General features: G+C 38.2%; 2 protein-coding genes and 1 long non-coding RNA gene across 7 annotated transcripts in view; 1 reads left to right on the top strand and 2 right to left on the bottom strand.

The window, feature by feature from the left end:
• The first annotated feature begins 14,016 nt into the window (after nucleotides 1–14,016).
• Nucleotides 14,017–57,410, top strand: LOC108276682 (adhesion G-protein coupled receptor G2). 2 transcript variants are annotated; one of them, XM_017488489.3, is made up of 36 exons: nucleotides 14,017–14,302; nucleotides 16,230–16,327; nucleotides 23,477–23,626; nucleotides 23,955–24,047; nucleotides 24,186–24,275; nucleotides 24,407–24,505; nucleotides 24,643–24,735; nucleotides 27,559–27,606; nucleotides 27,705–27,778; nucleotides 30,861–31,027; nucleotides 32,673–32,712; nucleotides 32,855–32,892; nucleotides 32,990–33,120; nucleotides 33,389–33,506; nucleotides 36,300–36,364; nucleotides 36,555–36,602; nucleotides 36,703–36,770; nucleotides 36,877–36,908; nucleotides 40,919–40,961; nucleotides 41,048–41,073; nucleotides 41,312–41,430; nucleotides 43,316–43,436; nucleotides 43,635–43,801; nucleotides 47,996–48,221; nucleotides 49,752–49,908; nucleotides 50,890–51,039; nucleotides 51,261–51,389; nucleotides 51,502–51,547; nucleotides 51,996–52,099; nucleotides 53,071–53,195; nucleotides 53,560–53,831; nucleotides 53,946–54,045; nucleotides 54,135–54,418; nucleotides 56,247–56,348; nucleotides 56,520–56,672; nucleotides 56,879–57,410. In XM_017488489.3, exons 2-36 carry the CDS (start codon nucleotides 16,234–16,236, stop codon nucleotides 56,980–56,982), a joined length of 3,876 nt encoding a protein of 1,291 aa, XP_017343978.1. In that variant the 5' UTR covers nucleotides 14,017–14,302; nucleotides 16,230–16,233; the 3' UTR covers nucleotides 56,983–57,410. The 2 variants fall into 2 exon arrangements, with proteins under 2 accessions (XP_017343978.1, XP_017343979.1); XM_017488490.3 differs by lacking the exon at nucleotides 24,407–24,505.
• LOC128635193 (uncharacterized) lies at nucleotides 48,215–62,691 on the bottom strand. The gene is made up of 3 exons (XR_008398093.1): nucleotides 62,206–62,691; nucleotides 49,734–49,935; nucleotides 48,215–49,171 (listed from the first exon to the last, which is right to left on the bottom strand). It is a non-coding gene; the product is annotated as an uncharacterized LOC128635193 (long non-coding RNA).
• A 3,919-nt stretch (nucleotides 62,692–66,610) lies between these two features.
• The window catches only part of uspl1 (ubiquitin specific peptidase like 1), a 49,725-nt gene continuing 44,246 nt past the window's right edge, over nucleotides 66,611–72,089 (bottom strand). For all 4 annotated transcript variants that reach the window (XM_017489552.3, XM_053686818.1, XM_017489553.3 and 1 more), the window contains 2 exons: nucleotides 71,980–72,089; nucleotides 66,611–68,384 (listed from right to left, as the gene is read on the bottom strand). The exon at nucleotides 71,980–72,089 is cut by the window's right edge and continues 51 nt beyond it. In XM_017489552.3, coding sequence (XP_017345041.1) covers nucleotides 66,964–68,384; nucleotides 71,980–72,089 — 1,531 coding nt within the window. In that variant the 3' untranslated portion in view covers nucleotides 66,611–66,963. The remainder of the gene's footprint in view (nucleotides 68,385–71,979) is intronic.

The following is a 72,089-nucleotide window of genomic DNA, read 5'->3' as shown; positions in this document are numbered from 1 at the left end:
TAAATTAACCTTGAGAGGCTCTCTATTTTGGTAAGTAATATTCTCCCAAATATTGTAATGTCCCTCTGCAACCAAATATTCATATTTGTTCTACATTTTTCTAATATTTTGTCAATATTCAACCTTTCTATACTCTCTTTATCTTTTGAAATTGTAATTCCTAAGTATTTCACCTCCTTTTTAATTGGAATATTATATAATGAGATTAAAGGGAGCTTGTGAATAGCCATCAATTCACATTTTGATGTATTTACTTGTAGTCCTGATGCTTTGGCAAAACATTCTACAGACTGGAGTGCTAATGGGATCTGCATTTAGTTTTTTTGTTTTGTTTTTTGTTTTTTAAAGGGTATCATCAGCAAGTTGACTGACAGTGAATTTGTGTTCCATAAAGTAATATCAGCAATATTATCCCTCTTTAATAAGATGGCTAACAGTTCCGCTACCATAATAAACAACAGAGGTGAAATACCATAGACTAGCCTTATACCGCCATTTACTTGAAATCTTGGGCATGTCCCCTTGGGAAGAGCTACTGAGCTACAGAGGTGCTTAAAAGTTTGTGAACCCTTCTGAATTTTCTATATTTCTGCATAAATATTACCTGAAATCTTCAGATTTTCACATAAAAATATTATGTCTTAAAATATTACATCTGTGAGTGGCAAAAGTATGTGAACTGCTAGGATTAGCAGGTTAGTTTGAAGGTGGAATTAGAGTCAGATGTTTTCAATCAATGGGATGACAATCAGGTGTGAGTAAGCGCCCTGTTTTATTTAAAGAACAGGGAGCTATCAAAGTCTGATCTTCACAACACATGTTTGTAGAAGTGTATCATGGCATGAGCAACAGAGATTTCTGAGCACCTCAGGAAAAGAGTTGTTGATACTTATCAGGCTGGAAAATGTTACAAAACTATCTCTAAAGCATTTGAACTCCACCAATCCACTATGAGACAGATTGTGTACAAATGGAGGACCATTGTTACCCTACCCAGGCGTGGTCTACCAACAAAAATCACTCCAAGAGCAAGACATATAATTGTCCACGAGGTCATAAAGGAACCCAGGGCAACTTCTAGGCAACTAAAGGCCTCTCTCACCTTGGCTAATGTAATTCATGAGTCCACCATCAGGAGAACACCAAACAACAATGGTGTGCATGGCAGGGTTGCAAGGAGAAAGTCACCGCTCTCCAAAAAGAACATTGCTGCCCCTCTGCAGTTTCCCAAAGATCATGTGGACAAGCCAGAAGGCTATTGGAAAAATGATAGATGAGGATATGATATGAAAAATGATAGTGGATAGATGAGGCCAAAATAGAGTTTTGGTTTAAATGAGAAACGTTATGTTTGGAAAAAGGCATTCCAACATAAGGAACTTATCCCATCTGTGAAACATGGTGGTGGTAGTATCATGGTTTGGGCCTGTTTTGTTACATCTGGGCCAGGACGATTTGCCATCAATGATGGAACAATGAATTCTGAAATATACCAGCGAATTCTGTCATGATATCTGTCCATGAAGATATCAAATGTCATGATATCTGTCCATGAAGTGAATTTTAAGAGAAAGTGGGGCATGCAGCAAGACAATGACCTTAAGCACACAAGCCATTCTACTAAAGTATGATTAAAGACGAATAAAGTTAATGTTTTGGAATGGCCAAGTCAAAGTCCTGACCTTAATTCAATAGAAATGTTGTGTAAGGACCTGAAGCAAGCAGTTCATGTGAGGAATCTGTTGGCTCGAATTTAGCCTATTACCCAAAAACATTTAAAACTCAACTTAGAAGCCAATACTCACATCTACCTCTGAGCCCAGTTGGAGATAGAAAAAATACACCAGCCGTGAGTGAGAAGAAGCAAGGGTCCAGCTTTATTGTTCCATTCCACCACACGAGATCCACACCAATGAGAATTCTCAGAAGTGATCCCAATATCCTGAGCTTAGGCTCCAGTATTTATACTGTATTTACACACTAGATAACCCATAGGTTTCCAGAAAAGGCCTATTTCACTTACCCATAGAATTGAAACCAGGGGTTTTAATTTACACATAAAATCAGAACCCAGGCATTTCCAAAAACCCAGGAAACAAAAACCCAGAGTTTCTAGTTACCTAGGTTGTCAAAAACCAGGATTCTCATTTACCTAGGTAGTCAAAAACCAGGACTTTCATTTACCTAGGTAGCCAGAAACCAGGATTCTCAATTCCCTAGGTAAAAAAAATGACGTAGACAAGACGACTAAACAACCGGGAGGGACCTTGGTCTTATCGTTATCTCGGGGGGGGGGCAGCCACCCTTATAACTGGCTTTCTTCATGGTTCTCTAAAAATTAAGGCTTTCCTTGCGAGACGAGAATCTTCACCATCTGAATCATGAGTAAGTTATATTTTCCTGTTTTTTCCTGTATTTCTCGTTTATAATTTATTTTCATATTTGCACTATATTTCTTAGTTTATATATATTTATACTACTTGAAAAGCGATTTACTGTACTTCCAACTTCTTAATATCATTACAGTTCTACTGTCCTGCATATCCTACTATTCTGTTTTTTATAGAGTTTCTCTATTACTATAAGATTTTATTAAAGTTATTCATGTGTGTGTATGAGGAAGAGAGTGTGTGTGTATGTATGTTGTGTCTACTTGCCCGCCCTTGACTGTACGAGTGTGTGTGTGTGTGTGTTTTTAGCACTCCTCAGCTCGTACACTTCTTTCGACTATTTCGACTAATAACCCATAAAGATCTTTAAAGTGTTTTACCAATTTATCCACTTCTGACTAAAACCGCTTCTGTATGTCTAGGTGCCGGTGCCCGTCGTCAGTCCCTTCTCTCACCGTTACTGGACCTGGATCTGGATCTGGACCTCCCTTATGTTTATTTTATGACAATTTTTATCCACAACATTTCCCCCTCTGAGGCTATGAAGCCTCATACAATACCTTAATTAAGCATGGAGGAACTGATTCTGCCGCACCCCATGGCCGTCCCCCGCTAGCTGTCGGAGGATTACTCTAACGAAGCCATAATCCCGCCCGTCGTCCCCGTAATCCAATGGGTCCCCTACATTAACCACTTCTACGCAACACCGATCCGAATAGGAGCTGAGGAGGTTTTGTAGACCTGGTGGGAGACGTGCTAGTGTTGTGCGCCCCGGGGTCTCATAGTAGATTGGCAGCTGGAGAATGGGCCTTAGGACCCCCCTACATCCACTTTGCGCCGGACATGTGTAGATGTACCTAGCCATAACTCTTAACCCTTAACTTACTTCTCCTTTCAACTATGTATATATATCTCATTTCGAATCTAACTACCTTGATTATACGTTTGTTTGCCTACATCGATTATAAGTGATTAACTGAGTTCCCCTAATCATTCATTACTACTACTATTGCCGTACGTATGAGTACACTACAGTAACTAACTACTTGATCTACACGTCCCTATCTTTCTCAACTAGGCCTGTCAGCCCACAGTTTTGTATTTGTCGGGACCTGCAGATTCTTGCTTCCCCTCAAAAACCAAACCCCAGTCTTTCGCAGTCAGGGGTGGGCGAAAAAACCTCTTATGAGGAAAAATTCCCACCCGGCCAGCACTATGTGCTCGGCAGCACCATTATACTTTTCTGTGCCTGATTGCGTCATATCACAAACATTTTATAACATTTTATAACAGTACTTGACAGTCTGTTGTATGCAGTATCTCTCTGTATGCTGGTTGTCTTCAGCTCAAGCACTTTACGTACTGTAGAGAGCCACCCTTTGGGGAGAGGTTAGGCTAGCACGTACACCCTGGGTATGGATCTTCACATCTTCTCATCCTGTCTGCCACTGACTGACAGACCCCCCGTTGATGGCAGCTTCGTACCGGACCTTCACGTGTTCCCCACCATCTCGTCATTGGAGGATTGAGCATCCTCCAGGGGTTCGCATGTCCTTGTAGTCCGCTGTTGCCTTGTAGTCAGCATTCTCTCGCTGCTCCGGGACTCCCACCTCCGGGTGAACACCTCTGAACACCTCCCCCCGTTGAGGCGGTGACGCCTCACACATAACACTGCACTCAGCTCTGTTCCTGTGAATATATAGCTGCATACATAATAGTTAGTGGTCTTATATATGTTCTTGATTCATCTGCAATTACTCCAGCGGCAGTCCATTATAAGGAACAGACACAGACATGGGTCGACCCGTAAGCATTTCATGCGGTGTTAGATACATATGGCTGTTAGTCTGCAGGTGATAGGTCATTAGTGCAAGAGGTAGAGCATCTACCGAAATACGTTTAGTATCAGCACAACTTACATCAAACACAAATCAGGGTGTGCCAGACCTATCCCTGGTCAAGGAAAAAAAATAAATAATTTTGAGCACACTTCAGGTGATCCTCCACCGTTGCCTGCAAGTACAGAGATCATTCCTCTACCTTCCCCCTCGCACACTGGCTATGATCATGGGCAGCTGTATTACATACAGCAAGAAGTGCAGTCAGAATTCAATTAAACTATTTGTTCGATAAGTGGCGTTCCAATTTTTCCCTAGAACCTCATTGCATTCAAACAACTCCAAACAGACGACACAATCCATGGGCCTAAACGTCAGTATTTATATTTTTTTAACAATTCCATCCTTAACCAAGTTGCACTCTGTAGTGATAGCCTTCAATTCAGCCAATTGGGCAGAACAGGGTGTTCATAATGTTTCTGAAAGTTATACGAATTTCGGCTGGGCAATCGTGAGTGTTCTCAGTGACTGGCTCCACAGAATTAATTACACCACTACAGTTGGTGTGTTAGGCACACTAACAGGTTTAAGAATTTTAGTTTGGGTGGCACATCGATTAACCCCATATCCCCATATCATGTTCTTTCAAAATAGAAATGACCTGGTGTGATAAACGTAAGATCGATGTGTGAGAGAGCAATTTCCCCAATGATCCGCACTAAGAGAGCATCTCCAGCCTGGCAATCCTTGTGCCACCAAATCCATTGTTTTCCATACATAAACTTCAGCCCTGTAAGCGCCCCATTCTCCTGAGCCGGGACCCCCCCAGCAGCACCCCCCCTTTTCAGTCACATGTAAGACACAGTCTTTGTTGTAGTTTGTCAGCCATAGTACAGGTGCAAAGCATAGGTCCATTCAATGTCAGGCTTGTCCAAAGGACACCCGGATCTCAGGATGTTGTCCTTTAGTGAGCAATCAGTGATCCACTGCAGACCATACTTGAAAACGTCCGATTTTTTGTGTTTTTATGGGGCGGAGGATGACCCCAATCATGTCCTGACGGCCTTGGGAGCGTGCAAGGGAGTCTATGACCACAGAGGAGTACACCACAGGGGAGCCCACAGCCCCGCGAAGGAGACGCTTCCAGGTGTACTACCGATCTAGGAATTGTTAAGAGGAGCAACGGCCTAGAGCTCTCACATGCAGTCACTTGGAAAAAGCGCTGATCAATAATAATATCATGTGGAATGGAATTACAGTTATAGGTTACAATTGGGACATCTTATATATATATATACATATATATATATATATTCTATATACATCATACTATAAATAATGGTTACTGGGTGGGTTGGTTGTATCGCAAAACTTGCTTTTGTTATCACAGCTTGCTGTAATAATGCTAAGTGGGCATGTCCTTTCATCCTCCCTCTGAGGATCGAAGATATTGTTTACAGGACAATAGTACCGGAAACTGGAGACAGACAACTGGGAACACACAACTGCAAAACCCATCATTAAATGTTCAATTTATGCATCAGATCTAGTCCTTAAAACAGTGAATATTTATCGTGATTTACTATACCCTGATTTTAATAAAGCAGGAAGCTATTAAAAACAATTCAAAATGAGGAGTTCAGTTTTTAACGTGTTAAGACTTGTGATGTTTACAGATCACTCAAGTTCGATTTAAACACATCACAAGGCCCTGATTGTGTGGAATCTGTATTTCTAAACGACTTAGCATATTATTTCATCTCTTTCAATTTATCATTTTAATCTTTCATTAGACAATGGGGTTATACCAGAAATTTGGAAATCAGTTTTCTTATTTATTTATTTATTTATTACATTAAATCAGGGACATCCAACTATATTAGATCATTACAATCCAATAACACGGCCTCCTCGCCTAGGTCCCTTGTAGAAAGCTTTTTCAGTAAACCGTTCACATGTTATCAGTCTGCAAGAAGTCTAAGGTCACACAAACATATCAGCACAACTGTTGTTTTGAAAATCTTAAAACAATGTCACGGTACCCTCTGCACTTCCTTGTCTGTTGATTTAGAAGAGGCTCTCAACACCGTGAATCAGGAAATATTGCTGCGGAGATTAAATAATGTTGGTCTATCAAATCATTTAAATAAATTTACTAAAATAATCTCCACTGCTCTAATCAATCGATTAACACCTCTCTTAAAGGGGTTTTCCACTCTCATGCATAGTTATCCCTGTAAAATAGTTCTAGTCCGTGTATTTTTTTTAAAAGTACAAACCCAATTGACAAAGATACATTCTTATCCCTTCCTGTTTTTCATTTACCAGAAAGATATTGAGAAAGGAAACCAAAATTCCTTTAGTCTAAAAATTTGTGGTGCACACTACCCGAACATATTAATATTCCATCTGTGCTAACGAGTGATAATCCCAATAAGATAGAACTAAAATAGAGTAAATGAGGTTGAGATCTAGATATGCATTTACAGTACTCTAACCACTTTTATCCCACTAATTTACATTCAAAACAACCTAGTGAATTTGGTTCTATGTGTACAGCACTAGTCTGTAGTCTAAATGGTATACATGCATGTACATGCATTTTGTTTCTTATTAATTTATAACTGTATCAAAATACTGTACTCAAAATATCACTCAGATCCTTCATACATGACATTTAAATGTTGCTCACTTTGGAGGAATGTGAATATGTATTTAACTTAGTCTAATAAAATTTATCATCTGTGAGCTTTGTTTCAATTTACCACCAAGTTGTTACCTTGGCTGAACGCCCAATTGTAAGAAGCATAAGATTCGTCCTATAATTGTATCCATTTCATTTAAACTGTATTTGACCATTTTAAGGTAGTGTTAAATCTACTCATATCACAAACCACATTTCCCATCCTTCACTGCGGTCCACAAACATGGCTGGCTGCCATGGACTGCAATTCCCAGATCACACACACCTGCATCCAGTTCACAGCTCTCAGTTTTTATCGGTTCTCAGCTGCTGTATAACGTATTATCAATTCAATTCACTTCACAGGTTGTGCAGTATATCCTCCCTTTCTCGAGTTTGTGACCACTGCTTTGTATTATTTAAATATTGTAACTCGTATACTTTGTATGACATATCCATAGCACACCGTATAGCACATATGTATATATATATATATACACACCCACACATATATATTTGCATAACTACTCTATATCACAAACCAAATTTTCACCAATCTACGGTTCAGGAAAAAAACACTTCAAACTACACTATTGTAAAGGGACCGTAATTAAACTACCTCCCAAACTCATATCAGCACAACATGTCGGCAAAAGTAAGTAATCAAATCATCACCTTATTCTAATGTTACTGATTCAGATATCACATCTGTAACAGGCGTACAACACATTATAAAGAATTTAAAATGTGCAGACTACTACTGCCATCTGATCTTACTAATTACTTATCATTGGACATATACACAGCATTTAAAGAGAAAACATGCAGAAATTATTCAGCATTATACAACATGAATACCACACGCCAGAAGAATTCGCACTTACACTGCTTAAGATATTGTATAGCCACATACCCATATAGGAATCACCGATACAAATTAATTATGGTTACTCCAGCTCTTGTTAGCGAGTCAGTTCATGAAGGTAGACTGCTCTCTAATACCAAATGTTTAGGCTCAACATTATCTCAACAGGGAGGATGTGACCTAACCTGATACGGACCACATTGTGATCAGCCAGAGACTGTTACCTCGGGTCGGTTTTACTTTTCAGGGTTTTTTTTTATTAATATCACTCAAAACGAACAGGTTCACATGTCAGCTGATCAATTTTATCATTAGTCAGGCAAAGATGTCTGTGCAGAAGAAACTAAGTGGCACAATGCACACCTCATAAACTATTATTAAAGTTCTCTCCGGACTGATAACATCAAGACATGCTGATTGATTTTAATTTTTACAGGAATATATCCACGTATATATATACATTGAATCACTTTGACTTTAATATAGGGCGTTAGATAACTAAAAGGGGAAGAAAAACAAATCTCTCGCGCGCTCGGTCGTTTAGATAACCGTCACCATGGAACTCAAAACACTTTCATTCAGTTTCCAAACAGGGAAACACAAACAGGGAATTCAAATTAAAATGAAAAGAATGATTTGGAGCTCCGACGCGCATGATTCTGACCAGCCACAATCTATATATAAACTTCCAACTAGTTTTTCCACATTATTTAAAAGGAATTTAAGTGTTATGTACTTAATTACCATAATTGTAAACACAATTTTTTTATATAATTTACTAACTTCAAGTTGTATAACAATAGTTACTAAAATGCTACAAATATAAATGAAATGAAATATAAATATAAATGGAATATAAATGAAAGGTCCAAATGGACTTTCTCCTCCACATTTGGAGCGTCGGACTCATTCATTTCTTAACAGTGACTTCTGGGGCCTGAAAATGCACACTTTTTTTTCCACCTTCAGTCTTCCTTTTTCCCTGGATCACACAATCTGGGAATATGTTTTTATATATTACAGGTCTAGTAATTCTTCTTTACACAATGGGCAGTCGAACAGATGTCTAAAATATGTGCCATTGGCGTGCATGCTCCCCAAAATTTTTAACACACTTATACAGCAGTTATTGATACCAAATTAATTATACACACAGTCACACCCGACTCACCGAAAGTCTGTAGCAGATTCAAAACATTTAAAAAAATAAATTAAATCTCACACTGTTCTGTGTTACTCAGCTCAATCTGAAGTGCGCACACACACACATTTTTCTTCTTTTCCTTTTTTTCTTTCCACACAGACGGCAGGCCTGCTTGCGAAGATTGAGGGTTCGGGTCCCTTCGTGGTCGCCAAATGTTGGCTCGAATTTAGCCTATTACCCAAAAACATTTAAAACTCAACTTAGAAGCCAATACTCACATCTACCTCTGAGCCCAGTTGGAGATAGAAAAAATACACCAGCCGTGAGTGAGAAGAAGCAAGGGTCCAGCTTTATTGTTCCATTCCACCACACGAGATCCACACCAATGAGAATTCTCAGAAGTGATCCCAATACCCTGAGCTTAAGCTCCAGTATTTATACTGTATTTACACACTAGATAACCCATAGGTTTCCAGAAAAGGCCTATTTCACTTACCCATAGAATTGAAACCAGGGGTTTTAATTTACACATAAAATCAGAACCCAGGCATTTCCAAAAACCCAGGAAACAAAAACCCAGAGTTTCTAGTTACCTAGGTTGTCAAAAACCAGGATTCTCATTTACCTAGGTAGTCAAAAACCAGGACTTTCATTTACCTAGGTAGCCAGAAACCAGGATTCTCAATTCCCTAGGTAAAAAAAATGACGTAGACAAGACGACTAAACAACCGGGAGGGACCTTGGTCTTATCGTTATCTCGAGGGGGGGGCAGCCACCCTTATAACTGGCTTTCTTCATGGTTCTCTAAAAATTAAGGCTTTCCTTGCGAGACGAGAATCTTCACCATCTGAATCATGAGTAAGTTATATTTTCCTGTTTTTTCCTGTATTTCTCGTTTATAATTTATTTTCATATTTGCACTATATTTCTTAGTTTATATATATTTATACTACTTGAAAAGCGATTTACTGTACTTCCAACTTCTTAATATCATTACAGTTCTACTGTCCTGCATATCTTACTATTCTGTTTTTTATAGAGTTTCTCTATTACTATAAGATTTTATTAAAGTTATTCATGTGTGTGTATGAGGAAGAGAGTGTGTGTGTATGTATGTTGTGTCTACTTGCCCGCCCTTGACTGTACGAGTGTGTGTGTGTGTGTGTGTTTTTAGCACTCCTCAGCTCGTACACTTCTTTCGACTAATAACCCATAAAGATCTTTAAAGTGTTTTACCAATTTATCCACTTCTGACTAAAACCGCTTCTGTATGTCTAGGTGCCGGTGCCCGTCGTCAGTCCCTTCTCTCACCGTTACTGGACCTGGATCTGGATCTGGACCTCCCTTATGTTTATTTTATGACATTTTTTATCCACAACATATCCTACCAACATCCCAAAGTTGAAGTTGTTCTGTACTGAGGAATAGGCTAAAATTCCTCCAAGCCGATGTGCAGGACTGATCAACAGTTACCGGAAACATTTAGTTGCAGTTATTGCTGCACAAGGGGCTCATACCAGACACTGGAAGCAAATGTTCACATACTTTTGCCACTCACAGATATGTAATATTGGATAATTTTCCTCAACAAATAAATGACCAAGTATAAATTTTGTCTCATTTGTTTAGTTGGGTTCTCTTAATCTATTTTTAGGACTTGTGTGAAAATCTGATGATTTTTTTAGGTCATATTTGTGCAGAAATATAGAAAAGTCACAAACTTTCAAGCACCACTGTATTTTAGTCACTATAAAGCATCTTGATGATATTTATAAATTTTGGACCAAAACCAAAATGAAAATGAATGTCCAACAATATCAAAAGATTTCAAAAAATTGAAAATAAAACAAGTCCTTCATCCTAACTTAGTTGATTGTATTCTATGACGTCAAGTACCAGATGAATATTGTTATGTATTGACCTACCCTTAAGGAACCCAGACTGAGTTTCAATAGTTATTTGAGGAAGACCTTTATTCTCAATTGTAGGAATATTATTCTTCACTTTATCAAAAAATCATTTGTTAACCTTTATCAGTGTAGCTCTCCAATCCGCGTCTCTTGCCCAATTCACAACACACATGCCCATACATTTGATAATATAGTGGTGCAGGAATGAGACCTAAAACTAGGAAAGGATTTATTTATTTATTTATTTTAGCAATTTAGCACTTCTGCTGCCGTTGTCCCAAAGTCAAAGATTTTTTTGAATGGGCTTTTGGTTAAATGCCTGAAATAAGGTCTGTGATTAACACAAGCTCAAGATACCATGTTTTCTTCTACAATATAAAATACATCAGTAATATTCCACTTGTGATTTTTAAAATCTTTTACATGTCTTGAAAAGGCAGTTGCTAACAAGTGATTAAATGGGACTACAGAGGTTGTTGGGGACATTAAATGTTCATGCTGAACAGGAAAACCCATCTACTACAGCCTTGTAGTGTTCATACTCATGCTCTTGCAAAGTATTCTAACTCAAACTTTCCAAATTGTAGATTCATCAATTTATATTATTTTCCATCTGTAGTGTTTTTAAAATAAAGATTGAAAGAATTGTCAGAAGCTTAGTGGTGGTGATGTGAAGTCATGCAACCGTGGTATAGTTCATTTTAGCCTAACTTTTACTTTGTACTTCTGGCTATTGTATTTAGGCTTCAAAATTCATAAAAGTTGTGTTCATTTGTGAAGATTATCTTGATGAACAAAGCGTGTAAGAATCATATACTTTTGTTGGTCACAGTGCTTATTTTCTGCAATAATTTAAAAGCCTATGGAAAAATCCTACTGGATTTTTGTCAAGGGAACCAGAGTGATGCTAACTTCTGTGTTGGCCTACAAAAATGCACCTTCCCTGCAGCACTCTATAATTTAGGAAGCTACCAGATCTGTAAGGTGCATATGTGTAAATTTACGACATTAGTGATTTGTATGTCATAAGGAGTGGATGTTTTTTAAATATTGCCAAAAAATATCTTACGCTGGGAGAGTTTTTCCCCAAATGTAGTAAAGGTTTGCGAGATGAAATAGCTGCATGGTTTAAATGGAGTGTATGGAAGTATTTGGAGTGCACAGAGATTGGCTAATTAAACATGGCACACCTGGTGGCACCAGTGCAGTGCATAAAATCATCCAGATACAGGCCAACAGCATCGGGTAATTTTCGCATCAAACATCAGAATGGGGGAAAAATTGTGATCTCAGTGATTTTGACATTTCTATGACAGCTGATCTCCTCTGACTTTCATGCAAAAAGTCTCTAGAGTTTACTCAGAAAGGTGCAATAATGAAAACATTAAGTGAGTGTCAGTTTTGTGGATGGAAATACCTTGATCCATGGAGAATAGCCAGCCTGGTTCTAGCTTAAAGAAAGGCTACAGTAAATCAGATAACCACACTTGTGGTGAGCAGAAAAGCATCTCAGAATGCACAACATGTTGAATGCTGAGGTGGATGGGCTACAACAGCAGAAGACCATGTCAGGTCTCACTTCTCTCCGCCATGAAAAGAAAGCTGAGGCTGCAGTGGGCACAGGCTCACCAATACTGGTGCTGATTTGTATATGTGTAATGGTTAATATTGTGTATGTTCCCCTTGTGCTACCAGTACAGCTCAGACCCATTGAGGCATGGACTCCACAACACCTGTGAAGGTGTGTTGTGGTATCTGGGACCAAGCAGTTAGCAGCAGATCCTTTAAGCTCTGTAAGTTGGATTTGGAGGCCAAGTCAACACCTTGAATTTTTGCAGTGTGGCATGGTGCATTATTTTGCTGAAAGAGGCCACTGCCATTAAGGAATATCGATGCCATAAAGGGGTGTACTTGGTCTGCAACAATTTTTAGGTAGGTGGTACAGGTCAAAGTAAAATCCATGCGAATGCTAGGACCCAAAGTTTCCCAGCAGAACTTTGCCCAGGGCATCATACTTCCTCCACCAAAATCATGCCCAAACGGAAGTTGGTGCACGTATCATTTTACACAAAAGAATCAAGTCTACTGTGTCTTCGAGCTGTGAAGAAGTGATAACATATAGGTTCCCCTTGTTGTATCGAGAGCCATAAATGCCAGGCAGAATCACACAGATGCTTTTCCCCCCCTGAAATATTATAAGCCCCATGAAATATTTAGGACAGTAAAGTACTAACTACAAGCTGAAGAACCCCCGATTTTGTTATACCTGAAATATATTTACTTAATATGTTCATGTTACAGACTATAAAATTATATTGAAATAGCTACATATAAGCCATAACTTAATAAGTTCATTAGACGAAGCAAGTCTGAACAAGTGGGTCACATTCATTTCCTCCTACATCAGCACATACTCACTACAACCAACCATCTACAGTCTGACCTCTTACAATGCCACACACTTATTATCACATTCATCAAATTTAGTTCTTTTAAATGTGTGAAAAGCTTCCCTTTCCTCATGGGCAGGTGGATTCCCTCTTGAGCCATGTTATGGAAGAACTAAAAAAAACAAAACAACAACAAAAAACCCAGTATGGCTAAACTTTGTATTGTGTTGAATGAAGGTAATTCAGTCAGACTGAATTTTATGTGCACATAAACTTTCTGTTACTTTGTTTAATAACCAACAGTTATTACATGTAACATAAACAATTCATTCACAGGCATGTGTAAATAATATAAAACCAGGTATCACATTGCAACAGTAAAATTGTTTTAATGTTCCATATATTTTTTTAATGTTTTTAGAAATATAGTAACAGGTCTGACGCCTAAGCAAGGTGTGCATAAGTGACAGGTATGATAAATGTATGGGTGGATCCAGCTGACGTGAACAAGTCACGTGTTTTGTATTCTTTTTAAGCAAATATTATTAATGTGTGTTTGTCTCTTAGGTTAGAATATGATTTCTCATAATAGTTATTAGTGTTTTAACAGTAGGCGTTTTTGTCTCTCATCAGAATATTCAGTATGTACAATATCTGATACAGAAGGCTGTGCCCAATGAAAACTTGAAGCTATTATGAGGTTGTTTTTTTTTTTTGTAGCCAGATTTGCGAGTCATTGTGTGACAGGGTGGGTCACATTTTCAGGAGAAAGAGGCGGGTTATACAAGCAGTTGTTTTACAAGCAGTCTGCCTCAGCCTAAGGCAGATTAATTAACTCTGGCACACAAGGCAACACAGGCGCACGATTTATTCAAAGACATAAACGGTAGCTACATATACCTTTGTCGTTTCATATAAGCAAAGACGCTGGATCCAAATTCAGATCTGAACCCGACGGTTGGGAAAAACCGATGGGTTATTGAGGGAAATCACCGTCCGTCTGTGGATGGCGGAAACTCCGCTCTCGCACGTGACAATATAAACGCTGGCACACGCGCTGCTCGCCGATGTCCGACTACAAGGTACTGGGGGCCCTTACATTATCAACTCTGATCATTTAACGTCTACAACATTTATATATCCTACTTTATTCTGATACAAACAAATACTCTAATTTCATACGAATTTATTAATCGTTATGTATATCCTGAATACGACTACGTAAGCGTTTTCTTGGATAGTCTATTAAAATCTAGTTTTGACCGTGTCTTTTAGTGAGTGTATAAATATGGGGCAGTTTAGACTATGGTGTTTACTTTTCTGATAGGCTACTGATTTATTATATTTGAAGTTTTAATTTGGTTTTAAGCTTTAATTTAAATTTGAATTATTTTCAAATTACATTCAGTATTAAATTATGCAAGTCGATAAAGGCTAGTCAAATTAAGAATTCTAGATTTCTAAAGAAGCTTTTCAAATTATGTGCAAAAAGGACTAATGATAGGAAGCTTCCTGAAATTAAAGCCTTTTATCAGACATTCTACAAACAAGACAAACAAGCATTGCTCATGTGGAAATACGCAATATTTCCAGTAATTCCAGGGCGAAGACTTACCTACGTGTGTGTGTGTCCCCGTGCGTGCGTGCGTGTGTGCCCAGTTCGTCATAGCCAACTGTAAATTAATGACATTAAACTGACAGTATACATTGTAGCCTATCTAATAATATAGGTTTTAATAAAACAGATCACTGCACTTTGATGGAATATTTTCTCCACTCAATTGGTAGGGCTGCTGACATCATTTTGGGTGTGGTCAGGGTATGCATGTGGTTAATGTGTCAGTGTTTGCTTTATCATTATTTGCCATTTACATGAGGTTACCCTCTCATAACCTTTAATAAATCTCTTTACCCTGTTAGGAACATTAAAAAAAAGTGAAAAACAGAAATGAACTGGTCACATGTTCAATAACTTACCATAAATTATATAAATGGTTAATAGTAGTACTATTATCTGTGGGGCTTAATTTAGCTCGGTTATCTAAAAGCCTTGACAATCCTATTATTATCACCTTTTGTAGTTTTTTACTAATTTGGTTAAAAAATTATGAACATTTTTCTGAAAAATAAATCTGAGGTTTACATACCTCAGGCTCTTATTCATGGAAAATGAGAGAGTGAGTGACAAACAGATTGGTCAGCAGCAGCAATGTCCTCATTTTGGTTTGAGGTGGTGAAGCAGGTGGTCAGTTTTTGGAAGCTCATTTTTACTGGTCAATCTGCTTGGGAACATTCCTCAGTAAGAGACTGGAATCTGTGGCTGGTCATCTGGACTGACCTTCTCAGCCTTTTGACAATCAATGAGTTAATGAAAAATAATTTGAAGAAAATATGGTCATCTCAGTGTCTGTTCAGAGATAAATATACAAGGCATTACTTGAAATAAAACTTGAGTAGCCACCCCACTGAAACAAATATATTATGTTCATTTAATGTCTTCACTTAACATATTTAACATTTCAGAACAAAATATATTTATAAGAAACTATATCCTGTAGCTGTTTTTAGAAAAGAAAAACAAATTGCAGTTTGAAAGCACTGAAACTTGTAAGAAAGTTTTACATCAGGATAATAGGATTGGGATGCATGGAATGCTACTTTCAAGCTTATTTTAGTTCTAAAAAACTACAATAATTTACTGAATCTTGAAGTGGATGATATTTATAAAGAAAACTGTCTAGATATCAAACAGCACCACATTATCTTTTTTTCATATATGCTGCATATATGGTATATTAGTTTAGTATTTCAACATCATAAGTTTTATATCAACATCACATTCAAATTGCAGGTCTGACATATAGCAAAACAACAATAAACAAATAAATACATAAATATGAAAAAAAGTTGTACAAGTCAGCTTTTGCAGCATGTCAGTAGCTGCAAAGTTAGAAAAAGACTATGTAAATGAATTACAGCGATTACTTCACCCTGCCCATCTCATTACAGAAGGATGGTGAGTACAAGCCTCTTTGTGTCGTGTAACAGGCCACAGAAGGTTCTGGACCATGTTCTACTCTCTGTCCTATTCCTGCTGTCTCACACAGGTAAGACAAAACATCATACATCATAGCCATAATGCCACACATTTTAGAGTTGTATTATGATAATGTTGATGTGAATGTAATCTGTTCACTTCAGAGGAGCTTTAATGCATGAATGAGAAACACACTAAATGAAGTCTAATGGAAAATTGGACCCTTCTTCAAAATGTCAGATAAAAAAAACACCTATACATATATAGAAAAAGGAGCAAAAGGAGTCTGTCGACTTTCTTTTCAACAGACTTCTTTTGAAAAAATGTTTCCTCTATAGGGTGCGTTCATCCTTCTTTTTATATTGGTCATGTGGCTTGAGATGCATGTCATTGTGTTTATTAAAGTGGAAAACATCTACGACATATAGTGCGTCAACAGGTGGCATTATTTCTTGTTTGTTATTGTACAAATGCTTGAAACACAATGGTTCATTTAACCTGAATATAACTTAGACAACCTGCTGGACTGGTTTTTATCTGCGACTAGTTTCTGACTTCCAACAATAAAAAAAAGAAAGAATTGGTGTTTATAAGAGAGAGTATAATTAGTGTCATTGTAGTTACTTTCAGTAGTGTAATATGTGTAGGTTCAAAAGATCAGTGGAAAAATTAGGGTAAATTTCTTTCCTTGAATTAGACTGACTATGTGAATTTAGGTAAAATATGCATTCTTGAACCTATCAATTATAACCTACATGTCACGAAACTTACGTAATGGAGGTTAGGACGGATGCAAGTGCAGTGAAAGAGGTTTATTAGAGAGAGAGACAGGCAGACAAATCCAAAACGGTAATCAAAACATGGTCAAATAACAGACAAAAGGTCAGGCGATCTACAAACAGGCATAAATAGGGCGAGGCTAGAATCAGAATCGGGAAACAAGAAAGGTCAGTGAACGTGAAACAATACGAGAAATGAGGAACAACCGCTTGGTAATGAGATAAACTCAATACTACGCTAGGTTGGTTGGCGGTGTCATCATTCTCAGGCATGAGGAGAACTTGGTTACACATGACGTCTCCTTCAGGCATGAGTAGAACTTGATTGTCAGTGTCAGCAGACTCGGGCGTGAGCAGAACTTGGTTGTCCATGTTAGCAGACTCGGGCGTGAGCAGAACTTGGTTGTCCTTGTCAGCAGACTTGGGCGTGAGCAGAACTTGATTGTTGTGTCAGCAGACTCGGGCGTGAGCAGAACTTGGTTGTCCGTGTCAGCAGACTCAGGTGTGAGCGGAACTTGGTTGTCCTTGTCAGCAGACTTGGTCGTGATCGGAACTTGGTTGGTCCTGATTTATGCTTCAGGCGTGAGCCTTGTTGGTCGAACTTTTTGGTCGTGACGTCGGCTTCAGGTGTGAGGAGATCTTGGTTGGTCGTGTCAACAGACTCTGGTGTGAGCATAACCTGATTGGTCGTGACATTGGTTTCAGACTGGAACTTGGCTTGGAAGGTCACGTCGTCGATCTCAGACTGGAACTTGGCGTGGAAGGTCACATAGTTGATCTGAGACTGGAACTTGGTGTCGACGGTCACATCATCGATCTCAGACTGGAATGTGGCGTGGAAGGTTGCCTCATCGACCTCAGACTGGAACGTGTCTTGGGAGGCCGTCTCTTCAACTTCAGACAGGAACTTGGCTTGAGTGGTCGCCCCTTCGACCTCAGATAGAAACTTGGCTTGGGAGGTCACCTCTTAGACCTTAGACAGGAGCTTGGCTTGAGAGGTCGGCTCTTCGACCTCAGACATGAAACTGGCTTGAGAGGTCACCTCTTTGACCTCAGATAGAAACTTGGCTTGAGAGGTCGCCTCTTTGACCTCGGACAGGAACTTGGCTTGAGAGGTCGCCTCTTCGACCTCGGACAGGAACTTGGCTTGAGAGGTCGCCTCTTTGACCTCGGACAGGAACTGGGCTTGAAAGGTCGCCTCTTTGATCTCAGCCGTGAACATGGCTTGGAAGGTCACCTTGTTGACCTCTAGCAGGAGCTCGGCAGGTGAGACCACTTCATGGGTCTCGAGCTGGAGCTCTGGAGCTGAGGTCACCACGTTGACCTCCGGCTGGAGTTCAGCAGGTGAGACCACCTTGTGGATCTCGAGCTGTAGCTCTGGAGATGAGGTCCCCACGTTGACCTCCAGCTGGAGCTCGGCAGGGGAGACCTCCTCATGGGTCTCGAGCTGGAACTCTGGAGCTGAGGTCGCCACATTGACCTCAGGCTGAAGCGCCGCAGGCGCTCTCTTGTGGAGCCGTTTGTGAGTACACCAGCTGCTCTTAAAACATCCCCGAGAGCAGAAATATGATCCATGGATCCCAAGTTTCCTGCATGTGGAACATTGTAGCTGGGCCTCTTTTCCGCAGCCCTTGGTCCTGCAGGTCTGTGTCAACTCCACCACTACCATGTCAGCCAGGGGCTGAAGCTGAGCTGTGGAGGCTGCCCTGTCAATCCACTCATAGTAGGTGTGGAATGGCAGGTGAGGCTTGTTTGTCACACTGACTCCCCTCAAAAGCTGATCCAGGTTGTAGCTCTTTCCTGGATGCCCAAACTTCTTCAAGAATAGTTCCGCAAACTGAGTTACATTGTTGAGGGCACTTGACCATGTACTGGCCAGATGCTCATTCATGGGCTGGGCCATAAAACCAGGACACAATGAACCTAAGCCACTGCCTCTTGTCCAGCTTGTGGTTCACCAGGCTCGAAAAGTACGTTTGGCTGTGGAATAAGAACTGCCTCAGGTAGTCACACAATCCGTAATTCGTCTCTGGGAGGTCCATGGCAGTCCACAGGGGAAACTGGACTGACATGAAGGGTGGCCAGACATTCCCATGTACACTGCTGTGATGCTCTCCTCACTCTCCCGCTGCATCCATAGTAGGCATAGTATTCTGTCACGAAACTTATGTAATGGAGGTTAGGATGGATGCAAGTGCAGTGAAAGAGGTTTATTAGAGAGAGAGGGACAAGCAGACAAATCCAAAATGGTAATCAAAAACGTGGTCAAATAACAGGCAAAAGGTCAAGTGATCTACAAACAGGCATAAATAGGGCGAGGCTAGAATGAGAAACGAGAAACGAGCTCAGTGAACATGAAACAAAATGAGAAATGAGGAACAACCGCTTGGTAATGAGATAAACTCAATATTAGGCGCCGTGCAAAGAGATACGAGGGGTTTAAAAGACAAACATTATCGGGGGTGAAACACAGGACCGCTGAAAACACACCTATGGAAAACAACCAATGACAAGACAGGGGCAGAGACAGGACAGAAACCATAACAAAAGCACATGTCCAAAGTAAACAAAGTCAATGTCATTGAAGAACCAAAAGCGTGTGTTCGGTAAGATCTTGCGCATCGGGCTGATGCTTCGGGCTCGTGCTTCGGGCTCGCGCTTCGGGCTCGCGCTTCGGGCTCGCGCTTCGGGCTCGCGTCACGAGCTTGTGCTTCGGTTTTCCGAGCACGCTGCAATACTGCAGCGCTGGCTCAAGGGGAAATCGTGACACTGCTGGTATTTTCACAGCCTAAAAGGAGCATAATATAATATTAGGAAAGTGAACATTTTACCGTTAGAAAATAGAAAAAGAGTCCTGCAGCACCAGAGACTGACTTCAAATTTATTTTACAGTAAAAAGAACACTTAATGTCTGGGTAAATTACAGTCCGCTCTGAAAATATTGGAACTGCAAGGCCAATTCTTTTTTTTTTTTGCTGTACACTGAAGACATTTGGGTTTTGAGATCAAAAGATGAATATGAGATCAGAATTTCAACTTTCATTTTCTGATAATTACATCTAGATGTGTTAAACAATAACATGTCCCCTTTTGTTTGAACCCACCCATCTTTCAAATGATCAAAAATATTGTAACTTGTGACTGGCAGGTGTTTATTGTTGCCCATGTGTACCCTGTTAGATTGATTGTTTAAAGTTTAAACATTAAGTTAATAGTTCTGAATTCAATTCAATTCAATTCAATTTTATTTGTATAGCGCTTTTTACAATAGACATTGTCTCAAAGCAGCTTTACAGAAATATCAACATGGTATACAGATATTAAAGGTGCGAATTTATCCCAACTGAGCAAGCCACTGAGTGGCGACGGTGGCAAGGAAAAACTCCCTAAGATGTTTTAAGAGGAAGAAACCTTGAGAGGAACCCGACTCAGAAGGGAACCCATCCTCATCTGGGTAACAACAGTTAGTGTGAAAAAGTTCATTATGGATTTATATGAAGTCTGTATGGCGTTAGGAGCAGCCGTAGTCCCAGCAGTCTGGAATTAAAGAAGATTTGAGCTCCATCCAGAGGCAGAAAGGATCTGGAGCTCTAGTATCTCCATAAATTCGTGTGGGGCTCGGCGAAAGGAGAGAGGGAGAAAAAAGATAATTATGACTGCGAAGTAGTAGAACAGAATCTAGTCAGGGTAGGCTTGAGTAAACAAATACGTTTTAAGCTTAGACTTAAACACTGAGACTGTGTCTGAGTCCCGAACACTAATAGGAAGACTGTTCCATAACTGTGGGGCTCTATAAGAGAAAGCTCTTCCCCCTGCTGTAGCCTTCACTATTCGAGGTACCGTCAAATAGCCTGCATCTTTTGACCTAAGTAGGCGTGGCGGATCATATAAAACCAAAAGGTTGCTTAGATATTGTGGCGCGAGACCATTTAGTGCTTTATAGGTTAATAAAAGTATTTTATAATTAATGCGAGATTTTACTGGGAGCCAATGCAGTATTGATAATATCGGTGTGATATGGTCATATCTTCTAGTTCTAGTTAGGACTCTAGCAGCTGCATTCTGGACTAATTGGAGCTTATTTATATTCCTACTGGAACATCCAGACAGTATGGCATTACAGTAATCTAATCTAGAGGTGACAAATGCATGAACTAGTATTTCCGTATCATGTAGTGACAATATGTTTCTTATTTTAGAAATATTTCTGAGATGAAAGAAGGCTATCCTAGTAATATTATCTACATGAGCATCAAATGATAGGCTGGAGTCAATAATCACTCCAAGGTCTTTAACTGCTGTACATGATGAAACAGAAAGACCATCCAGAGTAACCATGTGATCAGAAAGAATACTTCTAGCTACACGTGGGCCTAATAAAAGTATTTCTGTTTTATCAGAATTAAGTAGAAGGAAGTTAATTAACATCCAATGTCTAATGTCCTTTACACAATCCTCAACTATACTAAGCTTCTGTCTGTCCTCTGGCTTCGCTGAAACATACAACTGTGTATCATCAGCATAACAGTGGAAGCTAATTCCATGTTTACGAATAATTTGACCTAGGGGTAGCATATATAAAGTAAAGAGCAGTGGGCCTAAAACAGAACCCTGTGGAACTCCAAAAGTAACCTCAGTACGCATGGAGAAATCACCATTTACATCTACGAACTGATAACGATCGGTCAGATAAGACCTGAGCCAGGAGAGGACTGTTCCCTTAATACCAACAACATTTTCTAATCTATCAAGTAGAATAGTGTGATCTATAGTATCAAAACCAAGATAATGTCTTCTCTTTTGAGCCCTGGATGTCAGGCTGTGAAGGCACTTAAAATGGATAAGCCAACATGAAGATCAGAGAGTTGTCTATCAGAGAAAAGCAAGTCATTTCATCCACCGTTCAAAGAGATTTTGAGAGCAGAAATATAGAGGCCATACCACAAGATGCAAACCACCCATCAGCAGTAAGAATCGGAAAGTCAGATTGGATGAGCCACAAATCCTGGTTCTGGAACCAGGATTAACCTTTACCAAAGTAATGGAAAGACCAGTTTGTGGAAAAAGAAAGTATCTGCTCATGATCCAAAAGGTACAGGTTTATTGGGAAAGCATGGTGAAAGTAGTGTCCTGGATTGGGTTTGAATTCATGATGTAACTTATGATGGTAGCAGCAGAAAGAATCCGGAAGTCTACAGAAACATTCTGCAAATTTACAGACATATGCATCCAATCTGATTGGGAGGAACTTCATCATGCAGCAAGACAATGTCCCAAAACACACTACCAACACACTGAGACACTGTGTATAGCGCTTTGTAGAACCGCTAAGGGTTAAAAAAAAAAAAAAAAAGCATTATATAAGTGCAGACCAGACCATTAATCTACCTTAAGACTATCTGTTCCTACGGGGCATGGTGGCTTAGTGGTTATCACATTTGTCTTGCACCTCCAGGGTTGGGGATTCGATTCCCACCTCCACCCTGTGTGCATGGAGCCTGCATGTTCTCTACTTGCTTAGTGGGTTTAGTCCCCAGTCCAAAGATATGCATTGTATGCTGTTTGGCATCTCTCAATTGACCATAGTGAGTGTGTGTGTGTGTGTGTGTGTGTGTGTGCCTAGCGATGGTTTGACATGCCGTCCAGGGTGTCCCCTGTCTTGTGCCCTGAGTCACCTGGGATAGGCCATGACCCTGTGTAGGATAAGCAGTACAAAAAATGGATGAAAGCATGGACTATCTGTTCCTATACTTTAGGTCGCATAAAGTGGATGGTGTGCCACCAAAGCTGTTTAACACATCTAGATGTAAATATCAGGAAATTAAAGCTGAAATTCTGATCGATCGTTTCATGTTCATCTTTTGATCTAGAACCAAATGTCTTCAGAGTATAGCAAAAACAAAAGAATTGGTCTTACCATTCCAATATTTTCAGAGGGGACTGTAATTTACCCAGAACTTAAGTGTTCTTTTTGTTGTAAAATAAAATCTGAATGAACAGAAAAATGCAGTTTGTTTTGCAATTTAAATTGAAGTCAGCCTCTGGTGCTGTGGGACTCCAATGTTCAAATGTTAAAATATTCACTTTCTGAATATTGTATTATACTCATTTTAGCCTGCCAAAATACCAGCAGGCTATTATTGATTGGTTTGGGAATGCATATTTTACCTGAATTCACATAGTTGTCTAATACAAGGAAAGAGGTTTACCCAAACTTTGGCACTTATCTAAAATATACTGACACGTATATGCAGTTTTCCTTTTTTGGTTGTTTTTTTTAATCTAACCTGATCTCTTATCATGGAAGATCTGGTATGCTAGACTTATTACTTCCTATCCCAGATCGTCATGATGATGCCATGATATTCTAGTGTTCCTAGGGATTGTATCTTTTCTCAGCTGAAGGTCTCATTTTCTTATTTCTATGTCTTTTCCCCCAGTAACATGCACCTTGACAACAAATGCAACTACAACCACACCAGGAGGACAAGGATTTCTATCATCAACAAAAATAGCTACACAGCTTATTTCAGTTCCCCCAACTGTTGTTATGAACACATCATCCACATTACACCAGGTTATAACATCTGGTAAGGAAAAACAAGGATGTGTGTATGTTTGATTCAAACGGTTGGTTGCTGTAACCTGCTAAAGCATATTTTTTTTTGTGTTAAAACAATGATTTTTTGAAATAATTATTAGTGTTTGATTTTATTGTTTTTCTCTCCCTATGGCTTAGTGCTTTAGTCACCAAATATCCAAATAGACATCAGTAGTGAACATGAGTACCACAACTACCACTGTTTAACTGGTCACAGCTATTGCTAATGTTACAAAAGGGTGCTGTACCATATGCTACTCTTGTTAAAAAAAAAAAAAAAAAAAAAAAAAAAGGGTTTCTCTTTCTGTCTGTTTCAGGGACCAATAATCTAACGATCACTTCTGTAGCAAACACTACCACCACAACTACCATGAGCCCACAGGTCATAGCTACTGCTAAAACTACAACAGGTGGGTTAACAGAGTACTTTTTTTTTTTGCGTGGTTCTGTATTCCTGATCAAAGTAGCCATTGTTAAGTGTTACTGGTTGTTGTACAACATGCTACTCTTGTGGAAAAGGTGTTTCTGTCTCTGTCTCGTTTGTTCAGGAACCAAGAAACCAACAAACACTTCAGAAGTGAATAGTATTACCACAACTACTGCAACACTGGTCACAGCTTTTGCTAATGCCACAAATGGTGGGTTAACCAAATAGAGTTATTTTAGCATGGTTCTGTATTAGTAATCAAAGTAACCTTCATTAAATATTCCTGGTTGCTGTACCACATACTACTCTTGTAGAAAAGGTGTTATTGTTTCTGTCTGAAAGATTCAGGGAGCAATAATCTAACGATCACTTCAGTAGCAAACACTACCACCACAACTACCATGAACCCACAGGTCATAGCTACTACTAAAACTACAACAGGTTGGTTAACAGAGTACATTTGTTTTTGCCTGGTTCTGTATTCCTGATCAAAGTAGTCATTGTTAAGTGTTCCTGGTTGTTTTACCACATGCTACTTTTGTGGAAAAAGTGTTTCTCTCTCTGTCTCGTTTGTTCAGGAACCAAGAAACCAACAAACACTTCAGAAGTGAATAGTACCACCACAGCTACTGCAACCTCACTGGTCACAGCGTTTGCTAATGCAACAAATGGTGGGTTAACCAAACAGAGTTATTTTAGCATGGTTCTGTATTAGTAATCAAAGTAACCTTCATTAAGTATTCTCGGTTGCTGTACCACATGCTACTATTGTGGAAACAGTGTTTCTCTTTCTGTCTTGATAGTTTAAGGACCAAAGATCCAGCAAACACAACAGTAGTAAACAATAGTACCACAACTTTAGGTTACTTACGTAACCCTGGTTCTCTGATAACAGGAGTGAGGTACCTCACTATGGGAAATGCCTTGGGCATGAGCAATACTGAAAGCACCAATAACACCATGTCTGTCAGTTGACAGGGCTGTGATGAGGGAGTCCCACCTCCCTAACATATGTTTCCAAGGAGGCTATTCACATGAAATTTTCACCAGACTTTGGTATATATATATATATATATATATATATATATATATATATATATATATATATATATATATAACAATGCACACACACATACATACATACAGTCATGTGAAAAAATAAGTACGCCCCGTGGAAAGTATAACGTGCCTATTAGAAAGATAGTTTTTTAATCATTTATTCAACAGAAATATCAATAGGTGTGATATTCTTCTGTGGTATAATTAAGTACACCCTTGGCCTCGGAAGTGATTATTCCCCTCCTTAGCAGAAATAACTTCTTGTAGGACTTTTACATAATTGTCCACCAGTCTCTGACATTGGCTTGCTGGAATTTTTGACCACTTTTCCATGCAATATTCTTTCAGTTGCAAGATGTTTGAGGGTTTTCTTGCATGTACTGCCCATCCCGCTACAACATTTTAATGGGATTCAAATCCGGGCTTTGACTAGGCTATTCCATAACCCTCCATTTCTTCTTTTTTGTGCCATTCCTTGGTAGATTTGCTATTGTGCTTAGGATTATTATCCAGTTGAAAGGTACACTTTCAGTTCCACTTCAGCTTTCGGACAGATGGCCTCACATTATCTTCAAGCACTCTTTGATATGATGCAGAATTCATAGTTGAATCAATGAATGCAAGCTGTCCAGTCCCTGGGGCAGCAAAGCAATTCCAAACCATAACATTTCCACCACGTTGCTTCACAGTTGGTAAAACCTGTCTTTGGTTTGAGCCAAATATGTCTGCTGTTACTTTGGCCAAACAACTCTATCTTTAATTTGTCTGTCCAGAGCACATTATTCCAAAAGGCCTGGTCTATGCCTGTATGCTAATTGGCAAACTGTAGTCTTGCTCTTTTTTCTTTTTAGACAGCAAAGGCTTTTTCTGGCATGCTTCCCATGCAGGTCAAATTTGTGCAATCCCTGTCTGATTGTAGAAGAATGCACTTTGACACCAACAATTGCAAGACTTACTAGCAGATCCTGTGATGAAATTTTGGGACTCTTGACAGGTTCCACTTGCACTCTCTAAGCAGGTTCTAATCACTGGAACCCAATCTTGAACACCTTATTCAAATTTTATGTATTTGAAAGTGTGATAAATGTAGGGGTGTAATTACTTTTTCCATGTGATTGATCTGTTTTTTGTTAATTTAAATTCTTAAAATTACTACAAAATGTTAATTTTATGTGTCATTTGATAGTGTCTCACCTTAATTAATAGGCACTGTTTCAAAGAGGATCAAATGTTTGCTTGTCCAAATATGTTAAAAACATTTTTTATTTAAAAGCAACAATTTCCATGGGGTGTACTTATTTTTTCACATGACTCTATATAGGCTTATGTTTTTGTGTAATCTTGCCCCTCCTTTGCCCAGTGCTTACAAGTAGCCTACAGGTTGAAACCTCTGCTCTCAAAAAGGTCTTTCTTAACAAACATAAGCAGTATACAACACTACTAAATGGTCTGCACTTATATAGCGCTTTTTTCCAAAGCACTTTACACTGTGTCTCATTCACCCATTCACACACAGACTCACACACCAATGGTAGCAGAGCTGCCATGCAAGGCGCTAACTTGCCATCAGGAGCAACTTGGGGTTCAGTATCTTGCACAAGGACACTTTGGAATATGGAGTCATGTGGGCTGGGAATTGAACCGCCAACCCTACGATTAGTAGACAACCTGCTCTACTACAGCCACCCCAAATATCACATCACAATAGTAGAAGAAACCAACAGTTTGGTGATGTCAGTGAGTTGCAGGCTTGATGCAGTTATTGCTGCATCAAAGGAAGGGATTGTGTGGTCTGATACAAAAGGGTCTATGTTTTATATTGTTTAATACATCTAGATGTAAATACCAGGAAATAAAATCTGAAATCCTAAACTTTCATCTCATATCTATCTTTTGATCTCAAACCCAAATGTCTTTGGTGTATAGCACAAACAAATGAATTGTCCTTGCTATTCCAATGGTTTCGGAGGGGCCTGTAGGTGGTTTTGGAGCTATCTGTGATTCCCTCTATCTTGACTAGAGCCCTAGGATTGGATGGATTTTTTTTGTAAGAAAGGCTTCTGTCTAGTCACTCTTGCCCAAAGCCCAGATATGTGAAGAATATGAGAAATTGTTGTCTCATGTAGGGAGTGATCAGTACTTGCCAGATATTCCTGTTGTTCCTGGTATATTTCATGTTTTAGAAATTCTTTTGGTTGCTGGATCACATTAAAGATAGAAAAAGTTCTGACATGATTCATCTTGGTTTCATGTTGTTGTTGTTTTTTTTTTTTTTACATAACAACAACCTATAATTTTAACAGGTGTGTAGAATTTTTATATCTACTGTATATTATACATTGATTAAAATGTTGACTGTTGACTTTAAAATTTGAGACATGCTCATAATTAATTTTATTATTATTATTATTATTATTATTATTATTACGATACAGCACCCTGGCTAGTGCATTGCAACTTCTCACAAAACTGTGACAATGACTGTGAGTATTACTACCTAATTCACAGTAAGACATTTCTGATTCACTAATAAATGAGAAATGCATTTGATCAGCTGTAACGTTTTTTTTTTTTTTTGCAGCTGTGTACTACTGGATGACAATCAGTGTTGAAGTTAATGGAGCTGAGTCTAATGAGTCAGATATATCTGCATGGGTAAGTGCTGAAGTGGTATTTTCATTTTATATGTGTGGAGAGAAAGTTGAACATTTATTTTGTTTTTGTTTACTTATACTGTGTTACTAATGGAAGTGATAACTGCTACAGTGAAAAAAAGTGATGCTTATGTATGAATGTTCATAAATACGCACGTGCACTAAAGATTTAGGCTTCTCCAACTTTACTAAAGTTTTTTCCCTTCTTGCTTCTTGAAATTTAAATGGTTTACATTTACCTAATACCAATTATGTATATTTACATTAGTATTTGCTGCTTTTGTCTAATTCACCTGATAAACCAGTATCAGAAATTTGATTGAGGTATGATGTCGGGTTAGCGGCTAAAGGGCGCTGAACTACAGTACCCAACAGCCACTGCATGTCACATGACCATGTCACATGTTCCACTGTTCACCTGTTTCACCCTATCAGCACCACTATTTACTATTTAAGATCTAGTTTTTCTGTGCCTTTTTGTCAAGCTTCTGTTGCTGTTGATAGTTGTGTTTGTTTGTTACTTTGCTTGCCATAGTTCTGCCCATAGTCTACATGTTTTCTTGTGTTGCGTTTACCCACTATTTTAGTTGCTATTTTTACACCATTCACAATAAAAAGACTGCAGCTGCATCCATCTGCACTTACATTTCACGACAGAAAGCATGTCCTTTAACATGGATACAGCAGACTTGCATCACTGCATGTGGGCCCAAGAGGAGCAGATCCGGGAGAACCGATCAATCAACGACCGACGCTTAGTAGTACCTACTCAGTGTGGCTCAAGGCCCCTTTCAAGAACCTTCAAACTAACTGTTCCTCAGTGGTGGAATGAACTTACAACCTCAATCCGGACCGCAGAATCTGTCACAATCTTCAAGAACCAACTAAAGACCCATATCTTCCATGAACACCTAACCAACCCCCCCAAAAACACTTACTCTGGCACTTACACCTCTACTCTGCACACTTTGCTTCTTCTAGAACTCAATTAATGGATCTTGTATGGTAGCACTACTTGCATTCTTCTCTGCTTGATATATCGCTTTGCTTGTATTTTCTCATTTGTAAGTCGCTTTGGATAAAAGCGTTTGCTAAATGAATAAATGTAAATGTAAACCAGAGGCAGTTTGACTGGCTTGAGCCACTCCAACTCATGGCTGGATCCAGTGTCAGATGCCTCCTCTGGATATTTTTTGGAGAGGGGGCTCCCATTCTGGCTGAAGTTGTCTCCCACTCTCCCTGCCCCACTTTGAACATCGCCCAGTCTCCCTGCTCTGCTGAGGTTGTCGCCCTGTCTCCTTACTCTACTGAGGATGTCGCTCTGCCTCCCTGCTCCTTTGAGGACGTTGCTCTACCAGTATGCTCCACTGGGGGCATTTCCCTGCCCCTTTGCTTTGCAGAGGATGCCATTACAGATTTCAGACTTGCCATGGGCATCATTCCGTCTCCCTGCTCTGTCTCGGATATCACTACGCCCTCTGGCTATGCTGAAGACACCGCTCTGGCTCTGCTGAGGATGTCGCTCTGCCTCCTGGCTCCTCTGAGGTTGTCACTCTCCTATCTTGCTACATGGAGAACATCACTTCCCCCTCTGGTTCCACCTTGGACTCCCCCTGCCGGCTTTGCAGTGACTGTCACTCCATTTTTGTGCTTAGCCTTGGAAGTCGCACCACCCCTTTGCTACGTTATGCTACCTCCCGGCTAAGCTAAGGCTAATGCTCCCAGAAAATTTTGTCGGTCTAAGGGCCCTTGTCCTTTCTCAGAGGACTGTCCAGGCCCCCTCATACTAGTGTTTCTTGATTTGGGAACTGTGCATTTAGTGGGGGGCTCTGTCAGGTTAGAGTCTAAAGAGTCTACCTGCTCCTGCTCCTGTTGGTTAGCGCTGAACTACAGTATCCGTCAGTCACTGCACATCACTTGACGACATGTTCCACTGTTCATCTGTTTCACCTGATCAGCACCACTATTTAAGTTCTTTTTTTTCTGTGCCTTTTTGTCAAACTCCTGTTGCTGTTGATAGTTGTGTGTTTATTACTTTGCCTGCCATAGTTCAGCCCATAGTCTGTATGTTTTGTTGTTTTGTGTTAACCCACCTTTGTAGTTGCTATTTTTAAACCATTCACAATAAGAAGTCGTCACTTGCATCCATCTGCACTTTTTTCCCCGACATATGAATTATTAAGCAACAAAATTAAAAGCAAGGTGCCAACTGAAAGCAGAAGATAGAGTGTTCTGGATTGTAGAGGGAGGCAGATGCAAGTGTAGATAATTTATTATCTGAAGTACAAATAAAATAATGAAAACAAGAACCATAAACATGAACTGTGGATGTGAGACAAAAAACAGACTACTTTGGCACACACACAACAACAAACAACAATTACAACAGAAGCTTGACAGTGAGACACACTGAAAAACTAGAACTTAAATAGTGGTGCTAACAAGGCATAAGGAGACTCAGGTGAGAGTGATTAGTGAGACATGTGATGTGCTGGGGCTCAGGGTTAGTGTAGTTCTGGGCCTTTTGGCCCACATCGCATGAGTAGCAGAAAAAAAAATACAGCTGGAACAGAATATATAGATAGACCTGAAATCACCATAGGAATTGTGCAGGATTTGCTTGTGCCATGCAAAAGAAAGTGCCTAAGATTAGCTTGCTAAATCTGCTCCATCTTTATGACTTGTAAAGATATTTTAAATGATTGCTATTTCATGTTGCGTAAATCTGGATTAAACATTGCTAACATTACCATTATTTATATGATCTGGCACCAGAAAAAGTAGCATGTGTCCAGAAAATCCTTTTTTATGTGCACACTTTGAGATTGATTAAATGTTTTGTCCTTTAACCTATTTAAAAAAAAAAAAAAAATAGAATTGTTAAGTCATTCACTGAATATAACTTTAAATCTGAAGAGAAAAATTACATGTAATCAGTGGCATTTTATTTTTTGTGACAATTAATTTAATATTTGTGTCAATATCTCTTCAGTTACAGAAAATTTTCAAAAACACGTACAGTGCCTAACAATAGATGTACAATTAACCCTGCCAGTCTGATTAAAATCTCAAATGTTTTTCAGATTCAGAATCTGTTCCAAAATCAAAGTGAATGTAGTCCCACACTTCCGACAGATACACCATTAAAAATCAATACCTCTTCACCCAGTGGATCTAGTAATGGCACCACTGTCAACAGCAGAGTATCTACATCAGCCCCCATTACTGCTGCCATCACACAAAATGTCAGGTCAGTTACTACAAGTGTATTTTATATTGGGACACTTGGAAACAGTAAGTAATGTGAAGAACAGTATTTATTGCTTGGTGAGAAAAGTAGATATGCAGTACATTGTTTTAGCCTCAATATATGCTATCAAAATATTTATTTAATTTGTATTATGTTGACATGCAGTGCTTTGATATCATCAGGCTGTATTCCTCATCAGCCTTTAATCTATGATAGAAAATATGTTAGCTTTATATCAGTACATTGTTCATAATGTCTCAGCTTAGTAAAACTTTTAAAAAGTACAGTGCTGTGAGAAAGTATTCCTGATTTCTTCTGTTTTTGTGTATATCTCATACTAAATTGTTTCAGAAATGTATATGAAATCTAAGATAAAACAAAGGCAACCTGAGTAAACACAAAATAGTTTTTAAATGATAAGGTCATTTATCGAAAAGTTATCCAATACTAACTGGTCCTGTGTGAAAATGTATTTGCCCCCATAGTTACTAATTCCCTAAATCTATGAAACTGCATTCATAATGGAATTCAGCTGAACTAGATGCAACCAGGCCTGATTACTGCAAACCCTGTTCAATCAAATCAGCACATAAATAGAACTTTTTCAACAGCATGAAATTAGTTAAAAGGCCAAAATTGAAAGAAATTCCAGAAATGATGAGGAAGAAGATGATTGAAATACATCAGTCTGGGAAGGGTTACAAAGCTATTTCAAAGGCTCTGGGACTCCAAAGAACCACAGTGAGAGCCATTATCTCCAAATGGAAAAACTCGACACAGTAGTGAACCTTCCCAGAAGTGGCCGACCTTCAAAAATTTCTCCAAGAGCACAGCAACTACTCATACAGGAAATCACAAAAGAGCCAAGGACAACATCAAAGGACCTACAGACCTCTCTTGCATCAATAAAGATCACTGTTCATGACTCCACTATCAGAAAGACACTGGGCAAAAATGGCATCCATGGAAGGGTGGCAAAGCAAAAACTACTACTAACCCAGAAGAACATTAAGACTTGTCTGAATTTTGGGCACACCTTGATGACACTCAATCCTTTTGGGAGAATGTTCTGTGGACTGATGAGTTGAAAGTGGAACTGTTTGGAAGACAGGGGTCTCATAACATCTGGCATAAACCAAACACAGAATTCCACAAAAAGAACATCATACCTACAGTCAAGCATGGTGGTGGGAGAGTGATGGTGTGGGGATGCTTTGCTGCTTCAGGGCCTGGGGTAACTTGCAATAATTGAGGGAAACATGAATTCTGTGCTCTACCAGAAAATCCTAAAGGAGAATGTCCGGTCTGCTGTCGGTAAATTAATCTCAAACACAATTGGATTATGCAGCAAGACAATGCTACAAAGCATAGGAGTAAATTGCGCTTGCTTACAGTTATTGCTGCTAAAGGTGGCACATCCAGATTTTAAGTATAAGTAGGCAATTCGCTTTTCCACATGTATTGTGTGTTTACTCAAGTTGCCATTGTTTTATATTGTATTTCGTTTGAAGATCTAAAATGATTTAGTATGAAATATACAAAAAAAAACAGAAGAAATCAGGATGAGGGCAAATACTTTTTTCACAGCACTGTACAATCTTACAAGCCTGTGTGATAAATGCCTCTTTCTCATTGCTTGTTGTAGTGTGTCAAATGGAAGTGAAACTGCTACAAACATAGTCAAAGTAAGCACTATTTTACTTTCTTTACTGAGTATTTTCTTTACTAAGTATGTGTTTTGTGTGTCTATAACATGAATGTATATGTTGGGATGAATAAGTCTTTGTGAAAAACAAAAGTTAGTTTGTTATTTATTTAAATTTTTAGGATGTGACAGTCATGTGTGCCAATAAGACTGCTATAAGGTCTGTTATCCAAATTTCTTCTCCTTTGCTATTTTCCTATTAAATCCTTATGCAAATATGATATAATGTTGCTAATGTCTCAAAACTTCTGATCTAGGCAGACTACATGCACTGTGTTGTTGCAATTAACACAGACAATCAGTACATGCTGCATTATTCAAACTGTGAGCACAGTACAGAATAAATCCTCCATACAGGCTTATGTGGTTGGAGATGTAGAGAAAGTGGGTGAGTGCTCTTACTACACAGACTAAAATCATAAAAGACTGATACTTGTAAAGTGCTTATTTTGCATGCAATACCACTGACAGTTTTCATTTGGATTCTGGTTGTTTCTGATTCTGATGTCCATTTGGTAGAAATAACTGTTGATTTGGAAGAAATGATGATGAAATGTACTCATACTAAGGATATGTGCCATAGTGTTATAGAGCTACAGAAAATAGAATATACAGAGTAAAGACAACATGTAATTCACCATTTTTTAATCTGACAGTAAAAGGGATTTGTCGCAGCAGTGCTGCAGGACCACCAGTTGGAAGCTTTGAAAAGTGCAACGGTTCTCTTAGCCCTGACATTATCTGCAATTCAAGTACCACAGTTAATGTGTCATGGTAAGAAATCTTGTATGTTTAGCAGTAATTGTTATTACACAAAATAACAAAAGATGAAGATGAGCCAATAGATCAGAATTTCAGCTTTCATTTCCTGATATTTACATCTAAATGTGTTAAACAACTAAGGACATGGCACCTTTGGTGGCAGACCACCCAGTGTTTAGGTGAGCAAAATAACTGGAGCAGAAATTAAAGTAAATATCACATCACATTTGGGTACAATCCCTTACTTGCAGTAACTGCATCAATTCGGCAACCCACTGACCTCACAAACTATTGCATTATTCTTTTTTTGATACTTTTCCTGGCTTGTACCTCAGCTTCTTTCAGTTGTTGTTTGTTTTGGGGGTTTCTCCCTTCAGTCTCCTTTTAAAGAGGTGAAATGCTGCTCAATTGGGTTAAGGTCTGGTGATTGAATTGGCCAGTTTAAAACCTTCCACTTGTTCCCCTGATGAAGTCCTTTGTTGTGTTGGCAGTGTGTTTTGGGTTATTGTCTTGCTGCATGATGAAGTTCCTATCAATTAGATTAGACTAGCCCATCTGGTCTTATCCGACAGAAGAGCTACTGTACTATGGAAGAAGGTGGCCTGGTCTGATGAATCACGTTTTCATTTACATCATGTGGACATGCAGCAAGGTGCATGTGTGTCCCTTACATGTGGAACAGATGGCACCAGGATGTACTATGGGAAGAAGGCAAGCCAGCAGAGGCAGTGTGATGCTCTGGGCAATGTTCTGTTGGGAAACCTTGGGTCCTGGCATTCATGTGGATGTTACTTTTACACGTATCACCTACCTAAGCATTGTTGCAGACCTGTACACACCATCATAGCAGTGGTATTCCCTAATGGCAGTGGCCTCTTTCAGTAGGATAATGCACCCTGCCACACTGCAAAAAATTCTTCAGGAATGGTTTGAAGAATATGACAAAGTATTGAAGGTGTTGACCAAATTTCACAGAGCTCAATCTGATACGAATCTTTGGGATGTGCTGGACAAACAAGTCCAATCCATGTAGGACCCACCTCGCAGTCTACAGGACTTAAAGGATGCTAGCATCTTGTTGCCAGATACCACAGCACACCTTAAGAGGCATTTCTCTGTAAATTGGCAGACAGCCATGCAAGCCTAAGCCATGACACTACCTGCACCATGCTTGACTGATGAGCTTGTTTTGGATCGTGAACAGATCCTTTCTTTCTCCACACTCTGGCCTTTCATTCACTTTGGTAGAGGTTAATCTTGATTCCAGAACTTTTGTAGCTCATCTAGCTCATCTACACAAAAAAATGTGTACATTTTGTACATTCTTTAAAAGAAAGAATGCCCTGGTGAACTCAAACACTAAAAGGTCCAGAAGAAAACAACTTTGGTAGATGGCAAAAAATTCATTTCCTGGTGAAGAAAACCCCCTTCACAACAGTTGGCCAGATCAAGAACAGCCTCCAAGAGTTAGATGCATCTATGTCAAGGTCAACAATCAAGAGAAGACCAAAGTATTCACCAGAGTAAATCCAAAGGGTTTACCACAAGATGTAAATGATTGGGCTTTTTTTTTTTAGATGTGTTTCTGGCAAACTCTGTTTTGAGGCTTACCAGACAGTTCTGGAACAACATCCTATTAGCAGATGAGACAAAGATCAGCTTGTACCAGGATGATGTGAAGAGAAGACTATAGAGAGGGAAGGAACTGCTCATGATCTAAAGCGTACCACCTCATCTTATAGTGTGGGCATGTATGGCTACCAATGGAACAGGTTTGTATTTATTGATGATGTGACTGCTGACAAAAATAGCAAGTTTAATTCTGAAGTTTATATGGCTATATATTATCTGCTTCAAAATGCTTCAAAAGTCAATGGTTGGTTCCTCGTAGTGTAAATGAACAATGACCCGAAGCACAGCAAAGGACTGCAAGTATTAAAAACAATTATTTAATTTAAGATTATGGTATGGTGCATTCAAGTCATGTCGGAAATACTGTTTTTACGAGAACATGCACATAAACGCCACCGCAAAGTCATAATTACGAGTGGGAAATTCTGGACTTTCTTTGAGCTCAGAGTTTCCTAGATGGGGGTGTGTCAGAAAGAAAACGTGGTGGAATCAATGTGGAATCAATTTGTTGAAAGATAATTGACTGCACAAACTATGATAGCAAAGTACAATTACAATGTAACATGTAACGATAAAGTTTACAGTGGCTTCATAAATTTAAAAAAACAACAACAAAAAAACACACCTTTTATGCATTCTTTGTTCTTTGTTTTATAAAAGTAAAGTTAAAAAACCTTGTTACACTGCCCTCTTGCTCTGACCAAAATGACTTGAACACACCTGACATTGTAATTATGACTTCACAACTTGTAAAAAGGAACTTCCCAGGAAGACTTGAATGCACAGTTTGTTTGGCCAAATATTTTTTTGTCCCTTTAAAAAATGAAGGAAGGGGGTGGGCACATATTTTAAAAATGCTGTAATTCCTAATTGGATGTAAATACCCTCAAATTAAAGCTGAAACTCTGCACTTTGAGCTCCTGTCAGTTATTTAATTTCTCCAATATACTGTGTTAGACAGCTGGGAGAACAATAAATTTGCCAATGTCCAAATATTTATGGAGCTGACTACATATATAAATACGTAATTATACATAAATATATACATAAAAGACCCCCCCCCCACACACACAGAGAAACTATATATATATATATATATATATATATATATATATATATATATATATATATATATATATATATATATATAAACACAAACTATATATTTTTCAGCAATGGAAATAGTCAAACGGCATATGTTTCACTTGCCATTCCAGACCAAAAGAACTGCACCTTTGGTATGTATAGCAAACATGATGGCAATATATGCTCTTCCTTTTAGAGCTATATTATTCAGGGTCATCATTTCTTTCATCCTTATTAGCCTTTTGCCTTTTGCCTTTTGATACACTGATCATTATAGACCTTGGTTATATAGCATGCTATCATATCACATTTGAAATGTATTTTAATTCTTTTACTCCTCAGAAACCCAACAAAATACTTGTAACTGTTCCTCCTATTGCAACAGCACTGGTGAGAGAATATAGTCAATATCAATATAAAAAAGCAATATAGTGCAAATTAATAATTGGGATTTCAACTCAAGCTGTCTTTCTCTCTGTTCTTTTTATAGCTGCCTATTATAGTTTGGACATTGAAACTTCAGACTTCAAAGTTAACATGATGCAAGTCATTTCTCTGGTGAGGCTGTATTGTGTGCCTTACACACAGTACATAATTTTTAATTTACAGTAATATGAACTGTAGCTTATGTTGGAAGGACACTGATCATTTTCTTTTTCCACAGATATTAACAAATTCTACATGTAATGACACTAAGTATGTATACCATATACTCTCTCTCTCTCTCTCTCTCTCTCTCTCTCTCTCTATATATATATATATATATATATATATATATATATATATAAATATAAATAATGTGTGTGTGTGCGTGTTTACAGTGGTGCTTGGAAATGACCTTCTGCATAAAACATCAACACATTTTCATACCTGTCCTAAAAAATTTGAACCGAAAAAGTAAACCGAATTAAACAAATGAGACAAAAATATTATACTTGTTCATTTATTTATTCAATAAAATGATCCAATATTACATATCTGTAAGTGGCAAAAGTATGTAAACCTTTGCATTCAGTATCTGGTTTAACCACTTTGTGCAGCAATAACTGCAACTAAACATTTCCAGTAAGTGTTGATTAGTCCTGCACATCAGCTTAGCCCATTCCTCAGTATAGAACAACTTCCAAAATCTGGGATGTTGGTGGGTTTCCTCACATGAGCTGCTTGCTTCAGGTCCTTCCCCAACATTTCTATTGGATTAAGGTCAGGACTTTGACTTGGCCATTCCAAAACATCATTATACTTCTATAACCATTTTTGGTAGAAAGACTTGTGTGCTTAGGGTCGTTGTCTTTCTACATGCCCCACTTTCTCTTGAGATTCATTTCCTGGACAGATGTCCTGACATTTACCTTTCGAATTCGCTGGTATAATTCAGACTTCATTGTTCCATCAATGATGGCAAGCTGTCCAGGCCCAGATGCAGCAAAACAGGCTCAAACCATGATACTACCACCAACATGTTTCACTGAGGGGATAAGGTTCTTATGCTAGAATACATTGTTTTAATTTCTCTAAACATAATGCTTTTCATTTATACCAAAATGTCCATCAATCCACAAAACATTTTTCCAATAACATTCTAGCTTGTCCACATCATCTTTTGCAAATTGCAGATGGGCAGCAATTCTCTTTGTGGAGAGCAGTGGCTTTCTCCTTGCCACCCTGCCATGCACACCATTGTTGTTCAGTGTTCTCCTAATGGTAGACTCATGAACATTAACATTTGGTAATGTAAACACTAACATTTAGTTGCTTAGAAGTTACCTTTACTTTTACGGCATTTGGCAGACACCCTTATCCAGAGTGACTTACAGAAGTTCTTTGAATTCTCTATCAATAAATATATCCTGATACTGGTTCACTAGGTCACAGACTAAAAATACCAACTCTGTTAGGGAGGTAATATAGCAACAAAAGCACACAGACAACACAATTTAATTAAAAAAATAATAAAAGTGCTAATTTAAGTATGTTAGGAAGAGGTAGGTCTTTAGACAACGTTGGAAGACCACCAGTGACTCACCTGTTTGGACATCTAGGGGAAGTTTATACCACCACATAGGTGCCAGAACAGAGAAGTATTCCTTTGTGAACTCTTGGATTATTATACATCTTGCTCCTGGAGTGATGTTTGTTGGTCGAGCACTCCTGGGGAGGGTAACAATGGTCTTTAATTACCTCCATTCGTACAAAATCTGTCTGACTGTGGATTGGCTGAGTCTAAACTCTTTAGAGATGGTTTTGTAACCTTTTCCAGCCTGATGAGCATCAACAGCTCTTTTTCCGAGGTCCCCAGAAATCTCCTTTGTTTGTACCATGATATATTTCCACAGACATGCAATGTAAAGATCAGACACTGATACTGTGCCCTCCACTAATACTGGCATCCTTGGTAAGTATGAGCAAAGAAGGCTGTGAAAAATTGTCTTTATTGTTTAACCCATTGATCTTTTGTTTAAAAAATTAACAGAAATAATGATCTCATGGATATCAAAGAATTGCAAAAACACAGGTTTATTAAAAAAAATAAAGTTAGTTAAATATAGATGCGCAACAATTATTGACACCCCTATGAAATCATATGAAAAACATATATCTGAAGTATATTCCCATTTATATTTTACATTTTTAGTACACCTGGGTGACTTGGAACAGGAAATTGTTCAACCATGACTTCCTGTTTCACAGGGAATAAATATGAAGTAACACATAGGCCAAATTCCCTTAATCATTCATATCAATGGGTAAGACCAAGGAATATAGCTGTGATGTGAGGCATAGGGTTGTTAATCTTTATAAAATGGGAAGTGGCTATATGAATATAGCAAAAGGATTGAAAACGCCTATTTTCACCATCAGGGCAATAATTAAGAAGTTCCAGTCAACTGGAAATGTTATGAATCAACCTGGAAGAGGACGAGTGTCTATATTGTCTCAACACACTGTGAAGAGGATGGTTTGAGTGGCCAAAAAATTGTCCAAGGGTCACAGCTGGAGAATTACAGAAGTTAGTTGTGTCGTGGGGTCAGAAAGTCGTTAGTTGTTTGGAAGGGGTTCAAGAAAACAGCCTCTACTCTCATGTGCAAACAAACTGAAGCGTCTTCAGTTTGCCAGACACTACAGGAACTTCAACTTCAAACTTTGGGATTGGGTCCAATATACCAAAATAGAGCTTTTTGGCAATTAAACCCCAGAGAAGATTTTGGTGCACACATATGGAAAAGTATCTCATGCCCATGGTTAAATATGGTGGTGGCACTTTAATGTTTTTGGTCAATTTTTCTGCCAGAGGACCTGGACATTTTGTTAGGATACATGGCATCATGGACTCTATCAAATATCAACAGATATTAAATGAAAACCTGACTGCCTCTGCCAAAAAGGGCCGTGGTTGGATCTTCCAGCAGGACAATGATCCAAAACATACATCAAAATCAACACAAAAATGGTTTACTGACCACAAAATCAAGGTCCTGCCATGTCCATCCTAGTCCCCTGACTTGAAACCCATAGAAAACCCATGGGGTGAACTGAAGAGGAGAGTCCACCAGCGTGGACTTCGGAATTTGAAGGATCTGGAGAGATTCTGTATGGAGGAATGGTCTCAGATCACTTTCCATGTATTCTCCAACCTCATAAGGCATTATAGGATGAGACTCAGAGCTGTTATCTTGGCAAAGGGAGGTAGCACAAAATATTGACCAAAAGGGTGCCAATAATTGTTGCACACCTATATTTAATTTTTTTTTGTTTTTGTTTTTTTAATATATACCTGTTTTGGTTGCAATTGTTTGATATCCACAAGAGCAGAGAATTTTGTGATTTTTTTTTTTTAACAAAAGATCAAAAGGTTAAACAATAAAGACAATTTTTCACAGCCTTCTTTCCTCATATTTACCAAGGGTGCCAATATTAGTGGCGGGCACTGTAGGTCCAGATTGTCATCCCATTGTTTGAAAACACCTGACTCTCATTTCACCTTCAAATTAACTGCTAATTCTAGAGGTTCACATACTTTTGTGAATACATACTTACATGCCTTATTTGTTTAATTGGGTTCTCTTTGTCTACTTTCAAGACTTCTATGAAAATCTGATGATGTTTTAGATCATATTTATTCAGACATATAGAAAATCTAAAGGGTTCACAAACATTCAAGCACTACTGTGTGCATAGGTTATTTCTTGCAGCTCTTAAAGTAACATTTATAGAGTAAAGTAACATTTATAGAATAATTATGAACTTTAATAAAAAAACAATTTTGGAACTTAACCACCGCATTTAATGAAATTGCACCATTCTGTGTAAACTCTAAGGACTGTGGTGTGTGAAATTCTTAGGAGATCAGCATTTATGAAATACTCAAACCAGCTATTCTGATATCAACATCCATGCCACGATCAAAGTGGCACAGAGACCACAGAGATCACAGAGACCACACTTTTTCTTCATTCTGATGTTTGATATGAACATTAACTGAAGCTCTTAAATCTGCAGGATTTTTGTATAGTGCTGCTGCCATATGATTGGCTGATTAGATAATTGCTTGAATGTGCAGGTGTTCTTAATAAAGTGGATGGTGTGTGTGATTGTACATGGATATTGATATGTATTCATTTGGATTTATGTCAACCAGAAATGTATTTAGTGTATAACAAAAACAAAAGAATTGGTGTGTTTGTGTGTGTGTGTGTTTCATTTAGTCCTGGTTGCCAGGCTTTGAAGTACATTTCCCAAATCTATGAAGTAAGTATCTTTGGGTTAGAAGTAAAAGGATTATTATTTTTATTTTTTTTTAAATGTTTGTAATGATATATATTTTGTCCATATAGAACTCTACTGTGATGTGTGATATAACGTAAGTTTGCTTTCAGTATTTACTTTGTCTGTACAAATTTACCTTTAGATTTGCTAGTTGGATTTTTCCAAATCAGTTTATGATTGAGAGAAGATACAATATAAAGAATTAAGAGCTAAAAACTCTGAGCTACCACATATTTCGATATGCTTATATTAGTCTGATGACAACAGAAATTTACAAATACTACAAAGTTTTTATTTTTAATTTACTACTCTTCATTTACTTGCCTTCAAAGATGCACCATCCTTCTGAAACTAAGCAAAGCCATAGAAGTGTGTTTACTTAGATCAGCATTACTGGGTGCATTCCAAAACCAGAGCACCATGGTCACTGATATCACTGTCACCAGAGTGGGTATGTATATTAGTCTTACAGCTTCAACAAAAGAAAAGTGTAATACATGCATACTTCATGTATACTTCATCTTCATGCTTCATGCTGCATTTCACTCTATGGACTGTATTCAGAGTTAGCAAGTGAAAATCAGGGCCAAGTTCAAAAGACATGTCAATGTTTATGCAGGGCAGGGAATGTTCTCTCCATGTACAGTCGCTTATGCAGGTGCTCACACTGATTTTCTAAATTTTCGAGCATATAGTCCATGCTTCTGAAGTTTGCAGATTTTTCTTGAGTAGCAGCATTGGCGATGGTAGTGCCTAGACTACCACCTTTAAAGACAAGTACAAGACATTAGAAAAATATACAAAATGGTATGAAGAGGCGAGGCTAAGGCAGATTTCTTTCTATCCCAGACTGTACATTCATGCTGCCTACCAGTGACAGTAGTATCATGTTATTACAGTAAAACACCCACTAGAAGTGTTTGTGTGTAGTAGTGTGCTCCACATCATTCTTATGCTATCAGTGAGAACTTGTGATATGATTCATTGCTCAACCCTAATAGTTTCATTTTTGAGCTAGTGAGACATTTTAGCCCTCCCCTCTAATATCATGACCATCTGTTAATGCTATCAAGCAAGAAATTGTCAAATAAAAACACTAATTCAATTATACAGTTGATAGACAGGGGTCTACACAGCCAAGTTAAAATTGCAGGTTTTTGTGAAGTAAAAAAAAGAAACCAAGGTAAATCATGTCAGATCTTTTCCCACCTTTAATATGATATAACAACCAATAAAATTCAAGTGAAAAACAACAAGAAACATTTTAGTGGGGAAAAAAACAACAACTTAATCTGGTTACATAAGTGTGCACACCCCATAACTAATACTTTGTTAAAAAAATTTTTTTATTATTTTTTTTTTTTAAAAAGCACTTTTTCTAATAAAGTCTGTTAAGTAAGAGAAAACTAACAAATCACATCTTAATTTGGAAGTTTTATTCCACTCTTCCTAGTAAAAATGCTCAGGATCTATCTAATTGCAAGGTGATCTCATATGCACAGCCCTCTTTAAGTAATTTAATAGGATGTATCTCTGAAGAATTATTTTATCACGCAGACAGGTCACATGTGGCAGTTATGCTTCTATTTTAACAAAGATTTCATGGCACACTGGCTGCCTCCAATGGTGCATCAGAGGCATGTCAAACGTGAGCCTGCATATCACTGTGTCCTTGTTTTATGTGCTGTGTCTTATTTTTTAATTTGTGTGTGAGTGAAAAGTAAATTCCATATAAATCCATTGACATTACAGAACCAAACTTTTTTTACTTTGTTAACTTTATTTCAAATTATAACCTACAAAGATGTCATGATCATGCAACCTGTAGATTTATTCATTTATTTATTTATTTAAAAACAATAAAATAAAAGGATAAACAGAAAATAGATTAATCGGCTGGTTATTCACTTCCCAAGTGTTTCATGTCACATTTTCATTGTGCTGTGGTTTTGTTGACACAGTTGTACTAAAAAAAAAGAAAGCTCTCTGTTGTGCTTGTAGCCCGTATGGAACGTGCGTGGTATGGATTGAACTGATGGTCGTGACATCCTGATATTATGACACAAATGCTTATTTGATATGTCTGATGTGAATTTGGGGTATGTCCATACTTATGTCTGAAGTCTGAATACCAGTGTTTGCAATTTTGGTATTAAGTCTCCAATGTGTGCATATAACTCAACTCTGAATATGGGCCTATGTGATTTGTGTCAGGAGATTTAAAATATTTTTTATGTTCAAATGATTTATGACATTGATGAATATGCATGTAATATGTATTACTGCATAACAGCACACCTCAATATTGCATTGAAACACAAGCTTTTGTCTTTCAGCCATATGCAGCTGGGAAGATAGTCTAAATGCAGATCTTTTGCAATCAAACATATTGCCAGTTTCTGTTCTGCTTCCTGATGTCTGCCCAATTGGAAAAGTAAACATTGTATCAAATTCCTGGTCAGTGCACTACTTCTTATTCCTTAAGTCTGAATGATAAATATGCCTTGCAAAAACCCTTCTATGAAAACTGTTCAACAACTTTGTGTGCCTTTATTTGAATAACCAAATAAATGAAATTACCCACTGCAAAAATTGAGAACATGATGCATTTTTAATTATTTTGTCTCTTTCTACACATAAAATCTTGTATAACAGCAAAAATGGAACAAATATAGCCGTGCCTTTGATGGAGAGGTGCAACAACATCCCAGTGAATTCTGCTGCCACTAGCATGCCATCATCAACTGCAAACACTAATGTCACCAAAATCACAAATACAGCCTCAGCCACAAACACTTCAGAAGCTACCTTGGACACAACAGGTAGGAAACCCACTTTTACAGGATTACAGATCTGTCTGGTATCATGTCATAGACATGCAAAGAATATACACTGCACAGCATTTTCTGTATATACAAATAGGCATGTTTGAGAACAAAAGTTGCACATATAACACAGGTAAAATATTCAATCTCAGTTTTTCACAACTCCAAACATTTCATGTTACCATAAATTTATTTGGCCTGTCAATTAAAGGATCTACTTTGTTCACTCACGGGCAATTTTAAAACAAATGATTAGAGGAAGATTTATTTCAGCTTTAATTAACTATATCAGAATTCCAATGGGCCAAAAGTTTGCATACACCAGGTTGACTGTCTGGAAGATTCCAGAAATGGATGTAATGACTCTTAGATGCTTCTGATTTGGCAGTTGTCATAATTTGGAGTTAACTGGGAGTGCACATGTGGCTGTCTTTAGAAAGAGTGCCTTTTTTGTGCTTGATACCACTGGAAAATTCAAACAACACAGCCAAGACCTCAGGAAAAAAAAAAAAGTGGACCGGTTCCTCCTTAGGAGCAATTTCCAAACAACTGAAAGTACCATAAGCATCTATAATATACAATATTATACTATAATATACAATTATATAAATCTTGGGACTGCACAGACACTCATTAAAAAAAAGGAACATATTAACTCGCATGGATGAACAAACTTTGGTCCGAAAGATTTAACTGAACCCCAAGACAACAACAAAGGAACCAGGAATCAGGTACCAACATATATACATCCACCTTTAAGAGAGTCCTACAACCCCAAAGGCTGTTGTGAAACAAAGAAGTCCTTCTTCCAGGACTGGCATAAAATAACCTGACTAAAGTTTTCAGGTAATCACCGCCTTTTGTAAGAGTGTTCTCTGGACAGATGAAACAAAAATGTAACTAATTGGCCATAATCAGCACTATATACAGTATCTCACAAAAGTGAGTACACCCCTCCTATTTTTGTAAATATTTGATTATATTTTTTCATGTGACAACACTGAAGAAATGACACTTTGCTACAATGTAAAGTAGTGAGTGTACAGCTTGTGTAACAGTGTAAATTTGCTGTCCCCTCAAAATAACTCAACACACAGCCATTAATGTCTAAACCGCTGGCAACAAAAGTGACTACACCCCAAAGTGAAAATGTCCAAATTAGGCCCAATTAGCCATTTTCCCTCCCCAGTGTCATGTGACTTGTTAGTGTTACAAGGTCTCAGGTGTGAATGGGGAGCAGGTGTGTTAAATTTGGTGTCATCACTCTCACACTCCATCATACTGGTCACTGGAAGTTCAACATGGCACCTCATGGTGTAGAACTCTCTGAGGATCTGAAAAAAAAGAATTGTTGCTCTACATAAAGATGGCCTAGGATATAAGAAGATGGCCAAGACCCTGACACTGAGCTGCAGCACGGTGGCCAAGACCATACAGTGGTTTAACAGGACAGGTTCCACTCAGAACAGGCCTCGGCATGGTCGACCAAAGAAATTGAGTGCACGTGCTCAGAGTCATATCCAGAGGTTGTGTTTGGGAAATAGATGTATGAGTGCTACCAGCATTTCTGCAGAGGTTGAAGGGGTGGGGGGTCAGCCTGTCAGTGCTCAGACCATACGCCACATACTGCATCAAATTGCTCTGCATGGCTATCGTACCAGAAGGAAGCCTCTTCTAAAGATGATGCACAAGAAAGCCCGCAAACAGTTTGCTGAAGACAAGCAGACTAAGGACATGGATTACTGGAACCATGTCCTGTGGTCTGATGAGACCAAGATAAACTTATTTGGTTCAGATGGTGTCAAGCATGTGTGGCATCAACCAGGTGAGGAGTACAAAGACAAGTGTGTCTTCCCTACAGTCAAACATGGTGGTGGTGTCATGGTCTGGGGCTGCAGGAGTGCTGCCGGCACTAGGGAGCTACAGTTCATTGAGGGAACCATGAATGCCAACATGTACTGTGAAATACTGAAGCAGAGCATGATCAGTATGCAGTATTTCAGCATGATAACGACCCCAAACACACCACCAAGATGGCCACTGCCTTGCTAAAGAAGCTGAAGGTGAAGGTGATGGACTGGCCAAGCATGTCTCCAGACCTAAACCCTATTGAGCATCTGTGGGGCATCCTCAAATGGAAAGTGGAGGAGCACAAGGTATCTAACATCCATTAGCTCCGTGATGTCGTCATGGAAGTGTGAAGAGGACTCCAGTGGCAACCTGTGAAGCTCTGGTGAACTCCATGCCCAAGAGGGTTAAGGCAGTGCTGGAAAATAATGGTGGCTACACAAAATATTGACACTTTGGGCCCAATTTGGACATTTTCACTAAGGGGTATACTCACTTTTGTTGCCAGCGGTTTAGACATTAATGGCTGAGTGTTGAGTTATTTTGAGGGACAGCAAATTTACACTGTTATACAAGCTGTACACTCACTACTTTATATTGTAGTAAAGTGTCATTTCTTCAGTGTTGTCACATGAAATGATATAATCAAATATTTACAAAAATGTGAGGGGTGTATTCACTTTTGTGAGATACTGTATGAAGGCAAAATGTTAAGGCTTTAAATCTGAAGAACACCATCCCAACTGTGAAGTATGGGTGTGGCAGCATTATGTTGTGGGGGTATTTTGCTTCCAAAGGGACTGGTGCAATTCAGAAAATAGATAGCATCATGAGGAAAGAGGATTTTATAGAAATACTGAAGCAACACCTCAAGACATCAGCCAGAAATTAAAAACTTGGATACAACTGAGTCTTCTAACAGAACAATGATCCTCTAGGTATACCTCCAATGCTGTAACAAAAAGGCTTAAAGAGAAATAGGTGAACGTATTGGAGTGGCCATCATAAACCTTGATCTGAATCCCATAGAAATTTGTGGACTGAACAGAAAAAAGCATGTCTGGTCCACAAACAGAACTGAATTAAACCAATTCTGTCAGGAGGAATAGACAAAAAGTTTGACAATCTTTAATCAGAAGTTTGTAGAAGGCTACCCCAAACTTTTTTATTTAAGTTCATGTAATTCAAAAGCAAGGCAGCCAACTGCTAACAAAAGATATGTCAACTTTTGAATCACTGAAAATCTGATATAGTAAATAAAAGCTGAAATAAATGTCTCTTATCTATGATTTTGAAATCTTTCTCTGGAAATTAATTATATACCCTAATTGACTTCACACAGAAAATGTATGGTAACATGAGATGTGTAGAATTGTGACTGTAAACTTTTGGCTTCAAACAGGCATTATTTTTCTTTTCAAATATTAACTTACAACAAAAGTGTCTGACTTAAAATCTCAGCAGCAGTGTACGACTAGTCTCAGCCTCAGACATTCAGCACAATGGCCACATAGCATCTAATATATTTTGTAATCTTTTCTGGCCACAAGCATTAGAATCTTGAATCTTGACTGGCTCAAGATTAAGAAAAAAGTAACTTTTGAACACAATGACAATTTCACTGGACTAAAAAGAAATTTATGGAATCCATTATTTAAAATTTACTAAAGATTTCTGCTTGAAGCTGAAGCTTGTTGATGGCATAAAGGAAAAGGGCTGTGGTTTGTAATCTGCAGTCAAATATCAGTCAAATCGCTGATAGTGGATGGTTTTTGGCCTTGTTTATTGACAAAACACACCAATCTCTTTAGTGAATACTAAAAGTCTGGCTTGCAAGATTAGTGTACAACTTACTGATTATTAATTAAGATTTTCCACTTATATTATATTTAACAATAACCCAGTACATATGCACCTGATTCTTACTACACTATATGGCAAAACATAATGTAACACCTCAGCAATAAAGGGGAATTGCAGGCCACACAAGTTCTTCTACACCAACCTTGGCAAACGATAGCTTTATAAACCTCAGTTTGTGCAGGAGCATTGTCATGCTGGAACATATTTGGGCTAGGCCTCTTAGTTCCACTGTAGTGCTACAGCATACAATCCTATACAGTTGTGTCCTTCCAACTTTGTGGCAAAAGGTTGGGGAAGGCCCATATATGGGTGTGATGGTGAGGTGTCCACAAACTTATGACCATGTAGCGCATGTCAGTTATGTGGTCAATTCTTAATATTACTTTAACAATGTAAATAAGAAAACATTGGATACATTAAATAATGCATGCATAGTACTAAACTCTTTAGTGTTTATTATTTATACCATGCCACATACAGCCTCCACAACCTCATCAACCAGTGCAGAAGCAACAGCTGAAGGTCTTCTGAATCTGAGCAGGAATGCATCTGCTTTGAACTCCACACAGATACAGGCGGTTGTATCTCTGCTAGAGTCACTTCTTTCTGGGCCCAGTGTTAGCTTGGGTCTAGGAAACATGTCTATCAACATTGTCAGCAATCTTATAGACGCACCTCCTAATATGCTGGCATCCAGTTCAAACAGGTAAAAATGAACAGATTTACAGATTTACTTGTAGCCCTTGAATAGAATTGAATAACTATAATTATTCTCCAAGAATAATTATAATTATCAATTATATATGGTACTGTGAGAAAGTATTTGCCCCATCCTGATTTCTTCTGTTTTTGTGTATATCTCATACTAAATTGTTTCAGAAATTAAAACTAAATTTGAGATATAACAAAGGCAACTGAGTAAACACAAAATACACTTTTTAAACGATAATGTTATTTATTGAAGCAAAAAAGTTGTCCAGTACCAACTGGGCCTGTGTGAAAATTTATTTACCCCTGTAGTTATTAATTCCCCAAATCTATGATATTCATAATGGGGTTCAGCTGGACTACACGCAACCAGGCCAGATTACTGCAAACCCTGTTCAATCAAATCAACACTTAAATAGAACTTTTTCAACAGCATCAAATTGGTTAAAAGGCCTTACCCAGTAGTAGGCTATGCCAAAATTGAAAGAAATTCCAGAAATTATGAGAAAGAAGGAGATACATCAGTCTGGGGAGGGTTACAAAGCTTTTTCAAAGGCTCTGGGACTCCAAAGAACCATAATGAGAGCCAATATCTCCAAATGGAAAAACTTGGCACAGTAGTGAACCTTCTCAGAAGTGGCCAACCTTCCAAAATTCCTCCAAGAGCACAGCAACTACTCATCCTGGAAGTCACAAAAGAGCCAAGGACAACATCAAAGGAACTACAGACCTCTCTTGGATCAGTAAAGGTCACTGTTCATGACTCCACTATCAGAAAGACACTGGGCAAAAATGCCATCCATGGAAGAGTGGCAAGCTGAAAATCACTGCTAACCCAGAAGAACAATAAGGCTCGTCTGAATTTTGCCAATACACACCTTGATGATCCTCACACCTTTTGGGAGAATGTTCTGGTGAACTGTTTGGAAGACCGGTGTCCCGTTACATCTGGCATAAACCAAACACAGAATAACATAAAAAAACAAACATATATATGGTTAAGCATGGTGGTGGAAGTGTGATGGTGTGGGGATATTTTGTTGCTGCAGGGACTGGGTAACTTGCAATAATTGAGGGAAACGTGAATTCTGCTCTCCACTTGAAAATCCTAACGGAGAATGTTGGGTGTTCAGTCCATAAATTGAAACTCAAGCTCAATTGGATTATGCAGCAAGACAATGATCAAAAGCATAGGAGTAAATCCTAGTACAAGAAGTAAGTGAAAGACTGATCTCCAGTTATCGGAAGCATTTGGTTGCAGTTATTGCTACTAAATGTGTCACAATCAGATTTTAATTTTAAGGGGGCAATTAGTTTTTCACAAGGGTGATAGGCGTTGGATAACTTTTTTGTTTCAATAAAAAACAAACAAATAAAAACTGTATTATGTGTTTACTCAGGTTGCATTTGTTTCTAGATCTAAAACTATTTAGTATGAGATATACACAAAAACAGAAAAAACATAACATAATATTCATAACATATATTGTGCATATAATAAACATGATACCTTTTCTTATTTGATAAGGATCACTGGCATTGTGGATACTGTTGGCTTGAAGCTGGTTGTCCAGGGACAGAGTCAAAGTATTCTCTCTCCATCTGTGGCTCTGGCAGTGAAACTGGTGGATGGGACTCTTTTTCCGAAGACCACATTCACTATCACTGACCCGTCCAACTTGCAGGTAACAACTCAGAACTGTTCAGAAAAACTATGCATTTTGTATCATGAAATGTTTTGTTATAGTAATTCTATAGCAATTATAAAATCAGGCAAATATACTATAGTATGTCATGGTGATTCCCTATTAGAACCACTCTCACAATGCTTTATGTGAACTGTAAAGTAATTATTTTAGGGGGGGGAATCATATTGATCACATTCATTTAATTTAATTTAATTTCTTTATTTAACCAGGTTAAAAAACTCATTGAGAGTAAAAATCTCTTTTATAAGAGTGACCTGGCCAAGAGGGCAGCAACAAATAACACAAATATAAAAATTTACAACACAATCAAGGATCACAACAACAATTTAACAGGGGATAAAACAATTACCAGGTTGAACATATTGGTTGAATAGTGATATTAATTTCAAAACCAAAAATGTTATTATACCATTGTCTGTCAGAATACTCGATTCTGATTGGCTGGAAGGTGTGTGTTAAAGCCGTATATACCACAGGTAGTTCCGGTCAGTTTAATCACCGTTCTTAATTAATGCGCTGCCTATAAACAACTGTAACCATAGTAACATACAGTAGTTAAACTCATAGTAACATACTGTTACTCTCTTTCATCGTGCATTAAAATCATGTATAATGCAAACCTAGCCATGGATTATACTACTTATAACAGAGAGAGACAGAGAGAGAGAGAGAGAGATTGTGCAATTGTGAATTACCAGCGTCCGTGCCATGTCTCTACTAATAATGAAGCTGTGTGAGTTTAACTTAATTTACTATGGTTATTGTTGTTTATAGAACTACCTGTGGTGTACGATTTTTTAACACACACTCTTCAGCCAATCATAATCAAGCATTTGGACAGACCATGGTATAAAATCATGTAATGCACATGGACTATCCCTTACATACATGATATCATGAAAACCTTTAATATCATGGATTGTATGCGTTTCTAAAGTGTCTCTTTATGTATTTTAGATCAGCTCCAGGCTGGGGAGGACTGAGCCTGGCTCTCCTCAGGGTTCCATAACTCTCCCTGCTTCTCTCACAGGGAACCTCACTGCTCAGCAGCAGCAGCTGGCCTCCAGAGTACAGTTTAATTTCTACCAGAAGACCACTCTTTTCCAGGTGTATTCTATTTCCATGCTACTATATGATATTTTTTATTGGCTAAGTTCACATGTGCATAATACCTGGCTAGATTTGACAGGTTTATGAGGTCAATCAAGATATATCAGATAGAACTAGCTATGTGAAAGTGCAACAATGCAAGATGTGCAGTATGAGCATGTGCTTTTCATCTACATCAACCTGTCATGCATGCATTGTGTTGTCATTACAATCTGTAGGACCACACATTAAACCCAAACAACAGAAGGCTGATCAGTGGGGTTCTTGGCTCCAGTGTGGCTAACTTGTCCATCTCTAACCTGAGAGAACAAGTAGTGTTTACCCTGAAGAACACAGAAACTGTTGCGGTCAGTGAAAGAAGCCTTTAAAACTAATCTTAAAATACTTTTTTTTTTGGTTGCATGGTAAACAAGTGTTCAATATTAATACAATTAATATTATCGCTCTCAATCTCTACAGGTTAACTCTTCACGATCATGTGTATTTTGGAAATTCAATTTAAGCGGTGAGGACTATAAATAATCAGATTTACAGAAATGTATGGTATAAATGGGTAATGTTGTCAAGGTATAATTACCAGTGGAGCTCAGTAAAGAAACATAATTGGCAGAAGCACTTTAAAAAACACTCCAATATTTCAAGTAGCTCTTCTACACTCTCTCATTTGCAGTGCACCAAGCAGGCCAATTTGATGAACCATATACAGTTTGTCATATTGTTTATATCTTCACTTGTTTTATTAACCTACACTTCTAAGATTGCAGATTAAACTTAAACCCAAGCTAAGTGTTGAAATTGCTGCTTTGGTTAATTTTATCTTCAGAATTTAAATATATATCATTAAATCAATTTAAGTGTTGTCAACACAATGTCATTGTTCTTTACTGATTTATATGGTTTCTTGATCAAATTCAAGATATTTATTACAATATTTGACTGTTGTTTATTGTTAGGTGGCGCTGGTGGCTGGAGCTCTGAGGGTTGCACTGTGCTGAACCACACTGAAACTGAGACAATTTGTGGCTGTAACCATCTGACCAGCTTTGGTGTGCTTTTGGTGAGAGAAACGTTTGCCTCTCAATGCCCCACTAGTAAAAAAAACAAAAAAAACCAACTTTGCTTAGTAATTTTTTTGAGAATATAAATTTGAAGAAATATAAACGAAAATATTGCAAATGGGCTGTTAAGGAAGGTATGAAACATTGTCCAGGGCCTTCAAAATTATTAGGAGTTACAGCATATCTGGAGATAGGTTCATCTTTGAATTAAAATATTAAATACTGCTTAATGCTGTTAGTCACCCTAAACTTGCGATGCAAATCATATTGGAACCTCATAGTGCTTTATCAGTGCATATTCATAGAATCTATATTTCTTGATGAGGGTAATTTCTGGTGTCAAATAACATGTGCTGCCACACACGGAATTTGTTATTTAATAAAGAAAAAAAGTTATTTACTGTAAATCACATTTTGTGACAAACTTTCTTTCCACATCTTAGTCAAGACAAATCCTCTTATATTACACTATATTGATGTGGATATCTGTCCCTACCCATATGCTTGTTGAACATTCCAAAGTTGGTCCCACCTTTACTACTATAAGAGCCTCTACTCTTTTGGGAGGTCTTTCCTCTAGATTTTGGAATGTGGCTGTGTTAATTTCTGCCCATTAAACTTTAAGAGCTGAAGAGCATTAGTGAGGTCAGGCACTGATGTCAGGCTAGAAGGCTTGGTGCACAGTTGGCATTCCAATTCATCCTGAAGGTGTTCAGTGGGGTTGAAGTCAGGGATCAGGACTCAGAGTTCAGAGGTCAGAGTTCTCACACACCAGTTTTGGCAAACCATTTCTTTATGGAGCTTGCTATGTACACAGGATCATTGTTCAGTCAGCACTGCTATTATAGTTAGGTTACATCTCTTTCATTTGCTTAGTTTTAATGCATATAATTATTTGACTGGCATTAATTTAATTATTTTTAATTTAATTTTGGCAGCTTAATTCTTTTTGTATAAACTTTCAAAATAGGACCTTTCTGGAGAAGGAATAAAGAATCGCTTGCAGAATACCATCCTAACCTACATCACCTACATTGGCTGTGGCATCTCTTCCATTTTCCTTTCTGTCACCCTCATGACTTATCTGGCTTTTGAGTGAGTTTTGCACCAATCACACATTGCTAAGGCAATATACAATATATAATTTAAGTTATTGCAAACTGCAAAGTCAGAATCATTTAAGCAATCAAATATATGTCCTGTTGGACATCTACATTTACGTCATTTGGCAGACGCCCTTACCCAGAGCGATTTACATATATCTCATTTGTACAACTGAGCAGTTTAGGGCCTTGCTCAAGGGTCCAACACCGGCAACTTGGTGGTGCTGGGACTTGAAGTCATGACCTTCCGGTCAGACGTCCAATGTCTTAACCACTGAGCTGCCACTACTATCTACACTGAGTAAATTTAAGGTATTTAATTCATTTAAGAACAGTATTTATGTCTTCTCTTGTAGGACACTGCGCAAAGATATCCCATCAAAAATTGTGATCCAGCTATGTTTGGCTTTGCTTCTGTTGAACCTGACATTCTTGTTGGATGCTTGGCTGGCTCTGTACACCAACATCGTGGGTCTCTGCATCTCCACTGCCTTCTTCTTGCACTACTTCTTGTTGGCGTCTTTTACCTGGATGGCCATGGAGGCTGTCCATATGTACATTTCCCTTGTTAAAGTTTTTAACACCTATGTGTCTCGCTACATGGTCAAATTAGGACTTGCTGGATGGGGTATGTGAATAAGTGGTGTATTGCTGTAACTTTCACATAGCTGGTTCTATTTGATATATTTTGTTCAGGTCTATTATAATAGTTTTGCTTGTTATTTATTCCTTTTCATCTAAGGTATTCCTCTAATTGTGGTCATCATTGTCATTGCCATTGATGAAAACAATTATGCACTAATGTCTTATGGGAAGTTTGAAGATGGAACCTCAGATCAATTGTAAGAGCATCAAATCGTTTTTTAAAATGAATTACATTGATGGAAATCAGATGTTTAACTGTGTGGTTCTGTCATCTTTCTCCATGCAGTTGCTGGCTGAAGAATGAGATTGCCTACTATGTTGCAGTGGTGGCCTACTTCTGTGTTGTCTTCATACTGAACCTTAGCATGTTCATTGTGGTAATGGTTCAGCTTTGTCGCATTAAGAGGCAAAATCCCCATAATTTACAGCATCGCAGTGTCCTACAGGACCTGCGGAGTGTGGCAGGGCTTACTGTTCTCCTGGGCCTCACCTGGGGATTTGCCTTTTTTGCCTGGGGTACTGTCAACCTGCCCTTTATGTACCTGTTTGCCATCTTTAACTCATTGCAAGGTATGTATTTAAGAACTTACTGTAAATGTTATATCACTTTATAGATATACTGTAGTCTTAAATAAAGTCCACTGGCTAAGTCCACTGAATCAAAGCAGAAGTTAATATATTTCAGAGAATACTTTATGACTCACTGAAGCCATTCCTACCTTCCTTTTCAACAATCCGATTCATTTAAAATATCTTGTAGTATTAAGTAGTCTCTTAATATAAAATATTTCAGTACATATCATGAGGCTTTATTCCTACCATCGTGTACTTAGTTAATGGTACAGGATCATCTTGCTTCAGATTGCTCTCTTTTATGATAATCTGTGCACAAAAGCCCTCTAGAAATGAAACAGTGCAGAACTGTGCAAAAATTAGCCTCCACATTCATAATTCTTTAATGTTATTAATAACATTAATCATTTCTAGTCACTTGGCTGTCATCTGGCACATGCCATAGAGTGGATATAAAAAGTCTACACCCCCCTGTTAAAACTGTTGGTTTTTTGATGTGACGTAAAATAAATAAGTAAACCAAGATAAATCATATCAAATCTTTTCCACCGTCAATGCAACCGCAACCAACAAAATTCAAGTCAAAAAGAAATAGAAATGTTTTAAGGGAGGGAACAAAAACTTACTGTAACATGGTTGCACAAGTGTGCACACCCTGTAACATAATTTTTTAAAAGGTAGCTTTTGCTTTTATAATAAACCACACTTTCTGGGTAAGACTCTACCAACTTAGCACCATTATAGCAATTTAGCATTTTATTTTACTGTTCCTTGCAAAATGCTCTAGATCTGTCAAATTGCAGGAGAATCTTCTGTCCACAGCCATCTTCAAGTCATTTCACAGGATAGGATTTAGATTCAAGCTGACTGGGCCATTCCAAGACATTTATCTTTGTCTGAAGTCATTCCTTTGTTGACTTGGATTTGTGCTTTGGGTTATCATGCAGGAAGGTGATTTTTTCCCCTTTATCTTCAGCTGCCTTCTGATGCCTGCAGGTTATTATTATTATATATTTTTCTAAAATAGATTTGTATTGGCAATCTTGAATAGAGCCCCAGTCCTAGCTGAAGAGAAGTAGCCCAACTTTTACATAAACTTATTACATAAACATATCTTTTAGAATTATCCCCAAAAAGTTCTACCTTGCTCTCACCTAGTCACCTTATCTCATAGCCCAGACAAAGAATATGAGATATTGTTCTCACATGCAGGGAATGGCTAGTACTTGCCAGATATTCTTGTAGTATCTTTAATGTTGCCATATGTCTCTTGGCAGCCTCCCTGATAACTTTTCATCTTCTCCTTTCATTAATTTTGGAGGGATGTCCTGTTCTGGTAATGTCACTGTTATTCTCCATTTTCTCCACTTGTTGATGACGACCGTCATGGTGTTCCATGGTACATCTAATGTTTTGGAAATTCTTTTGTACTCCTCTCCTGATCGATACCATTTGTTAATGAGATCTCATACCCGTTTTGTAAACCCTTTGCAGCACATGGCTTCAGCAATCAGATATCAAGAAAATAGCCAATCTTTATTTTGGGTTAATTTTTTTTAGGATTGAATGTGAAGGTGGGTGAAGTAGATTATTGTTAGTTTTTTTCCTTTTTTATTTATATATCTAAAAATGACCCATTTCTTTTTCACCTGAATTTTGTTGTTTTCTATATCTGACGATTTATTGTGGTTTCATTTTTTAACATCATACAACCCTGCGATTTTAACAAGTTTGTGTAGACTTTATATCTACTGTACTACCGTACTAATCTAACACATTGTGAAGGTGAAATTATGACCCACAAAGCCCTATTTGTCTGCTGCAGGTTTCTTTATCTTTGTGTTCCACTGTGCTGTAAAGGAGAATGTCAGAAAACAGTGGAGAATACACCTGTGCTGTGGAAACCTAAGGCTAGTTGAGAACTCAGGTGTGTTTGTTTTATTTGTCAGATATTTTGACATGTTATGGCAATGGAACATTGTGTGCATGAAAGCATTTCCTTTAATTTATTTCAATTATACTGGATGTGATACATTTATTTTTAATAGATGTATCAATATCAGAATTTATACGCAGTATTCTTGCATTTGGATAATAGATTGGAGTCACACTGCTACACAGAGGACCAAGAAATCCACTGTAAATAGAGTTGCTTCCTCATTCAGATCAGTGATATCATCCAAATCCAATAAATCATCCAGTTCTTTCTTAGTCACTGACAGCTCAGGATCAGACAGGTCAATGGGGATTGGTGAGTGTTAGTCATTCTTTCAATCCTATCCATTACCATGCCATTATTATACCACTCTCTCAATCCATCTATTATGCTATTAACATCCACCTCCCACACCATTCCATTCCAAATTATATTTGGGATAAAGAAATAGCATCTAATAACAAGGGTATACTTGTAATTGCCCGTTTCCTGCCTGCTCTCTTCCTAATTCCTAATCACAGGCAGTCCATTAGATGACCGTGCGATCACAGAGCAGGAGGAGCCAAGCTCAGATGTAGTCCTGAATGAGATAAACCACAGGTACAGGAGCCAAAGATCCTTCTGACTTGAAAGGCAACAATTACAATTGTGTTGTAATGTAATTTATGTGAATTTTTGCATAATGTGTATGTTGTACATAATAAACCTAGATATGTAATATTATATATCCTTTTATAGTGTGTATATATAGTATATACTGAATAAACCAATTTGTGTAGTAGCATTTACAGGAGATATCCAATGATTTAAAAAAAAAAAAGACTTGATTGCTGTTGCCTGAGCTATATTTTATAGGATTAAATTAAATAAATCACTATTAAATCAGCTATAAATATTAAGGTAAATGTTGTTCAATTAAGTGTATATACTTCAAATAAAATATAATTCTGGCATACATTATATACATATCCTCACATACCATGAAATCACTGCAAAACGTGAAAAGGTGAAAATAAAGTTTGCTTAAATTAAATGAACGGTTGAATTTCTCAAGATCAGTCACTAATCTCTCTTTGAAGCATGCTAGTAGCAAGAAATACAAGCATACACAGGTATGACAGGATATTTTTGGTGTCTTCATATTATTTTAAAAGTTGAATATCATCACTTTATTTCAAAAGTTAAATGTTTATGTAAATATTAGATCAAAACAATGGCATTAAGCCATTAATAACTTCTTATGAAACATTGTTTAAAGTCCTCAAACAATTACTCTAGACAAACTAATACAATAATAACAAAAGACAAGAAATTATTAAAATAGTAAAATAAAACAAAATGTTAAAGTATACCAGCAATATAATAAAGTCCTTCCACTCAGTCTGGTGTCAAACATCTGAAGTATATATTCAGAAATTGAAAAGAATGCAGTCAAATATAAAATAAAACTTAAATTACTCATTGTGTTCATTTTTGATTAAGATAATACGCTACTGCATACTATATTATTAAACAGATCTAATTGTATTCGTGTTTTCTTGACAGTGTTGTTATATTAAAACATATCACATCAGCAGGGGGAAGGTCTGTAATCCTTGTGACACGCATATCCATTTGTTCCCTGGTTATACAAACCAACTCTATTTACATAAAAGCACAAAAAGATGGGGACAGATCAGTGCGCGTCAGTTCAGTAATGAGAAAATTATGTGACCGTACCGGCAAGGGGGCAGTTCTTATTAGGTGTCATATTCCTGTGAAAGTAAATTGGGCGGCAAAATGATCAGGGCACGGCCTCCCATTACACTGACATCCCTACAGTGCACCAACCTGTCTTGTTAAAGAAGGTCTTGACAGATTGGGATCCAGCAGCCTCGCCTCCCTTTCCGTACTTTCATTACGTTTCTGGTAGCCAGATTTATGTCCTCCCCCCACTCCATCTCCTGCTCTTCCACTGTATGGAAGTGATGTTCACTGCAATGTCCACTAGTTGCGGTGGGACTTAGAATTTTATTGGGTTCATCACAGACTGAGCTGAAATAATTAGTAACTATCAGACTAAACCATTTTTAGGGAGGGGATATATCTCTCTCGATCTATCCACACACACACACACACACACACACACACACACACACACACTATATACAGTATCTCACAAAAGTGAGTACACCCCTCACATTTTTGTAAATATTTGATTATATCTTTTCATGTGACAACACTGAAGAAATGACACTTTGCTACAATGTAAAGTAGAGAGTGTACAGCTTGTGCAACAGTGTAAATTTACTGTCCCCTCAAAATAACTCAACACACAGCCATTAATGGCTAAACCGCTGGCAACAAAAGTGAGAACACCCCTAAGTGAAAATGTCCAAATTGGGCCCAAAGTGTCAATATTTTGTGTGGCCACCGTTATTTTCCACCACTGCCTTAACCCTCTTGGGCATGGAGTTCACCAGAGCTTCACAGGTTGCGGGTAAAAATGCAAACACCAAACTCTCTTTACCCTGTTTCCCCCCTTCAGTTTATGCTGTTACTCTCATCTACCCGTATTTGTTATCTGCTCAGACTGGCCTGGTACATGCTACTGTACACCCAGGAAGTTTTCTAAATGCTTGTTCTATCGGACTTTCAATGTAACGTTTGGTATAAGGCACAGTATTCGGAATCGCTCCTATAATCAGGAGGGTGAAAAGAGTTCTAAATGGTTGTCTTCCCCAATATACTACATATAAATTCATGGTCTGCTCAACAAAGATTGTCTTCCCTTATTTAGGTCTCTGCGACGGCAATTGTGAAAGTATCCAAAAAAAAATCTACATGTCCACTTTTTAGGAGTATTCTTGTACACAACAGGCCTTTTACCTGGATCAGTGTTTGGATTACAATGGCATTGCACAAATGTGCCAAATATTTACAAAACCAGGTCCTTGGTTGTTCTGTAATTTTCAAAACACACAGCAACTGCATTTTTAACCGTAATTTAATTTAAAAAAGTGGAACCGTCGTATATTCTAGATTCATTGCGCAAAGTGAAATAGAGAAGTGCGCAAAATCCTACGGATACCGCTATTCGCTTTTTTTATTTGTAATTTGGTAAACAGTGAGCTTATATACTGCTGTGCTAGTGGATAGACGGAACTAGGCAGAGGTTGATGTCCAAAAAAGGGTACCAGGAAGAGGTTTGTATATGCGGGATTGCAAGAGGCGTGTAGTGTGCGGAAAAAAGTAAAATAATAAGGGGTGTAAGTATTGTAAGTCTTGTGTGTCTAAGAAGTGTTCAATGGTTTTTTTTTTTTTTTTCTGATTGTTATTTTAAGAACTTATTCTTCTGTTCTGATGTTGCTCTTGTCTCTTTTTTCCTTTGTTATTGTCCCTAGCTTGGGGGCTGTGGGGTGGTTGTTTCTCTTCTGGGTGAGTTCCTCGCAGGCCTGGCCTACCGGACCCTGAAACATTCACAGCACCTGCTTTGAAGTACTCTGTATGCCCTAATCGCCGGCTTAGGGTATCGTAAGCAACACATCAATCTGGCAATTGAACGCTTTCATTTTTTGGGTCAGCGTGTCACTTGTTGGCCGCTGTTTACTCCATTTTGAGTGTTCTCTTGTGTCAAAGATCTTGGTCTCATGGTGATCATAATTAAATTATTGGGAACAAAAGTCACCTTTCCACGATATTAAAAATTTTTTTAGAAGAACCTGTATACCTCTTTTACTCACTTTTTACATTCACCCTGTCTCTATGTCTGGAGCTCATTCACCCACACTTTTTTCCCCTATTTACTGAGAACTCATTTCTTACAAGAAAAGATGATGTCTCCTAAGGCATGTTGTCCGCCCAAGTGAAACCCGCCAAGCAAAGACGCCCCACCCTTGCACTCCCACTCACGCACTGAGGACTCCATCCCACTAGTCATTGCAGTACCGAGCACCACGATACCGAGATCTTTGACACAGAACACTCAAAATGGAGTAATCAGTGGCCAACAAGCGACATGTTGATCCAACAAATGAAAGCGTTCAATTGCTAGATCGATGTGGTGCTTACGATAACCTAAGCCAGCGATAGGGCATACAGAGTACCTCACAACAGGTGCTGTGAATGCTTCAGGGTCCGGGTAGGCCAGGCCTGCGAGGAACTTGCCCAGAAGAGAAACAACCACCCCACGGCCCCCAAGCTAAGGACAATAACAAAGGAAAAAAGAGACGAGAGCAACATTAGAACAGAAGAATAAGTTCTTAGAATAACAATCAGATAAAAAACAAAACAAAACAAACATTAAACACTTATTAGACACACACTCCGCCAAAATGTGTCATTTGTGGCGAGAAGCTAGCTAATGACAGCATGAAGCCAAGCAAATTGCACCAACACCAGGAGGCTATTGGTGAAGATCAGGATTTTTTTGAGAGGAAGAAGCAGTTGGCACTATCAAAAAGATCCACAGACATCAGAAAAGCATTTGAAAGAGCAGGCAGTGACTTACACAGAACCACGGAGGTGTCATTTGAGTGTTTGCTATTAATTGCCACACAATATTGGAGTGCAGCTAATAAAACCCACCTGCCTGATAATTGTAGAGAGGCTGTGTGGCCCACAGGTGGTGCATAAAGTGAGAACCCTCCCAATCTCTAACAACACTGTTAAAGACAGAATTGATAAAATGGCTGGAGAGTGTCAAAACCAGCTGCACAAGAAGCTTAGGAATGTTCCATTTGCCATTCAGTTGGATGAAACAACAGTGTCAGACAAATACGTGCTCAAATCGTGCTCATTTGAGTGATGGGCAAAAACAAGGGACTTAACAGCCAACTGAAGGAAAAAGCCCCTGGTGTGCAATTTTCCACTGCAAGCTACATTGTCAAGAATTAGCCAGTAAAAAAAACTTTTGGAAAACCTTAGTAACACCCTGGCAACTGTTGTTAAAGTTGTAAACTTCATTAAGGCTCGCACTAATATCAAGAGACTGTTTGCCCAGCTGTGTGAGGATGAAGCGCATCAAACACTGCTGTTACAAACAGGTACGCTGGTTGTCAAATGAACAAGTAGTTGTGCGTTTTATGGAACTGAAGGAAAAAAATAAAGGAATTCTTGAAAGATCACAATCGAGCGCTGAGAGAACAGCTGACTGATACATTTTGGATTAAAATGGCATACCTAGCACAGTGGTTCCCAACTTTTTTCCTTGGAGTCCCACTGGACCTGAGACGGACCTTTATTTAGGGAACACTAATTCCAGCCACGTCCCAGGCAGGCCCGGTACCAGTGGCGTACCGAAAAGGGGGCGTTTGAAATACCGTAAGGGGGCGATGACATAATGCAAAGTATTCCCAACTAGAAAAATACAAGAAGCCCAGAATCCGCGTTTTCGTTGGGCCAGTGTCTGTCGAACTGCCTTACCTTATCGAAACACACCGTAGCACACATTTATAGGCTAGTCTGTCGGTCTATGCTATCGGAAGTACAGTGACGAGAATATACAACCCCGTATCTCATGGACCGCGGAACGCATTTGAAATTGGTCGGGCCCGTCAGGCAATACCCCCCAAACACACACACAAAACACCAGCATCCCCTTGATCCCACGACTGATGTGAGTCACATGACACAAGCCAATACATTTTTAGATAGCAGAATGTTTTGCTTTCTCCCAGGTTGTGCTCACTGGACATAATAAATGTGGCTGCCATAGACTTTATTATTTAAAAAAATTGGCTACCGAAGACTTATTTAACTTTCTTATGATGTTCAAACGCACATCCCGGATTTATTTCCACTTACGATCGTTATACTACAACTAACAATATTATCAGAAAAGAGTTTAAAAAGAAATGTTAAACCTCACCGCCGATCTAAATATTGCCGAAGAGGTGTCTCTGTCCGACATTATGATGGATGAAGTCCCTGGTTATGTCCAAAGCATCCACTGTGGTCAAAAAATCTGTGTGGGTAGACGGAGATTGTTGATCTCAGGTGCGTCTTTATACAACGGAGGGACGAGAAACACCTCAGCACTGACAGTGAATACAGGGATGGTGTAGAATAACTTCAACAACGGTCTGGTACATCGGCAGGTGAGCAGGTGGAGCAGCAGATATGAAGCTTTCTTCTGAAGCGTCTCCAGAGGGCTCGGTGTCAGCAGCTGCAATTCCCTTAAATTTCGCTGGCGCAGCGGCCAAAAAATTCGGTTAATTTCGGCGTTTCACTGTCAGTAAAACTTTTAAGATAAGCGCTTTAGTCTTTTTAATCCATTTGCGAATATCCATATTGAAATTGGCGGAAAATAAAATCTTGCTTCCGCTTCTCCTCCTTGCACGGGCAAACTGCGAGTCTAGGATGACGTAGGGAAGCGAGTTTAACCAGACAACCAATAACACACTGCCCTTAACTAAAATATTGCTATTCTAATATTCACACTAAAAAGCCGACACGCTCTGGTATTGTGATTTAAAAAAAAAAAAAAATTACATTTAAAAAAATAAAAAATAAAATCCTTTTTCACATTCATGTTAACTGAGGGGCGGGACAGTCTGAGTGAGGGGCCCCTCACGCCCCCTCCTGGAGCTGGCCCTGGTCCCAGGCGTGATAAAGTTTAAGTTCATCACGGGTACTATAGTCATGAACCTCGTATTAATATTAATATTTTAATCTTTAAAAAAATCCCAAACACCAAATGACATTAGCTCTTTCTTCAACTTTCTGACTAGAAAGTCTACGGAGGAATACCAGAGAGAGAGATAGACAGAGAGGTACTGAGATGAAGCTAGTTGTTTTCCCAGTGGTGTCCAGTGTCCCTAAACAGCAGCTGATTCAGACATGTATTCAGTTGTTTTAGGAATTGTTTGTTTACAGATAACCATGAGACCAGCTAGCTACACGTGTTCCTAAGAGTAGTTTGCAAAGTCAAACAGCTGTAGTCATAGCTCAGTTAGCAACTAAAAAAATGAAAACTATTTTGTATCTGAATAAAACTAAATATGTTCTATTGATATTTCTGCTTGAGTTAAATTACAAAAATAGTTGGAAATGTCCTTAGGTATTAAAGTACTGAGCTACTGCAGTTAATAAACCGTTTTTTAAAAAAAAGGAATCCAGACGGACAGCAGACAAGTTAACTGTTCATGTTATAAAACATTTATAATAAATAAATTTGATATTATATATATATATATATATAAAATTAAAGGTGCAAGCAGCATTTTCAGGTGCCAAGCACCCAGACTCTGTGAGCTGCACATTTACAGACCCGCTACAATTGTTGCATAAGCAATCCATAAAAAGCAGAGCCATATCTATAGGCAAAGGGATTCAAGAATGAGTTGTAGTTTCTTGCATGTGCCAGTCCATTATGGGAGAAAGTTTTTGAATATCAGTTCCTTGGACAACTTTTGTTTAGACAGGTCTCAAGATGACAAGCCAAATTTGGTGAAGATTGGACAAAATTTGGAGGAGGCGTAGCAAAAATGGTAGTTAGATGAAAGCATTTTTGGTATTTTATTGTAACTTGTGGCCGGTAAGTGCTCATGAAATTTCTTGCATAGGCCCCAAGCATGGTAGATACAGCCTCACTTCCTATTCGGCAGCTTCGCTGTCAGATTTGTTGGCACATTACAGGCAAACCATTTGGAATATCAACTTTGTCCACGTTGGTCTGAATGTGATCTGTGCCAAATTTGGTGGTTAATGGACAAAATTTGTTGGAGGAGTAGCAAAAAAACTTCAAGATGGCAGAAAATCTAATTAGGTTGATATGACACCTAAGGACTCATAGAATCCCAGGAAGCCTGGCTTTTAAATTGGACAGTTCAAAAGTTTTGACCTTAAACATGCTTCCAAATTAGGCCCAATTCTGACCCGATGGTGGTGCTAGAGCATTGGCAACAATGTTCCTTAGACCCTCCCTAATCAGTGTGCCAAATTTGCTAAATTTTTTACTAGACAGTTCTATAGGCTGCCATAGACACCCTAAGAATAAGCAGAAGAGGAAGCAGAAGGAGCCTACACACCTTCGGTGCTTGGTCCCCTAATAATGACATCAGCATAATAAAAAGCAGCAAGGGCTCACAGTACATTTGTTACTTTACTACATTAAAATCAAGTGCAGAATCAAACCAGAAGTCTCTCACAAGAAGAGGAAATAAGATATGTAGTTCTATGGTACAGACTAATTTTTTTCTTCAACTTTTTTCGATTTAATTTTTCACACAACCTTTTCTTTACATTGGAAACATTTTTCATTCACTATTGGAAAAATGTTTTGTGGATGAATGAGACCACAATTGATTTATTTGGTTTAAATGAGAATGATTATGTTTGGAGAAAGGAAAATACTATATTCCAGCATAAGAACCAAAGTGCAGGTTTTCCTAATAAAGTGGACTGTGATTGTATAGCCATTGACCAAACGTTTGTGGACACCTGACCATCACACTCGTATGTGCTTTTTGAGCATCCATTCCAAATTTAGTCCCCTCTTTTCTGTTATTCAATTCAATTCAATTCAATTTTATTTGTATAGCGCTTTTTACAATAGACATTGTCTCAAAGCAGCTTTACAGAAATATCAACACGGTATACAGATATTAAAGGTGTGAATTTATCCCAACTGAGCAAGCCACTGAGTGGCGACGGTGGCAAGGAAAAACTCCCTAAGATGTTTTAAGAGGAAGAAACCTTGAGAGGAACCCGACTCAGAAGGGAACCCATCCTCATCTGGGTAACAACAGATATTGTGAAAAAGTTCATTATGGATTTATATGAAGTCTGTATGGTGTTAAGAGCAGCCGTAGTCCCAGCAGTCTGGAATTAAAGAAGATTTGAGCTCCATCCAGAGGCTGAAAGGATCAGGATCTCTAGTATCTCCATAAATTCGTGTGGGGCTCGGCGAAAGGAGAGAGGGAGAAAGTAGAACAGAATCTAGTCAGGGTAGGCTTGAGTAAACAAATACGTTTTAAGCTTAGACTTAAACACTGAGACTGTGTCTGAGTCCCGAACACTAATAGGAAGACTGGACCATAACTGTGGGGCCCTATAAGAGAAAGCTCTTCCCCCTGCTGTAGCCTTCACTATTCGAGGTACCGTCAGATAGCCTGCATCTTTTGATCTAAGTAGGCGTGGCGGATCATATAAAACCAAAAGGTCGCTTAGATATTGTGGCGCGAGACCGTTTAGTGCTTTATAGGTTAATAAGAGTATTTTATAATTAATGCGAGATTTTACTGGGAGCCAATGCAGTGTGGATAATATCGGTGTGATATGGTCGTATCTTCTAGTTCTAGTTAGGACTCTAGCAGCTGCATTCTGGACTAATTGGAGCTTATTTATATTCCTACTGGAACATCCAGACAGTATGGCATTACAGTAATCTAATCTAGAGGTGACGAATGCATGAACTAGTATTTCCGCATCATGTAGTGACAATATGTTTCTTATTTTAGAAATATTTCTGAGATGAAAGAAGGCTATCCTAGTAATATTATCTACATGAGCATCAAATGATAGGCTGGAGTCAATAATCACTCCAAGGTCTTTAACTGCTGCACATGATGAAACAGAAAGACCATCCAGAGTAACCATGTGATCAGAAAGGATACTTCTAGCTACACGTGGGCCTAATAAAAGTATTTCTGTTTTATCAGAATTAAGCAGAAGGAAGTTAATTAACATCCAATGTCTAATGTCCTTTACACAATCCTCAACTTTACTAAGCTTATGTCTGTCCTCTGGCTTCGCTGAAACATACAACTGTGTATCATCAGCATAACAGTGGAAGCTAATTCCATGTTTACGAATAATTTGACCTAGGGGTAGCATATATAAAGTATAATATGCTATAATATCCTCCACTCTTCTGAGAAGGCTTTTCACTAGATTTTGTAATGTGACAATGAGAATTTAAGCCCATTCAGCCACAAAAGCATTACTGAGATCGGGTGAAATGTATGGCTTTTGGCCATACATCGTATATATGAAGTACCACCCAAGGAACATGCCTTCTTCCTGCCATTGTTGACACATTGTTGATCAGAATCTGGATTTTAACACAGTTGTATCTTGACAAAAGCACTTTAAAGCTATTCAAAATATTCAATACAAAATAATTTAGCTAGAAAGTATCCTCTAGTATTGAATTGTAATACTATTCAAAGTATTAATTCGAGCTAAAGCAACTTATTCAAATTGCATAGCTAAACTAGGCTTCACAGAAAAACTAGCTTGAAAAGATGCATCAATAAGGCATAGGACAAATATAAAGAAATATTCCAGTTTATTTTGTTGTACAAAAATGTGCAGTACTTTGTGCACAGTCTGGATAGTGAAACATCAACTTCAAATGTACACAATTCTATACACATTACAACTTAAAGTATTTGCCTCTATTAGAATCAGTCCTTGATTGCTGATGCAGAATCTGTTCTTTTCAAGTTGGATGGAAGATGCAAAGCGATCTCATACTGGTGGTTCACTTGAGCCAAGAACAGCTTGTTTTTTATACAAATGAAATCCATAGCATCTATATGACAAGAATGGATCTTTAGTTAGTAATTTTAACTTCCCAGCCTTACGTATACTGGTGCAAAGGACAAAAAACATAAAACACTGATCAAAAGAATATATCCAAAGCATTAAGTTCAGCATTCTCAATTACAGCTTGCTGCTCCCTTGATCCTGAGATCAATTCATCAAGAAAGTTGTCATTGGTAGATGAAGGGTCATTTAGAACTGGAAGCTTAGAAGCTGCCACCAAGTTCTCCTGAGAGCTGCTTTCTGATGTCCCAGCGCTCTGGCTGTTGGTTAGCATCTCCAAGAGGCCTGTGCTGTCAGGTGACAGATTGCTGGCACTCATGGCTGGAGATAGCAGCTCAGCAAAGAAATTATCAAATGCTGGGCTATCATAGGCTGATGTACTGGAGGTGACAGAGTATGGCGAGGAAATATATGTGCTGTCTGGCCTGGGAGTAGACTCACCTTCCTCTATACTGAGCAGTTGATTTAACTTTGCCAGCTTCTTCTTCTTGGCCTTTAGTCTTTTCATCAGTTTCAGTCTAAGAGCTTCAGTGGATAAGACAATTTTTGACAGAGATGAATTTGGGATGTTCTGGCTAGCAGATTTCACCAGTGTGGAAACTGGGCCCACAGACGTTACACCATCAAGGCAGCTGTATGGCTTCTGTGGAACATTGGGCAATTTTACAAATGGAGGCCTTAAAGGTCCTCCAGGGACTGGATTTGGTGGATTCTTTGTTCTGTATCCACCAAAGAGCTCAGCAGGCTTAGCCAGGAGGGACTCATTGCCATCAAATCTTAGGTCAACTTTTGGATGAGTGGCATGAAGGGGTGCTCTTAATGGTGTGGACTGGTGTGAAGGATGCCGATGAAATAAAAATGATAGGTTGGAGGCACTAGGATTTGAAGAGTGGAGAGCAGGTGGACACTTGCTCACTCTTGGTGACTCTGCAGATTCTGATGCTTTTACTACTGAAGGAAGAATCATTTCTGGTGAAGGTGAAACTTCCTTAGCACCACCCTTCTTGCTTTTTACAGTGCATTCAGTTTGATGGTCAGAGCTTTTCTCTAGTAGGTGAAATGGTTCTGTGATGTTAGACTCATCTGGCCCCATTACCTTTTCCTGGAAATTTGTGTTTTCTTCAGCATCGTCTTTGAACTCAACCAGTGTAAGGGTGACAATATCACTATGCGAAAGGCCCTCAAAAGTATCAAGCAGTGTTGCACTGCCTATTGAAGAATCGCAGGTACTGACAGCCTCATTATTGTCTTTATTTCCATTCAAGGCCTCCATGATGCATGCATCATCTGGTACAGAATTAGTTACATCTTGAAAGACATCAACCACTTTACTCATCCTCTGAGTAGGGGTGTTATCAGAGAGAGGATCAGGAAGCCGAGACACCTCTCTCGAAACTGCCTCCCAGAAGACGAGGTGGAACTGACTGGCTGGGAGTGTAAACCTCCTGTGGTTTATGCAGTGAGGGTACTTCAAATCATCGAATTCTAACCATAATCCTGTGGAAAAGTGAAATAATTGCATTAAATTTAAACCACACATAGAAAACATGAACAAAAGCCTATGGTGAATGGGATTCTCGTTCAATTTCGTTTAAACCAACTTGAGAGAAAAATGGAAAGTACTTAAGTAATTATATTTGGTCACAATACTTTACCATAAGAATATGATACAGTATTGTGTATCATATTCCTATGATAAAGTACTGTGTATCTTTATAGGAATAAAGAATGAGTGTCAACTTTTGCACTTTTTTTTTTTGCACTGTCTAAATTTTGTAATTATATGTAACTGTTGACGTTTTTGACATATTTGGACAAGCAAGCGTTTGAACATCTTTGAAACAGTGCCTATTAATAAGGTTGATATACTTGAACAAAAAAATACAAGGAATACTTTTCAATCATTTATTCAACAGAAGTATCAATAAAAGTGATATTCTTCTATGGAAAAAGTAAGTACACCCTTGGCCTCAAAAGGTAGTAATGCCTCCTTTAGTAGAAATAACCTTTTAAGCGTTTTGCATAATTGTCCACCAGGCATGCTGGAATTTATGAGCACTCTTCCATGCAGTATTCTTTCAGTTGTATGCATGAGGGTTTTCTTTCATGTCAAATCCCCTCACATTTCAATGGGATTCAAATCCGGGCTTTTATGGAATGACTAGGCCATTCCATAAAAATCCATTTCTTCTTTTTGAACCATTTCTTGGTGGATTTGCTAGTAGGATCATTATACTGTTGAAAGGTCCACTTTAAATTTGATGGGACGGCTAGTCCGGGACTTTTGCGCCATTTGTAGATTATTTTCCTTACATGGGAATGATGTATTTCAAATAATTTGGAGATCTTTATAAACCCTACCAGACTCGTAAGCATCCACAATCTTTTTTTTTTGAAGGCCTTACAGAACTCTTTAAATCTTGGCATGTTGAACAACTAATAATTGAATAACTAATTTTATATATTTGAAGGTTACTTTTTCCATGTGAGTGATCTGTTTTATGTTAATTTAAATTATAAAATTACTACAAAATGTAAATTTTGAATGCCATTTAACAGAGCATATCATCTTTATTAATAGGCACAGTTTCAAACAGGATCAAATGTTTGCTTGTCGAAACATCAAAAAAAAAAAAAAAAATTATATATATATATATATATATATATATATATATATATATATATATATATATATATATATATCTCACACACACACGGCTGACACAAGGCACACAAGTGTCCCTGCTACACAAACTCTGCTTTGTTTAATATAAAATGCGCCTCTGCCATAGAAGACTTGGAAGTTGCACATTTCTTCCTCAGTCACTTGATTACGCCTCATCTGATGGTGACTAAGGTCATGTTGGGAATAAAAGGTAACGTTGACCAACAGTAAACTGAAGAAAGTCATTGTCGGTGACGTTGGGTATCTGCTAAAGCCAGCAGCATCACATTAAGTGCATATGACATCATGCGTCACTGACTGGGAAACAGCTTATACTTCCGGTTAGTAAAAAAAACGCTAGTGTTACATTTGAGATCATATTACCTTTCTAAAATTCATACAATAGACAGCAGAGTACATAGTGCAAGTGTATACTACGTCATTTGGGACACAACTTTAGTATTTACTCTCCGATGCGTGTTTTCAAAACAAACGTACCACGTGCTGTGCACAGACCAACTAATCGATAATGAGATTCATTGACAACGATTTTCATAATCAATTAATTATATTATTTTTGTGTGTGTGTATGTGTATATTATATTACATTATATATGTATATATATATATATATATATATATATTATATTATATTATATTATATTATATTATATTATATTATATTATATTATATTATATTATATTATATTATATATATATATATATATATATATATATATATATACATACATACATACATACACACACACACACTCAAATAAAAATATTAACACTTAGCAGATGCGATTAGACCGGAGTTTCTCATCCCTTTCTAACGAAAGCCCCACCCAAGCCCCCCCCCCCAAAAAAAAATATTGAAGGAGACCAGGTATAATGATTATCTGTTCTATATAAAATCGGTCATATATACCTAATCTATAATCTGTTTTTGATAGACAGATTTATTTTGATTGTGTGTGTTTGTACTTTAATTACTTTTCATAACCTGTGCTTTTTAAAAATCATTTTTATAAAACTATATAACAGACAGGTATGGAACATGAAGGATCAAAATGTTTCTGAACACTATAACCACTTTTAACAAGAGAACTAGACTATAATAACATTTATTTTACATGTAAAAGATGTTGCATTACATTCATCTTACATTCTAAAAACATTCACATACGAATTATTTACATTTATTCACTTAGCAGACGCTCTTATCCAAAGTGACTAACAAATGAGAAAATTATGCAAATTGGGATGAAGTGTTATCCATGACATTGTTAAATCTCCAGCTCTCAGCCACTCACTGAACTGAGCAGATGCAGAGAGGTGTGAGTGCAGCGGGAAAGCAAGACCTCGCACTTGTAGGATAGTACTGGCGACATTTGGAAAGTTGCTAAGGTTTGTCCAAAAAGTCACTACATGTGTCACTAGGTGCTTTTAGTTTTTTGCAAAAAAAAAAAAAAAAAAAAAACACGCTAAAGGAGTCTGCAAATGCGCCAAGTTGGTAACACTGGTCTGCACTGACAGCTAGATAAAAGGCAGTCTAAGCTCCGCCTCTCCCCAGCAAAAAGAAAATACAGATTCTTTTTTCTCTTTTATTGAAAAGCAAATAAAAACACACCTAGTACCCAAATGATGCCCTGTCCGTTTTCTCCTGAAAACAATTTGCGTCCCCCTTCCAAGCCCCCCTGGTTGTGAACCACTGCGTTAGACAAAGGATGTTCACAATTGCACACCTAAATAAAAGGTCTCTGCTCAAATATCCCCCCATGCTTCTCCTGGTTATCTGTCTGTCTGTCTACAGGAGGCAGTGCAAGCACTCTGTCAGGTGAGGATTCCATCACGGTCTTGTGTTCGTCAATTTGAGTTTTATTCCAAATAATTACACAAGTATATCCCATTTGTCATAGACCTGTTAATAACGTCCATTTCAACACACTGGAAAAATCTGAGACTTCATTTTACCGGTGTCCTGTTTCCATATCAAATGCTATAACAACCTTTTGCTACTCTGTGACTGGCATTCTTGCCACCCCCCTTTAAAAAATTTTCTCTGTTCAGTCTAGCCAACAATTGACAATCCAGTTTTATGTTACAGTCATTCATGTGCCCAACCTTCTATCATTCAACAAAAGTGCCATTATTGATTGGTGCAAGATTTTTAGTAGGCTTTCTAAATTATGTAGGTATTTAGAGAAATTAAACATTACAGATTGTGCAGAATCAGAAAACAGCACAATGTTCCTTCTGACAACACAAGCAGTACATCATAACTTTACCCATAAACATCCAACAGGGTCCTATTCTTACCAATATATCAAAAACTATACAAGTGGAACTTAAGTTACTTATCAACTTAATTAGAAAAAGAAATACATTAGCTGAAATGTATTTCATATAAAGGCTGAGACTCACCATCTGGTTGATGGATCCATGTGACAAAGTGCTCACGTTGTTCACTGTATTGTATAATAGTTTTGATTTTGTAGTGCGTGCCATGGAAATCAAATGCGTACTTGGAGATG

This window comes from Ictalurus punctatus, chromosome 16 (genome assembly GCF_001660625.3).
Source record: "Ictalurus punctatus breed USDA103 chromosome 16, Coco_2.0, whole genome shotgun sequence".
Taxonomy (NCBI): domain Eukaryota; kingdom Metazoa; phylum Chordata; class Actinopteri; order Siluriformes; family Ictaluridae; genus Ictalurus; species Ictalurus punctatus.
This window is presented reverse-complemented; position numbering and strand designations above follow the sequence as displayed.

What these genes read in the sequence shown, in the direction of transcription:
- LOC108276682 (XM_017488489.3), top strand. Translation starts at nt 16,234, where the DNA reads ATGGTGAGTACAAGCCTCTTTGTGTCGTGTAACAGGCCACAGAAGGTT. An exon ending in GCCATCACACAAAATGTCAG is followed by an intron (nt 31,028 to 32,672) that starts GTCAGTTACTAC and finishes TGCTTGTTGTAG; the next exon opens with TGTGTCAAATGGAAGTGAAA. An exon ending in TGGAGATGTAGAGAAAGTGG is followed by an intron (nt 33,121 to 33,388) that starts GTGAGTGCTCTT and finishes TTAATCTGACAG; the next exon opens with TAAAAGGGATTTGTCGCAGC.